The sequence below is a fragment of the Rhipicephalus microplus genome, chromosome 3 (genome assembly GCF_043290135.1).
Source record: "Rhipicephalus microplus isolate Deutch F79 chromosome 3, USDA_Rmic, whole genome shotgun sequence".
NCBI classification, from domain to species: domain Eukaryota; kingdom Metazoa; phylum Arthropoda; class Arachnida; order Ixodida; family Ixodidae; genus Rhipicephalus; species Rhipicephalus microplus.
This window is the reverse complement of record NC_134702.1, coordinates 19296856-19368106: the sequence shown is the minus strand read 5'-3', so window position 1 is coordinate 19368106 and position 71251 is coordinate 19296856. Positions and strand designations below refer to the sequence as shown.

General features: G+C 49.0%; 13 non-coding genes across 13 annotated transcripts; all 13 read right to left on the bottom strand.

Moving 5' to 3' along the window:
* Nucleotides 1-38973: 38973 nt before the first annotated feature.
* Nucleotides 38974-39046, bottom strand: TRNAK-CUU (transfer RNA lysine (anticodon CUU)). The gene has a single exon. It is a non-coding gene; the product is annotated as a tRNA-Lys (tRNA).
* Nucleotides 39047-39198: 152 nt separating this feature from the next.
* TRNAK-CUU (transfer RNA lysine (anticodon CUU)) lies at nucleotides 39199-39271 on the bottom strand. The gene has a single exon. It is a non-coding gene; the product is annotated as a tRNA-Lys (tRNA).
* A 152-nt stretch (nucleotides 39272-39423) lies between these two features.
* On the bottom strand, nucleotides 39424-39496 carry TRNAK-CUU (transfer RNA lysine (anticodon CUU)). The gene has a single exon. It is a non-coding gene; the product is annotated as a tRNA-Lys (tRNA).
* Nucleotides 39497-39648: 152 nt separating this feature from the next.
* On the bottom strand, nucleotides 39649-39721 carry TRNAK-CUU (transfer RNA lysine (anticodon CUU)). Its single transcript has one exon. It is a non-coding gene; the product is annotated as a tRNA-Lys (tRNA).
* Nucleotides 39722-39873: 152 nt separating this feature from the next.
* TRNAK-CUU (transfer RNA lysine (anticodon CUU)) lies at nucleotides 39874-39946 on the bottom strand. Its single transcript has one exon. It is a non-coding gene; the product is annotated as a tRNA-Lys (tRNA).
* Nucleotides 39947-40098: 152 nt separating this feature from the next.
* Nucleotides 40099-40171, bottom strand: TRNAK-CUU (transfer RNA lysine (anticodon CUU)). Its single transcript has one exon. It is a non-coding gene; the product is annotated as a tRNA-Lys (tRNA).
* Nucleotides 40172-40323: 152 nt separating this feature from the next.
* Nucleotides 40324-40396, bottom strand: TRNAK-CUU (transfer RNA lysine (anticodon CUU)). Its single transcript has one exon. It is a non-coding gene; the product is annotated as a tRNA-Lys (tRNA).
* A 9777-nt stretch (nucleotides 40397-50173) lies between these two features.
* TRNAK-CUU (transfer RNA lysine (anticodon CUU)) lies at nucleotides 50174-50246 on the bottom strand. The gene has a single exon. It is a non-coding gene; the product is annotated as a tRNA-Lys (tRNA).
* Nucleotides 50247-60020: 9774 nt separating this feature from the next.
* On the bottom strand, nucleotides 60021-60093 carry TRNAK-CUU (transfer RNA lysine (anticodon CUU)). Its single transcript has one exon. It is a non-coding gene; the product is annotated as a tRNA-Lys (tRNA).
* Nucleotides 60094-60242: 149 nt separating this feature from the next.
* Nucleotides 60243-60315, bottom strand: TRNAK-UUU (transfer RNA lysine (anticodon UUU)). Its single transcript has one exon. It is a non-coding gene; the product is annotated as a tRNA-Lys (tRNA).
* A 145-nt stretch (nucleotides 60316-60460) lies between these two features.
* On the bottom strand, nucleotides 60461-60533 carry TRNAK-CUU (transfer RNA lysine (anticodon CUU)). Its single transcript has one exon. It is a non-coding gene; the product is annotated as a tRNA-Lys (tRNA).
* Nucleotides 60534-60678: 145 nt separating this feature from the next.
* On the bottom strand, nucleotides 60679-60751 carry TRNAK-CUU (transfer RNA lysine (anticodon CUU)). Its single transcript has one exon. It is a non-coding gene; the product is annotated as a tRNA-Lys (tRNA).
* A 2572-nt stretch (nucleotides 60752-63323) lies between these two features.
* TRNAK-CUU (transfer RNA lysine (anticodon CUU)) lies at nucleotides 63324-63396 on the bottom strand. Its single transcript has one exon. It is a non-coding gene; the product is annotated as a tRNA-Lys (tRNA).
* Nucleotides 63397-71251: the final 7855 nt, after the last annotated feature.

Below are 71251 nucleotides of genomic sequence, written 5' to 3'. Positions count from 1 at the left end.
GTGGTCTAGTGGCTAAGGTGCTCGTCTGCTGACCCGCAGGTCGCGGGATCGAATCCCGCCTGCGGCGGCTGCATTTTAGATAGAGGCGGAAATGTTGTAGGCCCGTGTGGGTGCATGTTAAAGAACCGCAGGTGTTCGAAATTTCCGGAGCCCTCCACTACGGCGCCTCTCAATCATATGGTGTTTTTGGGACGTTAAACTCTACATATCAATCAAGCAAGCAAGCAAGCAACTATATGTTTGTAAGCGCGATGGTGCGCTTTGCGAATGTGCGATTACGTGATCGGACACACGCGCATGCGTCCTTTGAGTTCGTGCCATCGCATTGATTCTGAGCATGTGCCTGTGCGTGCGCATATCCCAGCGATTTTAATATCGCTCCAACATGATCCCTTCCTATGGCGTGTTTACCACGCATTACAACAATGAAATAGATCTCAAGTGCAACTTAAAAATGAACTCGACTGCAGTATAGCTATGCATGCGCGTCCGTACGATTGTGTGTACACGGGGGCGAGCATGTGCCAAAGAGGGCGCGTGCGTGAATGTGTGTCGAACACCCTTACACCTAAAGCACTGAACCAACGCCTCCTAGAAGAACTATGCCTGGAACATCGCTCTCTTTTTCAATTGGGAGCTTCCTGTCAGCGCAAAATCTCGGAGGCCATGCCTCTTGCCGCGTGTTGCGACCGTACGCCGCGTGAGACCGCTCACCTCCGTACCGCTCAGTCACGTGGCATACCGTAACGCTCTGTCACGTGGCATCACAGCTGCTCGGAGGCAACTGTGAGAGCATTGCTTCGCTAGAGAGGGGCGGCCGCCAAAGGCGTTCGCCTCCGTACCGGAGGGGGAGGGTAAAATCCGATGGTAGGGCGGCACGTTCGCGGCTCACGTTCCAGGCATAAATTTTTCTAGGAGGCATTGACTGAACTAAGACATTGTGGTTGTGACATCAAGAGGCGAGTTGCAACCTCGTATGTTCTTCGCCGTCTGTACTCGAGAGCAAAGCGTGCGACGCAGCCTTGGAACAGCGTGATCGGTTTAGCGCCACGGTGAGAAATAATTGGATCGCACCCCACCGCCACGCCCCCTGGAGGATTCACAGTGCGTAACGGGGTCGTCGACGTCTCTGTGAGGGATACTACGCAAAAGCGACGACGATGGCGACGTGGAAGGCCGCTTGTCCGTGACATCTGTCGCCGTGGTCTTTGGCCATATAGGAAGCAACGATCTTGGCTCGTGCGCCACTTCACAAGCTTGCCTATAGGCACCCGGCAATGCAGTTCACGAGATCTGATGGTAGCGCCACAACACACAGCCTAGCGAGTAGGCGCAGAAAAACCGAGTCTTCCAATGCGTAGCCTAGTGAGTAGGCGCAACATAATCAGACTTGCACGTGCATATAATTTTCTTTTTTTAGTTGTGAGCAGAGGGTTCACGACTGATTATGTAAGCGCCCAGGAAGCGTTCTTTGAAAACGTGCCAAAAACGGCAGTGACACTTCAGCGTGTCACTGTGTTCAGCGGACGTTTCCTTTTCTTAGTGTCCCTGGCGGTCGGTACCAACAATGCTGAGGCGGCCCACAAAGCTTCGTCGCGCCCTCTGGTGCACTTTCGGGTGTCTATAACGCGGGTGATGTACTGCGTTTATTTGTACAAATCCTTGCTGTCCTTTCGTTTGAACAAGTGAACGATAGGATAGCAACAATGAGTTTAGCTGGCCTTTAAACTACGCAGTTGCAGTGAGACGTCGTTCTTGGGGCGCATAGAAGCCGGCGACTGAAACGGGTTTGCGTATGGTGACGGAAGAGCTATAAAACGCGGCCACCGATGTTCACAGCACGCGCCTATGCACGCGGTCCCGTGTACGGCGCACGCCCGGAACGAGGACTGGCTCGCGTGACACCCCAGCCGAGGTGCCTCCCGCGACGTTCCCGCGGCAAGAGGTGAACACGTTCGCACTGTTAAGTCTCGCTCTCACGAAACGACAACAGCATTCGTTTCCGTCCCATAAGAGCATTTTAAGCTTCACCTCCTCAGTTCTCCTGTTTTATCTTTCTCCCTTTTCTCTGCGAACGACAATGGCCGCAGCCCTCACTGGAAGCTCGAAGCGTCCCTGTATGTGCTTTATATTGAAGAACTCTCACATTTATGTCAGTTTTAACGACTTTGAAACATTGAACGCATGTGTTTCGATTGTATTGTATCTTTCGCTATTAAACTTCGCACAGGCGTGCACAGGGTTCTCTTTCTGGGAGAGAGAGGAAGGAGAGAGCGACGCGCAGGGATAGGGAGCGACGGAAGTAAGGAGAAGACAGGAAAGATGGACACGGTTGCAGGAGTCCGAGGACGGGGCACCACTGGCGAGAGCTCTTGCGACAAGAGCTCTCGCCAGTGGTGCCCTGTCCTCGGACTCCTGCAACCGTGTCCATCTTTCCTGTCTTCTCGACAAGAGCTCTTGCCAGTGGTGCCCCGTCCTCGGACTCCTGCAACCGTGTCCATCTTTCCTGTCTTCTCCCTACTTAGCTCTCGCCAGTAGTGCCCCGTCTTCTGACTGCTGCAACCATGTCCATCTTCCCTGTCTTCTTCTTACTTCCGTTGTTTGCTGTCCCTGCACCTCGCTCTCTCCTTCCGCTCTCTCTATCTCTTTACCTTGTAATACTATCCTTTTAATCCCTTCTCTACCCCCATACCTCGTGAGCTACTGTAGAGATGTCCTCCCCTTGAGAGACAGTTACGGGGCTCACTTTTCTCTTCTTTTCATTTAAAGCCACTTCTCCCTTGGGTCGGTCATCGCAGCGTCCTCCCTGTTAAGTAAATCGATGGGGTAAACATTGCGCCCTCACCCTGTTTTAAATGACAAGGAAAGAGGCCACCCCCATGCGCACGCTTATGAAATTTTGTGTGTAAGACGGCTGAGCAAAGATGCAGGGCGACAAGTTTACGCTACACGACGGCCGAGTCTTGCCTCACATAAATGTATACTTCAAATTATATACTTCAACGCTCGGACAAGCGGACTTGTGTTCCTCAAGGCTGCAACCGGAAGACAAGACTTCCCGTCGAAACCTCAGCTCCAGCGACACCCAGTGTGTAGTAACTTTTCATCTGTTCGGGCTTTCATACTGCCGTGAAATTCTAATTTGCATTGTGATTATAGAATAATAAGCGCTGAGAAACGTGCAGAAAACAAAACTTCACCTTACACAAATAACGATGGAGAAGCAAGCACACTGGCCTGCGAAACTGCAAGAATTTCATCCCATTAAACTATAAATCAATGGAGAGATGCCATTTCGAAATGACCAAAAATCCTTGCAACATTGGTCTTTGGATGCAGCGTCTGGACAAGCGTATACTTGCTTTTACGAGGCTTCAGCTGAAAGCAAGCGCGCTCCTAGAAACATCCGTTGCAGCGAACAACCAGTGTTTCAAGGATTTTTCGTTTTCCATTAAACTGCGAATTTAAGCGTGATGCGGAGGTGAATCGCCAGACGTTTCGAGCACCATTCGAGCAAAAATAACCATTTAATTCATTTTTGTACACGTGAATACAAGACACTGTGGCTTCGATCGAACATTTTTTCTATCTGTGGATATACGACTAAAATTTACAAAAAAGAAAATATCAACTGGTAAGGTGCGCTTGCCATTGTCTTAATAAGTCCCTGTTTAAGTTACGCGTTCATGTCCGCCGTGGTGGAGCATGTGGCTGAGGTGTACCCGAAGGTTGAGGGTTCGATTCCGGCCCGGCAGTCACATTTCAGCGTAGGCGAAACGGTAGAGAGTACTGTGAGATGCCAGTGCACCTTGAAGAGCACCAGGTGGTCCACATTTACAGAGCCCTCCACTACGGCGTCTCTCATAATCATATCGTGGTTTCGGAACCGTGGAATCCTAGATATTTTATTATTGGCTTCAAACAAGTCAGACACATAAGTTACTCACGCTTGCAGAAATGTCGTGAACGACCTGTAAGAGAACGCAACAATGCCCCCGCCGCGGTGGTCTAGTGGCTAAAGTACTCGGCTGCTGACCCGCAAGTCGCGGGATCGAATCCCGGCTGCGGCGGCTGCATTTCCGATGGAGGCGAATATGTTGTAGGCCCGTGTGCTCAGATTTGGGTGCACGTTAAAGAACCCCCCAGGTGATCGAAATTTCTGGAGCTCTCCACTATGGCGTCTCTCATAATGATGTGGCAGCTTTGGGACGTTAAGCCCCACATATCAATGAATCAATCAATTAATCGAGAACGCAACAATAAAAATGCGAACAATAAAGAAACGAAATACTCTGGAAGGCAGGCGTTGGCAATGTGTGACACGCTTTCTTTTTATCATTTGTTACGCAAATGTATTTTGAGTTGTTCGAAGTCCGCGCAACATAATGAAACGGCTTTAAATTTTATCCCCGAACTGTTGCCACACGCTACTGTACTTCCGCTTAAGGACATCATACGTTTCAAGCGGCGAAGCACGCGTAAACAGATTTCAGGCAGTAAAGAGCTTCATATTTCGCGCCAGTGAATGAACCAAAGTGATTTTGCGGGCTCAAAGCAAACACACATACACACACACTGCTTGCTTCTTTCTGTTAGCCTGTTTGGGTTCGTTGGTAGGCCAGGTATAGTTTGCGAAAAGGCCCTAACTTAGGACGCCCAAAATCTATCTTATTGCTACTGGGGAAAATGAATAAAAGAATAAAAATAGCACATTCTTCTAAGTCGACGGCGCTTCAACCGATATAACTATCGCAGTATCGCTTCCTTCAACGTTGGCGGGGCAACGCGATTCCTCACGTCATTTTTTTTTTTTTTAAGCTGTACAGATTAGCTTACATGCGAGCGTGGTCGCTCTTTCTCAACACAATGAACTGTGTGCGAATCAGCGCCAACGAGGCTTTCTTGTGATCACGATCGCGAGTTTTAAGAAACGCGTGTGCTAGCTAGAATACGGGTCGTTGAGAGATGGCGGAAGAGCAACGCGACGCGGTAATTCGATCAGGACGCCGGGTGATTTATAAACACTCACGCGGTTAAAACGCTGCACATAGCATGTACGGCCTACACACACGTGAGCGTGTAACGAATGCTTCCACTTCACAACACAGCCGTGGTCGTGCATTCCAGACTGCTGACTCATGCTCGTTCCGCAGAAGAGCCAGCTCCATCGGCGAGGCTCGTCTATATTGTGTGCTCCCAGAAATGAAACACATAATAGGTATAGATACACATATATAGATGCACATAGAACACCTCCAGCCTTCGGCTCGTAAACAAAAAAGGGGGTCGTTAAGACATCTTCGTGGTATCTTCGTGAGTATTGTGTTACAGAACGCCGTATACCAGCCAGGAGGAGGCGCAAGCGCAATGAAGCATTCGCAAAGACCTATAGCGTGACTGGTACCACTGGGGCAGACGGCGGCTCGATGAAAACACACCGTGCGTTTACATCGAGCGGCCGTGGCTCTGGGGCACGGCTTCAAGTGCACAACCAGCCGGACGGAATGCATGCGCGCCTCTAGAAGACGCTTGAGAAGTGCACTCTACTGGCACACAGCGCCACCTCGTGACCGGATCCCGCGAGAAGCTCGGGCCCAGGCACGGATGCCCTCAAGTGCCTCGTACGTGCGTGTTCTGGCGAGCTGGAAGCACGGTACGGAAACACGCTGCCGGCGCCGCGCCCGGGTGTATACGCGATACGTGACGAGTATTAGAAGCGGCCGTAAATTAGGCGCGCGCTCCCGGGGCGAGCGGGTTTCCAGCCCATACGCCCCGCTACAGCCGAAGATCGTGCTTCCTGTGGTGTTTGTGGGGCCTCGAGTTGTGGGTCCATTTGCCCGCGATGCGTAACATCGATAGGTATTGGAAGCGTCACACGCTTCTCTTATGCGAAAAGGGAATTTACGGATTGATTGATTGATTGATGTGTGAAGTTTAACGTCCCAAAACCACCATACGATTATGAGAGGCGCCGTGGTGGAGGGCTTCGGAAATTTCGACCACCCGGGGTTCTTTAACGTGCACCCAAATCTGAGCACACGGGCCTACAACATTTCCGCCTCCATAGGAAATGCAGCCACCGCAGCCGGGATTCGATCCCGCGACCTGCAAGGTCAGCAGCCGAGTACCTTAGCCACTAGACCACCGTGGCGGGGCGGGGCATTTGCGGAGTTTACTGGGGTTTACGCAGTTTGCAGGGTTTTATACGAATGGCGCATTTTACGGAGTTGGGAGAAATATACTTTACCCGAAAGATATTTTCACCGGAGTTGTATGGTATAGTTTCCAGTCAAAGTGGTTCATTGGGCGTGTTGGTAATTTTACGACACTAGAAATGCGAGCGTGCAACTTAAACATGGACTTAGAAGAGAAGAACAAGGATGTCTTTCTCCTCGTTTCCTCAAGTCCTTTTTTTTTTTTTTTTGAAATTACGCGCTCTTATCTCAAGCTGTATTGTTTCCGGCTGTAATTGGGGATGCCGAATGTATATTCGGCGAAAGTATTTACTGAGATCGGCGACAGTATAATTCAGTTACAAAGAGCAGCGAAATATACTTTCACCGAACTTTCCGAATATTTCGCCGAACCTGATGAATATACTTTGTTCGACAGCTTTAATCTCAGCTGGAAACTATACGCCACAGCCATTAACCACAAACCACGCGCGGGCTTTTCGAACAGATGACCTTTCCCATATATCCCCGTACATTTCCGGATGACGAATCAAGCCAATGGAGGCGTGGCCACGTTGGCGACCCCGCGCGCAACAACGTTTTCAGCCTTTTCTCCTGCTCATCGCATACGCGAACCCAGACAAAAGAATCACCGCCACAGCCGCCTCCCGCGATCTCTGTTGTTATCTCGAAATTTGCGTGTTCTATTAATACAACCGCGTTTCAAAAACGCCCACACCAACCCCGGGACCTTTTGTTGCACGAGGCATTCAACGGGCTCATCGTTTGCCCGGAGCCCATCAGCGTGATTTGAACCCCCCGACTGGCGTAAATGGCGTGTTGATGGAGGTAGGTGTTGAGTAGTAGTAGGGAGATTTTTTTTTTTTTTTTTGGGGGGGGGGGGGGGGGTGTAGAAAAGGAGTTGAATCATGGCGTGGTTGTCTAAGGACTAGTGCGTTCCACCGTCATTTACTTAATCACTTCTCTTTTCTTCTTCCTTTTTTTTTTCCGCGAGGCTCGGGACCGCGATGTGCCAGCTGTTGCCGCTGCTTTCGCGGTTTGTAGCCACGCGAGCATCAACGGGACTTGGTGGCGCCGTTCGTACTGCGCACGTGTCGGCTTCACACGGGATCGCACCCATATGTGGCTTTAACACGTCTGAATAGATGCGTGTATCTTTACTTCGTCCCGCCTTTCCGATATTCTCGATAAGGGCGTTAGCGTAGACAACATTTCACGTGAAGTCGCTATCATGTCGCACGATTCCTTGGTCGAATGAGTCGCGATCACGAAGGCGGTGCAAAAACCATATCAACCGCCGAAAGCTTGTAATGTCTCCGATCTTCGAGGCAATGCAAAACTAAGTTAGGCACAGAAAGTTTGATTGATTGATACGTGGGGTTTAACGTCCCAAAACCACCATATATATGATTATGAGAGACACCGTAGTGGAGGGCTCCGGAAATTTCGACCAGCTGGAATTCTTTAACGTGCACCCAAGTCTGAGCACACGGGCTTACAGCATTTCCACCTCCATCGGGAGTGCAGCCGCCGCCGCCGGGATTCGATCCCGCGACCTGCGGGTCAGCAGCCGAGTAGCTTAGCCACTAGATCGCCACGACGGGGCCAGAGAACTTTCGAACGGGGGAGAAGGATCAATAGATCGACTGAGAAAAATAAAATGAAGATGGTTGTCGCCGTCGGGTCGTCTTAGGCGAATGCATACGAGAATCAGAGTTTGTTCTTCAGCGTTTTTGTTAGTTTTTGTTTTTTTCATCGAAGAGGTGATGATGCAGAGGTGGGGAGCAGTGCACGACCAAGAATCGTGTACACAACACTGTTCCGTGACGCGGAACTCCCAGCAACAAAAAGACTTTTCAACGAGGGTCTCATCAACGACTCTCTCGCCTTGATAGACCGAGGTTAGGTCATTCTAATTAGGTGCGTGCAACAATGGGACACGCGGGCGCCGTTACGCAGCCGACCGTGTGACACGGACGCTATGCGTACATGCATGCACGGTCGTTTGTTTGTCCACACATCGCGAAGAACTATTATTACAGCTTTCGCATCGGCCGCCTTTGAAGCAGAGCACCAGGGGTGTCGTCTCCTAGGCTCATCAATGCGGAAGTCTCTCAGTGCAGCCCGCATAACACGCAGCGGCCACGGCCAATGCATTCTCCTTTCTCGTTTATCTAGTATATATATGCAAGGAGGGGTCAACGTTCCAAAGCAACGCTTGAGATACCTGTGGACGGCAGGGCATGCGCCACAGGGATGTCGCTTTCGTTATGGAAGGTTTCCTTTGGTTATTATCAAATTAATAGATTTATTTACTCTATTCAACGCAGGACGTAAGGGCGTTAAAGAGGAGAGTGGGTTACATTTGTAACACAACGTATTCTAAAAAAAAAACAAAAACAAAAAAACAAAAAACACCAGGCCTGCGCGGAACGCGCAGAACAGACACAGCGAAAGCGGGAAGAGCGGCCTTTCACAGCCTTCTTTATACACTCTTTGGGTAATTACTGAAAGCACACTTGCAGGGTACCCACTGCACACCCTCATTCGTCATTCTTCGGAGAAGCGTGGTACCCGCTAAGTACTTGCAAGGAATGTTGTGCAAGTTTTTTTTATGCTGTGGCTGACGAAAATGAAGAAATATGCATGCCTGAAGCTTTTGCAATGGGTTGCAGCATTTGACGGCTCACACGTTACGCAAGTCACATTGTGTGACACCTGGTTGTTCACTTGCTGTCCTAAAACCTTTTTATTACTCAAAACAAAGCTATCTCTCTTTATTACTGATATAAATGCTATTCCCATTTCCGTGTCAAGCCTGCCTCAGGCCAGTTTTCAGCAGAGTTTTAAGCACCGGCGCCCGTTCCAGTGAACCGAAGAATGCATCGTTGCAGCAAAATGTTTCAACAAATATTGGCAAGTTCAAAAAAGGAAAACAAAAGGGCTGCTCAAAAGCGGCTGCAGGTTTAGATGTGTTGCTCGTTGATCTCTTTTTTTTTTTTTTTCAGTCGCGTCACCGCAGTCACAATCCTCTCAACCAATCAGATGCGCAGGAACAGGCCGTAAATTAATCTTTGCGAGGCTATGCGAGGCATACGCAAACAGACGAGGATTGTTCGCAGAGATGGGTAAAAATAACATGCAGGTGTGAACATCGGTCACCTTGAGTCGTTTTTCAGTCGCCAGTCACAAGCGGTCGCGCGACCAGTGCAAGCCACATGTGCGAACAAGCCTTTATAATGCAGTGTCAAAACATATATAGAGAAAAACTCGCTTGCTGCATTCCGTGCCGTACGGCTGTGCCACTCGCGATCTCCGACGCCAGGGCAGCTCCCACCGACTGGTTCGCCCTTTGCGATCTCCTGGGACCACGAAGCTCTCGCCATGTGGTGCCCCGTCCTCGCACTCCTTCGACCGTGTCCCAATCCATCTTTCTTATTTCTTACTTCTCACTCTATCCTTTCAACCCCTCCTTATTCCCTTCCCTCGTGAGCTCCTGCTGAGGCGTCGCACTTGGATGTAGACAGTTGCGGGACTCACTTTTCTCTTCTTTTCTCCTATTCAAAGAATCACTTCCCCCCACATTCGCAAGGACTGGGCAAAGCGTTTAACTCTTGGAGTCAACTGTTAGAAGAAGAATAAAAAAAAAAGTTTCGTGAAACTGTCGAACTAGAGGCCACGTCCGGCCACCACATCTTCCATATACAAGCTGTCTTGTGGTACTATAAGTCAGCCTCAGCGGATCAATGCTTAAGGCGCCCGGCTGCTGACTTGAAGTAGCGGGTTCGATCCAAGCCACGGCACTCGTGTTAAGATGGAGGCGAAATGGGAGAGGCCTGTGTACTTTCCCATGTCAGATAGTGCACGTCAAAGAAGGCCAAAAAGTCAAAATTTCCACAGTCGCCCACTATGGCCTCTCTCATAATCATATCGTGGTTTCGGGACGTAAAACCACACCTATTATTATAATATATTGTGGTACTAGAGCCCCCCTCCCTGTCGGGATAGCAGCGAGATCCACACGGGCCCACACCACAAAACGTACGTTCAGAAGGCATCAGTGCGCATCGTCGAAACCAAGCAACAAAACAACAAAGGAGCAAACGAGCGAAACGAGGATGCAATCGCGAGAGTTCGCGCTGTGTACACGGCCAGTGGATGTCCACGCTAATGGGGCGATTGTTTCTCGCTCGATTGCTTCGTTTCGAAGGAAGCCACCGACAACGTATCGCGGTGGGGTTCACTTCCTCGTCTTCGACGGCAACAGCCCGCGGAGACGACCGGAATGAGAAGTTGTATACCTTCGCCGATGTCGTCGACGACCTCCCGACGATGATGACGCCGGCACGCTGCAGCGCGGCACCAGTATATGACACGGCGTGTCCCACGATAACTATGGCGTATCGCTTACAGAAAGAAAGAAAAAAAGAAAGAAAGAAAGAAAAAAAGAAAGAGAGAAAGAAAGAAAGGAAGAAAGAAAGGAAGAAAGAAAAGGAAAGAAAGAAAAGAAAGAAAGAAAGAAAGAAAGAAAGAAAGAAAGAAAGAAAGAAAGAAAGAAAGAAAGAAAGAAAGAAAGAAAGAAAGAAAGAAAGAAAGAAAGAAAGAAAGAAAGAAAGAAAGAAAGAAAGAAAGAAAGAAAGAAAGAAAGAAAGCGATCTCTTCATCTGCCACTGCTGTATAGCCGTAGCGGAAAGGAAGCGTTTACAGAAAATGATGTCCCCAGGCTCATCGCTATATAAGTATACACGTATACTTCTCTTCAGAGCTGAACTGACGACCTTTCTTTTTCCCGTTGGGCTATTGTGTCTACGCGAAGCGTTTTGAACGACGTGTGTGATGAGTCTGCCTCGGTGGCATCGTCTGGCACTGCATATACGTCTATATGCATACATACACGTGCGATGGCCATCAGTCTTTGTTCTCATTTCCTGCACGCATAGAAAGTTGGACGCCGTCGATTGTGCACAGTATACACTCGTGTTCAGGAAAGACCAAACTTCCTCGTTGTGTACACACACGCGACGACACTGTCGAAGCTTTCTTCGTCCGCGCGACCGGCAAATCGAAGCGTAAGACCCTTCACTGGAAAAAAGCGGTCTGACCGATATATCAGGGTCGCAGTCGTGACTCAGCGAGCACGAGGAATCGATGCGGCGTGTAATACTACGGACGCGGTATAGGTTATCGGGTTCACACGCGCCGCCTGGGAACGCGTACGATGCTATACGAGGTTGTCGAAAAGGAGGAACGTGGAGCGCCTCTGTGTAAAGCTGTTCGCAGAAATTAGATTCGCCAAATGTAGAAGGCGAGGCGCGCGGGCGGGCGCTATAGCTGCATCGCTCGACGAAGTGCACGCTTTTAGACGGACCCTTTTCGGAGCGCATCGACACGTATACCTGAGCGTATCGATTACTCGGCAGGAAGTACGCGTGTATCGGAGCTGCGGGGCGGTGGATAGGGCCAAGTGAGGGAAAAGTTGGGCGGGATTCACTCAAGAATCGAGCAAACATTTTGCTTTGTTGCTTGCGGATCACGGCATTTGCCAAAGTATAACTTTGGTCTCCGGGCAGTAAAATCGTGTATGTATAGACTGGTGTATGACTTGCGAGAAAGTACGCTACCAAACAGCGATAGCAATAGAGAGAGTGTGGTCTATTTCCCAAAGAGCAGTAAAATGTTGACACATGAAACAGAAAAATCTATGAGCAGTGAAGAAAAAAAAACGGAGAGAGAGAAGAATACGCAAAGGTGACATGGGTGGGTTGACTATCCGTCGCTGTCGGATTAGTGCCATCTATTGATTGACAATAACATAACAGCGCGGCTACTTCGAAGACAATTCACAACGACTGCGTTGTGAACTGCGACGACTATAAACCGAAACAACTACCAGAACCAATTGAATATATTTCAATCAATTTAATTGCCGAGGTTTTATTGCTTCTCAAAATCACGATTTGATTACGAGGGACGCTGTAACGAAGGACTCCAGGAATATTAGACCACTCGCAGTGTTGCTTTAACGTGCACTTAAATCTAATTACGCGGGCGTCTAGCAGTTCGCCTCCATCCAAATGCGGCAGCTGCGGCCGGTGTTCGAACCCGCGACCTCCGAGTACACAGTGGAGCACCATAAACCACCGTGCCGCACTATTGAAGTTCCAAGCTGTGTGAGAGAAACGACGGGTGTCTCGGTAGCTTTCGTTGACCTGGAATGCCCCCCAAAAACTGACGGAAGAATGTTCGGTCCGGATCCCGTGAGCTACTACTGCTTTCAACTATATTGACGGAAGAATTATCTCGCTGAAGAATGATGCCCAGTTGTCACGAACACATTTACATTCTTGAAGCGCGTGGGTCAAACAACAAGGTTCACGTGAGTCCGAATCAAACATTGATTTCAGTCCGGGCATAGACAAAAAAAAAAAGCTGAACTGAAGGACCGATTCGCCGGCGAGTCTATTTTGTCGTGCCCTACTCGTCCGCGTATACAACGCTCGATTTATTCCGTTCCCACGCTAAGCCTGATGTCTCACTCTTGTGTGTCTGTCGCACGTTGGGAGGCACCGTGTAGAAGGAGGCGAGCCGGCGCTTGTTTTTCTTGGCCTTGCTCCCAGCGACAGCCGCCCTTCCTTCCCGTTTCGTCCGCGTTGCGTGCCGACGCAAACGCCGCTCTCTAATAGGCTTTCCATCACGCTCGACGGACACGGCAACATCGAGGTGCTCTTGAGCACCCGCCCTTCTCATCTATGGATGCTAATGCCCCACACGAAAGGACAAGAAAAGACGGAGGGAATTGAACCTCCTCCTTTGCTTATTTTTCATCGCTTTTCCCACAATGTGGGGAAGGGAACCGAGGGCGCGTATGGTCGACCTTTCTGCCTTTCCTCTTCCTCCTCTACTTCCTCCTTCACTTTTTTATTTATTTACTTTTGAAATTCATCCTAATAAATTTCCAACTTGCGACTCAAAGATGGGCTAGACTGGGGACTAGTTGGTTGTGCACAGTTAATACCTGTGATGAGCTGCATGAACACTATGAAAGACGCCGCCCCTACTCGCCAGAAAACAACAACAACAACAACAACAACAACAACAACAACAACAACAACAACAACAACAACAACAACAACAAAAACACGTAATACACACGACGAGTGTGAACTAACTTGCAAAACTTGCAGCTTACAACTGGCAAAGTTGTTAGTTCGCGACCGATCGTGTTTTGTATACGTGTGATTTCTTCTTTCGGGGTGGGGAAGGGGTGGAGGGCGGCGTCTTTTATCCTGCTCAAACAATACGTCCGCAGCAAGTATTGATTATTCTGACACAAAGTGAAACGACACGGTACGTATAAGTATGCTATCCTTACCTGTTGAGCCCGATTGTTGCGCCTTGATGAAGCGCATCACCTGCTAATCAAAGAAGACGTCGTGAGGTTTCCTGGTGGAGACTATTCTTCTCGTGCTCATTCCCACTTCCTACTTATCGGAACAACGCATGCACGCGTTTATTATAGGACATCACTTAATGCAGCTCGCACCGAAGATGGCGAGTGCAGGTTCGACCGATTAGCGCGGTCGCATATCACAGCGATTACGGCCGGCGAGCCACCCCCGTATTTACGCTCCCTTGTAATTACGCACCTTGCCCACGAGGACACCTGCGGGCCGCCACATAAGGAGTGAATGGTGACACTTCCACGAAAGCTAAGCTATATAGGCATGTCTCCATCAGGGTTAAGAGGTGTTACCGAGCTAGCAAGCAAACAATCGTCATAAAAGAAGCCCACAGAGGTGGTGTAACTTTCACGACGAATCCCAAAACAAATGCAAATTTCATACAGTTTCTCACTCCTGAAAATATTTTTTTAATTGGTGGAAAATGGCAAGCACCGACCGAGTTGGTTGGTTGGTTGGTTTCGAAACTTTATTGTGGTCCTAGAAGGCGCGCGTCAGCGCGCAGCGGACGACTTCTCAGTGGTTAACGCCTCGCTTTCACAGACCGAGTGTCAAAATAAAAAAATGGCAGCATATCCACGGAGTGAATGATGAAGAGTGGGGCGAAAAATTCGTCCGTCCATTCGTTCTTGCTTCCGTCCGTCCATGCGTCCATCAGCCCGTCCGTGCGTGCGTCTGTTCGTGCGTCCGTCCCTGCGTTCGTCCATGCAGCCGCCCCTGCATCTGTTCATGCGTCCATCCATGCATCTGTCTGTGTGTCCGTTCGTCCATCTATTCAACACTCCAAGTACCACCATCTCGCATCTTTTCATCATATATTCCCCATTAGGGAGCCTACATGAACGGCCGTTCATGTAGGCTCCCTATTCCCCATATAGAAGCACCGCCATCCAGCGGACATTCCAAGGACTAAACGAGAGGTGGCACACGCACACTTTCTTACGGCTTGCGCTTCGGGTCCACTTCCCACCTTTAACCAACTCGAGTTCATGGTATATACTAGTTCACTGTATTCATGGCACTGCGTCCAAACGCTCGCTAAACCTTTCGAAAACTAAGGAGATTGCGCCCAGCGAGTATGACGTAGCAAACTTTTAAGTGTGAATACACTTTATAAGCGACCCCAAACCATCCACCGCCGTCGGCGGCGTCCGCAGTCTTCTCTCTATCTTTAAAAGAAAGAGGACTTGGCGGGCAGCGCGACGCTCTACCGAATAAGCCACGGACGCGACGCTGATATCCTCCTTCGCTCGCTCCTCCGCTATCCTCGCTCGCTGCAGCTGCGCGCGCACCCCTCTCTCTCGCGCGCCCGCCTTCTCTCTCAGTCTCCCGTCGAGAGCGGGTCGTGCGATGGATGTCCCGGAGGCAACGCTATATACCATCAACAACGAATGCAGTACAACCGAATGCCAGCACTGCACCCGTCGTTGGAGGTGGCGGTACCGCGGTGGTTTCGCCGACGTTAGAAGACAAGGCGGCGCTGCGAAGGGCTCGTGAGACCGAACGTAAGCGGGCGAAGCGTGCAGCGGATGCCGAACTGCGTGCTCGCGAGGCCGAGTGCAAGCGGGCGAAGCGTGCAGCGGATGCCGAACTGCGCGCTCGCGAGGCCGAGTGCAAGCGGGCGAAGCGTGCAGAAGATGCCGAAATTCGCGCTCGCGAGGCCGAGGACAAGCGGTGGTGGTGGTGGTGAAAACGTATTTATTTATTTATTTACATGAAATTTTCTGCGGAGAAGCTCCGAGTAGTCGGAGATGCTTGGCTTGCGGTGGGGGGGGGGGGGGGGGGGCTTAGTTTAGGGCTCCGCTTGCAGCAGCCGCTCTGCAGGCCCGGTTGATCAGGCTCAATTGATCTTCCAGGTTCTCGCTGGCCAGCAGCTCCTCCCATCGCTCCGCTGTTGGATTTTGTACTGGTTGTAAAGCTGTAATCGCCTGACACTCCCACGTGACGTGGTACAGAGTGGCTTTAGCTGAACACCATGGGCAGAGAGGAGAGTATGCCGAGGGGTGCATTTTACTCAGGATGTGCAAATTTGGAAACGTGCCGGTTCGAATTTGCCTCCAGCTGACCGATTCCTCTTTATTTAGTGTTCGGTGTGGTAGCGAATAAGCTTTCCTAAGTCCTCTGTAATGGTTTAGAATGGCCGAATAGTCGCAAGGGACCGGAACGAGCTCCTCAGGGGCGGAGTTGGAAGGTGCTCGGCTCGCATACACTCGAGCTACCCTATCCGCTGCCTGATTCCCCTCCAGTCCCATGTGGCCCGGAGTCCATATAATTCGATGCCAAATTCTGAGTGGATGTGTAATGGAATGCTCGCCAGTGTCTGTAACGCTCATGATGACGTTGAGAGCGGGTTGCTGATGCGCCCTTGTAGGTAGTTTCGGCAAGCTGCTTGAGAGTCCGTGAGAACTGTCAGCGACCTTCGTTGTCTGTAGCCGAGGGCGAGAGCGAGCGCGATGGCAGTTTCTTCAGCATCGGTGATGTTGCGGCACCGCACGGAAGCGCTGGTACGTTCTGTGAGTGTGTGGTCCACGACTGTGGCTACAGCCTTATTGTTCGCATGGTCGTAGTTGGCGGCGTCAACATAGTACGTAGTGTTTTTGTGTGCATAAGTTCACTCGAGGGCTTCCACTCTGGCTTCCCTCCGGCCCTGATGTAGTCGGGGATCCATATTGCGGGGGATGGGAGCGACCTTATAAGTGGCACAAAGTTGGTCCGGAATGGGCTTGCGATGAGCTGCGTCGTGAAACTGGCTGATGTAGCCAAGGCGTAGGAGCAGGTCACGGCCTGTAGGTGTTTGCGTGAGCCGTTGCAGTTGTGTGGCGAGTTGTGCTTCACAAAGTTCTTCAAAGGTGTTGTGTAGGCCCAATGTGAGGAGCTTGCTAGAAGGAGTACCCGGTGGTAGCTTGAGTGCCGCTTTGTAGGCCTTGCGGAGCATTGCGTCTACTTGGCTTTGTTCGCTCTTGGTGAGGCGTTGGTAGGGCAAACTGTATGTCACCCTACTGACCACGAGGCTACGTATGAGTTTCAGGGTGTCTTCCTCGCGCATGCCATGGCGACGAGTGGCTACCCGAGATATCATTCGGGCCACTTGCAGTGTAGTGGTGCGGAGAAGGGAAAGTGTGTGATTCACATGGTGGTTCGACTGTACCCACATGCCTAATATTCGAATGGTGGATTTCTCTGGGATTTGTTTGCCAGCAAGGACGACCTGGATGCGGGAGCCTTGGTTGTTCTGCGTCGATGGTGGGAGCTTGCGTCGATTAATTCGTAGAAGCTCAGATTTTTCTGTTGCACAGGCCAGGCCTCGTGCCTGCGCGTATTGTTCGACACATGTGGCTGCCTGCTGCAGGTTATATTCTTTTTCTCCAAGGGACCCCCGCGTGGCCCAGACGGTGATATCGTCCGCATACATTGCGTGATGGATGCCATCGATGCGGTGGAGTTCATGTGCCAGGCCAACCATAGCTACATTAAAGAGTAGCGGGGAAATCACTGAGCCCTGCGGGGTGCCTTGTTCGGTACCCTGATAACATGTGATCGGATGGAGCCGAGACCGACTGTGGCAGTGTGGTCCGACAAGAAGGCATGAACATAACTGTAGACGCGCTGCCCACAATGAAGGGCCTCGAGGCCCTCAAGTATGGCCTGGTGGCTAACGTTATCAAATGCGCCCTTAATGTCTAAAGTCAAGATAATGTTTTCTCCTTGCTGGGGGGCGTTATCAATGACTTCTTTTAATTGTAGCAGTACATCCTGCGTTGAAAGATGTGCCCGGAACCCATACATTGAGTGCGGGAAAAGGTCATTGTCCTCGAGGTAATCTTGCACGCGATTAGTGATGACGCGCTCGAAGAGTTTACCAAGGCAGGAAGTGAGGGATATTGGTCGGAGGTTTTCGATCTGAAGTTTTTTGCCCGGCTTCGGTATCATTATGACCTCCGCGTGCTTCCATTCAGGAGGAAGCGTGCCACATTGCCAATGATCATTGAAAAACGCCGTGATTTCTTGTACGGCGCTGTCGTTGAGGTTCCTGATTAGGGAGTACGTGATTCCGTCTGCCCCAGCAGCTGTGTTGCGATTGCTGCTGCGAATGGCTGCGTAAACTTCGTCCACCGTTATTGGTCGGTCGAGAGTGTCATTGGCACGTCCACGATACGCAGCTTGAGATGCGGGTGGGTAGAAATCGCCAAAGCATTTTCGCCGGACTTGATCCAGCAGCTCATCGTCAGTACCCTCAAAGGCGTGTATGAGGCGCATGACTGACTTATTCGTCTCATTTTTTGTTCGAGTGGGGTCCATCAAAGCGCGCAAAATGTGCCACGTGCGGGCCGTGCCCAATGAGCCTCGAAGAGAGTCGCTAAACTGGGCCCAATGGAGTCGCGCCAGTTCTGTAGCGTACTGCTCTGCCTGAGTGGTGAGTGTGGCAATCCTTAGCTTGAGGCGTCGGTTATGTTTTTGCGTCCTCCATCTGCGGATGAGGCTCCTTCGGGCTTCCCACAGATGTAGCAGATGGCCGTCCACTTCCGGCAGTGCAGGTGTTCTGTTAATGGTGGTGGTCCAACGCTCTCGAATTTCTTTAAGTTTGGTGCACCAGTCGGTGAGGCTTGTGAGGCTGTCGAGTGAATATTCGCTCTCACGACGAAAGGCGTCCCAGTTTGTGATGCGTGCTTCTCCAATTGACCGACGCGCTGCGCTCTCTGTAACTTTTGTGCGGAGAATGAAGTGGTCGCTGCCCAAGGATTCCTGCAGGTTGTCCCAGTTATAGTTTGCATGGCCACGGGCGAAGGTGAGATCGGGGCAAGTGTCCCTGCACACACTGTTGCCGATCCGGGTAGGGAACGCGGGATCCGTAAGCAGTTCAAGCTGAAATTTTTCAGTGGCAGCCGCAAGCTGTTTGCCTTTGACATCCGAACGGTTGTAACCCCAGCGTTCGTCGAGAGCGTTGAAGTCGCCGAGCAGTAAGAGTTCTTTTCCCTGGGCCAAACGGCAGGCACCTTGGACGAGGGCATGGAAATCAGTGGTTTTTAGGGGCGAAGCTCCTTAGGGCGTGGGCTGTGCGTCCCCTGTAGCCTGTATGTAGCCACCTCTAGTTTAGTTCTTGCACTGTTCACTAAATGGCGGTACCGTCCCCTGTATGTAGCCACCTCTAGTTTAGTTCTTGCAGTGTTCACTAGATGGCGGTACCGTCTCCTTTATGTAGCCACCTCTCGTTTAGTTCTTGTAGTGTTTACTAGATGGTGGTACTTGTAGCTGATGATGAAAAGATGCAAGATGTTATAAACTAGAAAGCGGTACTTGTAGTTGATGAAAGACGCGAGATCTTATAAAATAGGAATGATGTCACATATGGCGCGTGTCATTGGTTGAAGGCAATCGTTCGATTTAGTGCGGCGACGTACGCTAGGGGGAGCGATGTAATAAAATCGAGTGGGCAAAATGTACAGAGGATTCATGGTTTACCAGGTTTACCTCCGGAGCTTCGCCCACTCATCATCATTCACTTCGTGGATATGGCGGAATTTTTTGCTTTGGGGCGCTATATACGTTGACAATGATGATACTTCGCTTTTCTCCTTTCTTTTTTCGCCTGAGAACTAGCTCCACAATCACATGTTCTATGTTGGTGTATGGGATATTGTCTAAGCCAACTGCGGTTAGCGCTTTGCCAATCAGGATGGCCGCTTTGCCCTTTGTTTGACTATTATAGGACTCGTAACCTGAAAATATGGGTGGCGTTCCGGGCTCCTGAAGCGCTATGACATCTGGCCGAGCAAGGTGTGAGTTAATTTACTGTTGGAGGAGGCTCCGCTTTCTGCGGAAGCCGCGGCAGTTCTATTGCCAGACTTCTAAATGTTCGCCAATGAGTGGGGCTGTGCTGCCCATGGTTAAATCGTTGAGTGGAAAGGCGTGGGTATCGGAATCTGGGCTAGCGACGCCGATGTTGGAGTGAGGGTGAGGGCGCTGGGTGTCAATGCGGGGGTAGCGAGGATTTCGGATGCATGTGATTCCAATCCTAGTCTATGGTAACCTTGATCTGTCGTGGCGTGCGAGCTACGAGTGGCCCTCTTCCTGCGTATGTTTTCGCCTGTTTCAGCAATTTGCGCCTCGAAGCGTGTCTCGAGAGAGTCGAGGCGTTCTCCGAACTGCGTGAATACGGCACTGAATTGTTGCGATAGCTGCTGCGCGAGCGTTGAGAACATTTCGCGTAACTCTTCGCGTGTGACTGTGGTGCCCGACGCAGCAGGAATTGATAGCGCCGTTTTAGGGGTCTTCTGTTTCTTGGGGGAGGTTGGGTTTTTTTTTTTTTTCGAGGGAGTCGGGCGGCGATCCAAGACGCGCCATTAGGGCATGAAGTTGAGAACTGTCCTTTGCTTGACGTGCCCTGACGGCCGCCAGCTCCTGTTTGAGTTTTATGTTTTCCGCGAAAAGGTGTTCGTATGCGGGGGAAAGGGTATTGAGTGGAGCGATGGGAGGATCTACATTTGCTGACCAGCTCACCTTAATGTCAGCATCGGCTGATGGAGTGGGATTGGGCTTCTCATTATGTTTGCTGGAGGCGTGCTGGGACTGTTGACAGGTGGGTTGCTGCTGCTGCTGCTGCTGCTGCCCCTTGGTCATCTGGTTCTTCGGATGCTGTCGCTGCTTTGGCTGCTGCTGTTGGCCAGGTTCCACAGAAGGGAGGGGCGGGAAGGACTGTGACCTCGAGCGTGAGCGGGAGTGGCTGCGTGAGGTCTCGTTTTCCTTGCTGAACCACCTGCGTTTGGGAGTGGGTGGGTTACGATGGGGGTTGCGGCCCCTGGCTGGTGCTGCTGGTTGAGGAGGTGGCCGTGGGCGCGGGGCTTTCAGTCTCTGAGAGCACTCTTTGGCGCCCGTTAAGTGGGCATCTCCACACAAGTGACATTTGGGAGCACAGGGGTGACCGTCAACGGGGTTGAGGATACCACACTGCCGACACACGGGAGTGTTTGGCGTGGGGCATACGTCTGAGCGGTGCCCCGGTTGTAAGCAGACTTGGCAGGCTTGTCGCGTCGGCTTGTGCGGATGGCAGGCCACCTCCCCCACCGTAATACAGTACATATCGGGGCAGAAGGGGGCCCTCAAAAGTGATCACGGCAGATTTGGTAGCACCAAGCATTCGTGCACTGTGCACTGTCACTCCCTGCGTGCGCACGCGGAGGTTGGCGGTGAGTTCTTCCGGAGTTGTGCCAGGGTCTATCCCATGAATAACTCCCCGCAAGGTGCCCTCAGGGGCCGCCACATAGGTATTGAATTCGTAGGTCTTCCTCTCAAGCGTAAGGGTGGTGATCCGACGAAGAATTTCGGCCGTCTCAACATGTGGCGTGCTGGCAATGATGATGTTCGACCCGGGGCGAGTACGTATAATGAAATGATCACCAGTACAATGTTGTCGTGAATTGCCCGCCAGTGCTACGGCTCGGGAGATTTGATGCGTAGTGAAGTTCCGAATGGCCAGGCCCTTTTTCGGGCGCATGATGATCTTTATGTCCGTGCGTGGAAGCGGCGGCAGCTTCCGTCGTAGCTGGCGCGGCTTCGTTACGGGTGGTGGTGTTCGCGCCGGTGCGACGCCGGCCGCGTCTGCCTGCGTAGCAGGAGCGCTCGCAGCCGCAGCAGCCCCGGCGTTGACGTGGCTGGGCGGAGTGCTTGCAGGACCGGCCGGCTGCATCAATTCCACTCGAGCTTTGTCGAATTTTTTTCTGGCGTTGACGCTGGCGACGGGAAATCGCCAGTTTCCAGTTGGCGTCGGTGTCGCTCGCCGGTCCCAACGATGCAGACGATGTAGGATGGTGCACGGCAACTTCATCTTCGCTTGCCGAGGTGAGCTCGTCGAGGTCGAGAGATTCCGTGTTAACATGGGTGTCGTTGGGGCTGAATGCAGGTTGAACGCATCCGGTAGTAGTCACGTCAGCAGTTGGCGTAGTGCTAGCGTCCATATTGTTGTGGAAGGGGTCCCGCCGTTAGGCCTAGTCACCCGTACTCGCACAGGCGAGCTGGGTCGACGCTTAGGCCCAGCGGCCCAGCGCTCAAATGGGTTCTTCTGAAGGCGATAGAGAAAAATGGAGATGCTCTACAGCGTCGGGAAGGGTGTGCGGTTCCCAGGACAGTTAAAACTTGATGATCCGACACAGGGCCGGCGACGATATCGGAGTAATCCGGTCAACGAGAGCACACGTTCGGCGGAGCGTATGCGACGCGCGTCTGCTCACTCCGGCGTCCACCGTGCGTCCCGAGGACAAGCGGGCGAAGCGTGCAGCGGATGGTGAACTGCGTGCTCGCGAGGCCGAGATGAGGCGTCAGCATCGAGCCGCGAACGCGGCCCAAGAAGCGGAACGACAACGCAAGCGTCAGGCGGAGAAGGGCGATGAAGGCCGGCGTCAAGACGACGGATTTTAACTTTACTCCCCCTCATGGCATCACCCCGTGCATTCGCACTTAACCATGTCCCCCCTCGGGGAATTGCTTGGGAGTTTTTTTTTTTTTTTCAGTCAGATAGTGCTCAATGTACATGCCAATGGCTGCTAATGGGAAATGAGAGGCGGAGAATTCGGCTTTTACTTTCTTACGGCTTGCGCTTCGTATCTATTTACCATTTTTAACCACCTCGAGTTCATTCATGGTATATACAAGTTCATTGTATTCATGGCACTGCGGCTCAACGCTCGCAAAACATTTCTAAACCTAAGGAGGTTACACCCAGCGAGTATAACGTAGCAACTCTTTCTTGTTAGATAGTGCTCAATGTACATGCCAATGGCCGCTAATGGTGATCGCAGCCTGCGCGTTAACTAAAAGCCGAATGCTCCTGTCTCTCATTCCCCATTAGCAGTCATTGACATGTACATTGAGCACTATTTTGTATTGTTCAACAACGCACAGAAGAAGTCTTTCACCGGTATCACCTTGGAGGTCAAAATGTTATACTTGTTACATACTGCGAAGGACGAACGGGTGCCGCTATAAGGAGTTTCGCCCCTAAAACAGAAGGCATCTTTTCTGTTTTTGTTTCGATGACTGGTCAGTGCTTGTTATTTCCCGCCATGAATTTGCCCAGCCAGACGGGTTTCCGTGGAACCCTGGACATACTTTTCATTTGAAAACAAAAAAAAAACAAAAACAAAAAGACATGTCGCTCAAGCACGATGGAAAGGTCAAAAAGTTGTTTTAATATACAGGGACAATATGCGCAAATATGTGAGTAAAAGCAAGTAACCATTTTTTTTTAACATTGTCCCCGGGGTGGTCCTCATTCAGTCGCATACGGGTTTGCCAGGTCATAATTAATGTTACACTTGTTCATCCGCTCGACGTATGTCTCGCTTCAACACTGGATGTCGCTGGAAACGTTCACCCGTTAAACATGCCGAAACTTTTCCCCCGTCCACATTTCTCAATCGACCGTTTCTAACAACTTGAAGGTTCCATTTTCTCCTGAACGCCACATCTCTTGTGGAGGAACGATCGGTAGCCGTTCGAAATAAGGAAGTTCCCATGTTAGAAAATGATAATGTTTGGTTACTGAGATACACGCGCTGCATGTGCACTTTACGCAGCAACACCCGCTTTATTCCCGCTTGCGATTGCTCTGACCACGATTGCTTAATACAAACGAGTTTCGTTGCTTTGACGACGCACCCACCGTCGAGTTTGCGTGTGAACCCGACATTTCATTACATTTTTTTCCCATTTCAAAGCCAGCGTTTGAGTCACCAACACTTCTATCGTATCAGCTTTTAGTGTGCTGTTGCCTACCAGCCAGGGAACGACACCAACTATACAGGTAATCTAACAAGCGAAGTAACCGACAGCCATTTACATTTAGTCTGCATAAGGAAGAAATTGCAAGTACGATGACTGCTAGGCAACAACACGTACGCCGAACCGCTATCGGAGAAGCAAGCATTTATGGCACGATGTCAAATGACGGAGCACAAGTGAGGCGCTGCTCAGTACACGTCCATTAAAATATCTTCAAGGACGCGTGGAACGGCGTGGATTGATTATAACTATACTAACGGGCGCTAACTCTCGGAGGTTACGCTTGTTAGGGTTAGAAACACAATCATAGGTACAGTCTATTAAAAACGGTAGCACCTGCTCAAGGTTGCGGTTATTCGGGACATCGTCGTCGTGTAAGCCTGTGAAGTGAGTGGATACGTGTTAGAGTCCGCGTCCCATCGACTCAACAAACAGCGATCGACAGCGAAAAAGCGTGCAGGGACGATAATTGAAACGCCTCCGCGTTAAAGTCGCCGACGTCGTTAACGTGCACACCTCTACACAGACGTACAACTAGGCTGTAAACGGTACAAACCCTTATCCACGTTTATGGTTAGCTTCGAAAAAAACGATACACACTCGAACGAATGCATTCGTGACGAAAGCTCATTTATCATTTCCTAAAGGAGGCGCCGCACGAGGTCGCCGCGGTTTCGCCGTGTTCCTCACCCTCACCCGTGTATACACCCTCACCCGCAATCCTCACCCGTGTATACACGCTCGGCACGGCCTCTTTACAGGCGGGCACGACGGAGGCGTTATACGAGAATGGAAAACGCTATTGTAAATGAGTTTCGCTCCTGGTTTGGCTCCTGATGCCTTCCTGTACACGCCGTCACCGTATATATAAGCATACAGGAAGCCCGTACGGTAGCCGGGGTCCTGGGAAAAAAACGGTTGGCACGTGGTCGGTCGCCTTAAGTGGACTTGACTAACGACGACCCCTTAATCAAGCGTCCCAGGAGGCAACACTGGCGCTGTCTCCTTGATCCCCGTCCATAGCCTCCTAGATTTCCCTTGCCTGCCGGATTATCGGCGGTCACTTGAAAAGCGGCCGTTGTCGGAACTATGGTGGTGGTGCCACCTAAGTAGGGTTGTCTTCAAGCACATTTTTACGTTTTTGGAGCCTATATGCAACAAAAATAACGTAAAACGTTTTTAAAAAGCGTGAACGTAATTATACTTAACCCCACACAAGTGACGCCGTCATTCAACAAGCAACTTTTTCAATTCAAGGCATCCTCTGAAATCAGTAACAAACACCGAAATTGCCGATCTCAAAGGCCAAGTACAAAAAGCCTCATTCCTACGTAGGCACCGCCGTTATAAACGACCGGCTTTTCGCACTCATCCAGCAGGCAATGGAAATCTAGAAGGTTATGCCCGTCTTTCGAAGCGCACCCGCAGCGTTCAAGCATTTGGCTCGCTTCCGGCGCCTAACCTTGGGACGAGAGCCCGGTCGGCACGCGTCATATAGCCTTGCGAATGCGCGGGTTACGTGTAAACAACTTTGACATAGATCTGTCTGAATGTGTTGAAGGATTCTAGCCACACAAACTGGCACTAGCCACTCGCATGAAGAGAGTGTCGGCGTTTCGTGACCTGTAATGTCCCTTCTTGAACAGTGACCGCTGCCATACTTCATCACATAGGCCGCGCGAGTTGCACGATAGAATGTCGAGTTCGTCTGTAGCTGAAAGAAGAAACGCGTTTTTGACGCTTCATGAGATGCACCGAAGCTACGCAAGATTATATTGAACAATTTGAAACATAAGATAACACATTTTTTTATTCACAATACCTTACAGGCTCCTAATTGGAGCATTGTGTAAGGGGGGGGGGGCGATACATGGTAAAACATGACTTGAGACAAATATAAAAAGATGAAATCAAGATGGTACAATATGGAAAGTGCATTGTGATCTAAACGACTGCCAGAAAAGCAATAGTAACACCCCAGTAGAAAAACTAAACAAAAGAAGAGCGTGCACCAAACACGAACTTAATTAACATGAACAGTTAGTGGTTGTAAAATAAAGAAAATTTTGGCAGCGTTTACAATACTACAATGCAACATGGTACAACGTTAAACAATTTGAACCACGAACAAACATGAACCCCATATATTCCCAAGGAATATATGGGGTTCGAACTTGTAGGCTCGTAATTGCTACGTAGCCCAGAGAGGAACAGAGGACGAGATGACGACGGGATTAGAGCTCGCCCTGTTTTCTTGTTGTAATATGTTGCTTTCTGCAATCTGCTTAGCGGTTATTTTTAATCTAAGCGAAATGCATGCATGTCTGTACTGTTTCGTTCCGCTTAGTGGCTCTTTATACGGTCGTTTGCTTTCGTTGTCTATTGTTGAAGCTGTCGTAAGAATTTCACACGAAGTGACTTTCGCATTGCTCAGTGCCTCTATCTATCTCTTAATTATTTCATGTGGGTAGTTTTCGATTCCTCCCTTCGTAAACATACGACACGTATTCTAGATAACAGCCTACTTATCATGTTTTTGTTTTAATCCTTAGTTACACCTGTAAATGACGTGCTCAACGTAGCCATAGTAAACGAAGTGGTGTCCGTGGTCGGTCTCACTGAAGTAGACAAAGCCTTCACCATGCGTACTGGCGCACGGCGCTCATCGTAACAAGCACAAGTGTGCAGACAGCTACAGCCCGATATAATATGCTGATAGACAAGTACACCACTATATAAAGCAAAATAAACAGGTTCTGGCTAATTAGACGTGCAACAGTTATACTTTGCACTTTAGATTACGCGACCTTTTTACGTTTGATAAAAATGGGCGTACATTGAATAATGTACTTTCTACGAAAGTATGGTTTCCCAACGCGTGCTATAAGGGATCCAGTCGACACGAACAAAGCTGTTTGGTTGGGGAGAATTGAAAGCCTGCATGAAATACGGTATGCGTAATCATGAGTATACGACATGGCTATTCGTTTCATATATAGACAGCATGCGTGCTTGAATACGATATTAAGTTTGAACCACAGGTAAGTTCATATATCAGTCAAGAGGAAAATGTCCAACACGAACCCTTAGTAACACTAATGCATTGGCCCGTAACATATACCGCAAGCACGCACGTCACCAGTTGTAAAGCGGTTCATTAAATTGTTGGCCGTTTTAAAATTCAATGAACTGTACTCGAATAAAGTGGAGCGCACTATTTTTGGAGCAGGTATGCCCTAAAATCAAGCCACTGTGTAATAGAACAAACAACAAACCACGGAATGATAGAAAGGCCCCGACGCGGTGGTCTAGCGGCTAAGGTACTCGGCTGCTCAACCGCAGGTCGCAGGATCAAATCCTGGCTGCAGTGGCTGCATTTTCGATGCAGGTGAAAATGCTGTAGGCCCGTCTGCTCAGATTTGGGAGCACATTAAAAAACCCCAGGTGGCCAAAATTTCCGGAGGCCTCCACTACGGCGTTTCTCATAATCAGATGGTGGTTTTGGGACGTTAAAACTAACATATCAATCAATCAATCAATCGATCAATCAATCGGAATTATAGAACGGACAAATAAACAAATAGACAAGTGAACTAAAGACAAACAAAAATACGCAACACATATAAATCCACGGAAAAACGAGCAAACGAATAATAAAAAGAACTGACGAAGGTGCCAGAAATAAATCAATAAACACACGGATGACTGAATGCAATCAGTCCATTCCTTAACTGATGGTTTGACTTTAAATCTCTTCAAGCTAAAGCTAAAGAAAGGAGAAAAAAACGAAAACAACGGACATGAGACTTTCAGTGTGGATATCACACTCTACAGGTTTATTTCTCATCGTCGTCTTCTCCTTTTTTGACTCAGTTCGCCGCCCTTAATTTTTACTCTATATGCGTCAAGACACTCCATTGTCATTTCCAAGCTCTATAGGGAGCTTAAAATGACTCCGTTAATGCGGCGGTTCGAACGCGATGTGGTGCTGAAACTCGATCGTTATCGACTCTGGTTCGAAATGAAGTTATCAGAGACCGTATTCGCCATCTTTCGCGGCATTTCCGTTTGCCGTTAGACAATGGTGACGCGCTCCAGCACTTGCGCGAAGATAGTTTCTTCCTGATATGTGTCGTTACTGTGGTTGGTATGGATATAGTATATTGATAAGAAATGTAAAGCCTAATCGCAAACAAACGTATCAAACCTTGTAACGCTGATAGCTCAACAAGCATTGTGTCAACTAAAAGCTGGGGACAGTGCTGTGGTTTATATATATATATATATATTGTAACGCGGAGAAATAAGACAAAGAGACAACGCCTTTGCTGCAGGCCGGCTGTTCTTTATCTGCTTCCTCTTCGTCGTCTTCCGTCTCTCCCAGGTATGCGCCGAGCACGATCGCCGCTTTGTCATCATTACACTCGGCCACGCTGCAGCTGGTCTACTCCTGTAAGAAAAACACAAACCAATGTCACGTTTGCCGCCGTATGCAGTTCTTCATCCGCGACACATGCACCGCAAAGTTATTCCGTTTTCTCTTGTCTCTGCGCGTATCAGAAGCTGTGGATCGTACTCGCCAAGTGTTATCTCCCAAGCGCTCAGAAATAATGTAAGGGCCGTCGTACTTTGGGTGCAGTTTGTTTGAAGACGATGGCGCACCTCGCTGTAGCCACACCTCATCACCTACACTGTATTTCGGCGCGGGACGGTGGCGTCGGTCGTAGTATCGCTTTTGTGCCTGTTGAGCATGCACAATCCTCCTACGCGCCTCCACACGGATATCGCGACAAAGTCTCTGGCGTGCAGCGGAACGCCCTACTTTAACGGGAGTGTCCAAACCGAACGTAGCATTCAGTTGCGGGAGCTGACCATAGACAATCTCGTAGGGGCAAATTCCTGTGGAGCTGTGTGCCGCCGTGTTCACTGCGTACGCAGCTGCTTGGAGATGATCATCCCAGTCGGCCTCACCTCGTTTGTGATTCTTACAGTACGGTGCGAGTCTAGCCTGGATAGTCTGGTTCGACCTTTCGGTCAGTCCGTTCGCCTGCGGATGGTATGCCGACGCGAAGTGATGGTCCACTCCAGCTTGTTGTAGGTAAGTGCGGAGCTCGCGACTGCGAAAGGTGGTCGACCGGTCGGAGATCAACTTGTTAGGAAGACCGTGTCGCCATTCGAAGCGATCTTTCAGGAATCGGATGACATGGCTAGCAGCAAGCGAAGGCACGGCCGCGACCTCTACGAACTTGGACAAGTAGTCCACAGCGAGTATAATGTAACGATTGCCCGCTGTCGTCATTGGAAGAGGCCCGATGTGATCTATGCCCAACGTGTGGAAAATTGTCTCTGGAGGCTTGATCGGCGTAAGAAGTCCATGTCGAGCTCCAGGACGTCGTTTGTGTTGCTGACAAATCTCGCAACTGGCAACGTATGAACGCACGCTTTTATCCATTTTCGGCCACCAAAAACGTTCTTGTGCCTTGCGTAAGGTGGCTCTGTAGCCAACATGGCCTCCCTCGGGAGTGTCATGGATGGCGCGTAGTACGCTCGATCTTAAGGTGTCAGGAATGACCAGGAGATGACACTCGGTGCTTTTATCGGCCCAGTGACGCCGATACAGCGTTCCATTACGTAAGACAAACTTGGCATTGCGTCCCGCATCGCCAATGGAGTCTATAACGGATGCGAGTCTTCCATCGGCTTGCTGAGCCTTGGTCACGTCCTGTTGAGAAAACAGGATCCAGGTTTCTCGATTTCGTGTGGAGAACTCCTCGATCGGATTTCGCGATAAAGCGTCCGCAAGCTGATTTTGTGCTCCAGCACGGTGACGGATGTCGTACGTATAGTCTTGGAGCCGAACAATCCATCGGGCAAACTTGTGCTTGAGGTGCTGCTTCTGGAACATCCACGCAATCGCGGAGTTGTCTGTTACTACCGTGAAGTGTCGGCCAAACAAGTAGTGGCGGAACTTTTCATCCACACTCCATACTACAGCCAAACACTCCAGTTCATTCGAATGATAATGCCGTTCTGCGTCCGATAGTTTACGACTGGCGTAGCAGATGACGTGCCCACGCCCACTCGAGTCACGTTGAAGTAAAACCGCCCCCAGGCCAATCTGACTCGCATCAGTATGGACTTCTGTCATCCAATCTTCATTAAAGTGGCAGAGCACCGGGCTATGTGTAAGCTGGTGTTTGAGGGTTTGGAAGGCGTTATCCTGCAAAGGACCCCACTGAAATTGGGCGTTTTTCTTCAGTAAGTCCGTGAGTGGAGCAGCAGTTGACGCAAAGCTCGGTACAAACTTGCGCAAGTATGACGCCATTCCTAGGAATACCTGGAGCTGTTTTATAGATGTTGGTGCAGGGTATTTGGCAACGGCGTCTATGCGTTCAGGCAAGGGTCGTACGCCATTATGAGATATCTGATAACCAAGATAAGATATTGTCGTCAACCCAAACTGGCACTTGTCGCGGTTAAGTCGAAAGCCGGTGTTGTATAGCCTCTGCAGAACCGTGTCGAGATTTTGTAGATGTTGTTTTTCTGTTTCCCCGATGACTAGAACGTCATCGAGGTACACGACGCAGGCACGGTCTATCAGTGTGCCTAACACTGTGTTCATGGCACGCTGAAAGGTGCTTGGAGCAGTTCGCAGACCGAACGGCATCCGATTAAACTCGTACAAGCCAGATGGTGTTCGGAAGGCCGTCTTAAACTTATCTTCTTCAGCCACGTTGATCTGCCAATACCCTGCTTTTAAATCTAGCGACGAAAAGAACCTCGCTTTTCGTACGGCGTCAATAGCGTCGTCAATGCGTGGCAGCGGGTACGAGTCTGGTATGGTGTGCTTGTTCAGCTCTCGGTAGTCAACACAGAATCGGAGATTGCCGTCCTTTTTACGGACTAGGACAACAGGTGCTGCCCACGGGCTAGAAGATGGCCTGATTATGCTTGCGGCAAGCATTTCTTGCACCTGCTGGTCAATTAATATCCGCTCTCGTTCGGCATATCTACGTAACGGTATGGACACCGGCGGATGATTGTCGGTAGTAATATGGTGCACTAGCACGCTAGTTCCGGGAAGCTGAGTAGTAGTATCAGCGAAGAGCGATGCGTGCCTCTCGAGTATTGCGGGAAGTGTAAGTGGCGTCGTCAGCTCACCTTGGGATTGCGCCGGAGGCACACTTGGAGCCACAGGATGGAGGTTGACGGTACTTCCTTCCACCGTGAGGCGCACTTCCCCGGAGAGCAGGTAGTCGGCCCCTAAAACCATGTCTGTGGGCAGGTCGTCGAAGACGGGCACCGAGGACAAAAACTTGCTGCCGGCCTCGGTGTTGAGTTGCAGGTTTAGGGCACCGACCGGTAGTACGTCGCCACCGAGACCCCGCAGTGGTGGCTCAGTCCAAGGCTGGAGAGGTTCGGAGGCGTGGCGGCGAAGCAACGCCGTACGTTGAGCTCCGGTATCAACGAGAGCTGTCAGTTCTCCGATGCCGTCGACGCGGACCTTGAGGGTTGGAAGTGGGCGTGATTGATATTGCATCGCTTGAGGTTGGCTTTGTGGGCAGCTTTTATACCCATGCCCGATGCGGCCACACGTATAGCATCCGCGTCTCGGTGAAGGTGGCTCCTTTGGGCCAACTGCAGCCGCCCGGCGATGAGACGTGTCCTGCAACTCCATTGCCTGGCGTACGAAAGTGGAGATGTGGACTGGGTGGTTGTAGGCGGACAAGACGGCTGCGTGCGTCGAGTCATGGATCCCGTCGATGATGTACTGCCTGGCTGCGGAGGAGGTCCACTGTATATCGCAAGCTTGTAAAAGGTCCAGCTTGTCGTAGATGTAAGTCGCGACGTCCTCGGTTGCACCTTGCCGGCGTGACCGCATGGTCATGAAACGGTCGTCGTAAGCGCTCGGAAGCGGCGCAAACGCGGACATCAGGGCCGCGCTCCATGTTTGCCATGTAGCGTATGTACTGCCTTGGAAACGATGCCACGCTTGGGCAGATCCTCGCAAACGTCCTTCAGCGACCGACTTCTTAATCGTGTCGCTCCACGAGTATTTAAGGGCAACCGAGTTTATCACGCTTACCCAGTTGGTAGGGTCATCCTTGAATCCATGAAAATATGGAATTTCGTTCTCGTTGAACGATCCAAAAGAGGCGCAGCCAAACCCGGATGTCTTGAGCTCTTGGGCGAACAGAGAGAAGCCTCGAGAAATGGCCTCGCTGCAGTCATGATGCGGTGCCGCCGTGGAGGCTTGGACGCCGTCCGTGATCGGTGGGGAGTTCGAGAGCACTCGTCCACTTCGAAGTGTAGTGGACGCAGGGATATCGGGGTCAGTAGTTCGCGACTGCGCCATTGTAACGCGGAGAAATAAGACAAAGAGACAACGCCTTTGCTGCAGGCCGGCTGTTCTTTATCTGCTTCCTCTTCGTCGTCTTCCGTCTCTCCCAGGTATGCGCCGAGCACGATCGCCGCTTTGTCATCATTACAATATATATATATATATATATATATATATATATATATATATATATATATATATATATATATATATATATATATATATAAGGAGAGAGAGAGAGAGAGAGAGAGAAAGAAGACCAATGACACTTATTCGATTGTTTATGAAAACCGGTTTCTGGCCAAACCATAGAAAATTGAATTCGCCGTGCTTTTGAGAAACCTTGAGAGCCTGGACTACCGGCACATCAACACAGAGAGCCACATGGGCCCGCCTGCAATAATTAGAGGCAACAGAATTGAGCGACCGCCCGCGATACGCTGCACTCTGTGATTGTGAAATGTGAGTACTGATGGTTTTCTCTTTATATTTATGTCTCTTAGCCCCTTAATCTCTTCCTTGTTTGCAGGGTAGCAAACAGGACGCACTCAGGGTCAATCTCTCTAAATCACCTGCATTATCTCCAGCTTTCTCTCTCGCGTTTGTCGAAGAGAAAGAACTCCAATCCCAGCTTGCGACCGCAAGCACGCGCGCACGCATGCAGCGTGTACTCAAGCAAACACACATACACATGCGAGTGTGCAGGCATTTTAAAATTTAGAAGGACTAACGCAAAATTTCGAAGACGAGATGAGTGAGATCAATCTTTTTAGAAACATGCACAGCATCTACGATATATCAAGGTCCTATGTAGTGAAGAGGAGGAATAAGGTATACGCCTCTTAGAACACATTTAACATGAATCTTACAGTGCATGCCGCGCAACCGAGCGAGATGCGCCACCCTTCGCGACGCCGACATCAACGCGGCGGCAGTGTAGAAAAGCCTACGTCACGAGTTTGTGTTGTGTGGTTGCTGGCACGCGCCTAGCACAGGAAGATATGACGGAGGAAACACGGAAAAAGAAATCGCCTTGCGATTTCTTCCTCCGTGCCTGCGGCCATAGAGTTTCCTAAAATTAACTAGAGGGCACTCTGGCGCTGCGATCGTTCAGCGACCATGGGAATGGTGGGTAGTACACACATTTGCCTAGTCTTCGTACTTGCGGGCGCCGAATCGTACCTGCGGCTTCATTCATTGCTGTGTTTCGGTTTTGTTTTGAGAGAAAGATTCAACCCTTTTGAACTTCATGACCCAGTTTGGAAAGGTAAGTCTAAAATAATGAGGTGGTGAAGCACAATTGCTGAACATTTGCTGATTTTTGTTTCGTGAGAAAACAGCTCCAAGCCACACGAACACACACGGAGCCAAAATCAGGCCAGAAATACAAAGATTAGACAAATATGTGTGTACTACCCATCATTCCCATGCTCGCTGAAGCGCCGTGCGTTGCAGCTCCCATAGACACTAGCGCCAGAGTTCCCTCTAGTGTATATTAAGAAACTCTATGCCTGCGGCATTGCGTGCTCTGTCTGTGCTGGCTGTCACTGCGGCGGCCGCACGCGCATGCCTTTGCGCACGTCGCCACGTCACAGTTTTGAGGGTCACGTGGTGGTCTGTGTTTACCTCACTACCGGAACTGCTCCTGCCCAGGTGGGCGCTCTTTGAAACCGAAACTGTGAACGGGTGGTCGGAAAACCTCTATGGATAAGTCCTCGTCGTGCACTAGCGCAAACGGGGTTAGCAGCAGTGATAAGTGGGTCATAAGCTATCTATTGCAACACACGCACGCGCACACACACACAAAAAAGAAAACGTGCAAAAAGGTGCAACATTTTTTTTGTGAGTGTTCCTTAACAATAACCCGAAAACAGTTCGTACAACGATTTGGATTGAGAAACTGTAACTGCGACAGTGTCGAATCACCGTAGAAATCGTGACAACAGAGGATTCTGTGTAGAAACACGCGCGCCGCTGACACTGATCGTCACGTGGGATAGCGCATCATGATCGCACATAACCCATGAAGGAAAACTTGGGAAGATGTTGGCTGCTGATTAGCGAAAGGAAACGAAAAAAAGAAACATTATGTAGCAACTGCGCGACAGGGGGGTCACCAGTCACACAGCAGGGATTCCTTATCGAAATACAGGACGCCCGCATAGAGTGCCCAGCTTAGGCATTTTAACGGCTGACTCGAGAAACAGCCACGACTATGCAGAGGAAATGAGGGGCCGAATGGTGTTACCGTTCTGCGGCGGTAGGTTTGCAACAGCCTCAACTGTAAATAAAAAGCTTATTGCTCATAGATACAAGTCAACCCTCTATAATAACACGAGCACCACTCTAGCGGCGAGGAGACGCCTGATAAGTCGGAACACACGCATAAAAAAACGCAGGCAGGTGGCGCCACCTCCTTGAGGTTCGTGCACCAAAGTGGAGTGACGTCACGAATTTATGATGCGGTCTCCTAGAGCGATACGCTATCTGTTGATTGGCAAAAGCGAATTGCATTGTCTTTTAAGGGCGCGAAAATGCTTAACTCGGCAAGAGAGAGAGAGAGAGATAAAGATACAAGGAAAGGCAGGGAGGTTAACTAGACGCACATCCGGTTTGCTACCCTGCACTGGGGAAGGGATAAAGGGGAGAAAAGAGGTTGCAGAAAGATGAGAAGGTACACACGAGCACACTCGGGGAGCACACACAGTCTACAGGCGGTCGCTCAGGTTTGTTGACTTTAGGTAAAGTAGCAGTGCTTTAGTTGCTTTCTGCGCAACTGAGGCAGATGCCCAAGGTCCCAGTATCTTCTGCACACAAAATGGTCCGAGGGCAAGTCGATTCAAAACCATCCGTAGCTGGCATCGCTGTGTGTCGTAGCAAGCGCAGCTGCACAGGACGTGTTCGATGGTCTCTTCAGCTCCGCAGTAGTCGCATGTAGGAGTGTCTGTCATACCAATGCGAAACGAGTACACCTTTGTAAATGCAACATGTAAATGCAACTCGGCAAGCTCCTCAAATCTTAATTGAACGTCAAAATGCGACAAAAAGGACTACTTAGAAATAAGCAACGTAACAAATCTCCGTACAAATCTGGCCGAGTGACCACGCCTACGGCAAACGCTTCCAGAGGTGATCAAACGAGCGTTCAGAAGGTGCTAAACGGCGTAGAACCACGTGTGCCATTACAGGGTCATGAAACCAAGATAAGTTGAACTAGAGAAGAATTGATTGATATGTAAGGTTTAACGTCCCAAAACCACCATATGATTATGAGAGACGCCGTAGGGGAGGGCTCCGAAAATTTCGACCACCTGGGGTTCTTTAACGTGCAACTAGAGAAGAAGGCAAGTGTTGACTATATTTATAACGAAGTTTTTAGATACATACGGGGCGAGTCAATCCACGAAAACGAGGGAAGGATAAGCTTCGACATCTGAGTGGGGAGAATCGGCCCGAGGGAGTGAGAAATAGAAGCATGCGAGGCGACGTGTTATTAATGGCCGGCTATAAATTTGGTTGACCCGAAAGATCCGAAGTGTCGATGTGGCGGCGTGGCGTCACACGCCATAACACTTTGTACTAAATAGCGCCTCTTGATGTAGGTCGGCGGGATGGGGCAAGCGATGTGACCCTGCACAGGGTCGAGGGAACCCGCAGGGCGCCTGTAGCAGTGATACCGTTCGGTTGTATATATTCTCCGAAGCTACAGAGACGACTGACCGTGCCCATGCGACCGCTGCCATCACGCAGCTATTACGGGTGCATACGGCTCCAGCGCATACATTACACACGAGAGGCCTATCGCCAGGCTGTTTTAGCCGTGACAGCAAAAGGGCCCACTTCGATAGATTTCCAGGAGAGGCACGAATGAGCGTAAACTGTACCAACGTGTTCATTAAAGAAGCTGCTAACAACCTTTTTGGGACATCGTAAAGGGACCATTCTCGTTTTCTTGGTCTAACACTCGCCACACGCCAGAGTCAGACGACACGAATGAAATAGCTTACTTTGACGTTAAAGGCCTCCTAAACCATCGAGGGGTCGAAATTTAGGTGTGGTGTTGTGGTTGTGCACTACTTTACAAGGAACGTGTCACCGTGAGAACTTTCGAAACATTGCCGTATATATACTAGCTGAACACGCGTTTGATGATCAAAATTTGGCGATCACTCGTTTTGTCGTTCTTTCCTTCGCTACCCTCCACTCGTCGGCTGATATCCTCTACCTACGCGGCTTCGCCCTTCTCGCCAAATGCACCTCCAAATTTCCAGTGACTAACGTCTTCGCCTACGCGCTGTTCCGGTTACAGCGACTTCGTCATGTTCCTCGGTTAACCCACTGTAGTTGCCCGTAGCGACACATGCTCGACGGCACGGGCTCTGTGCAAATGTTCGTACGCCAGCGAGGTGGCACTCGCATTAAGGGCCACAGTTGCCAATTCGCAAGTGCGCACACACGGACATGCAACAGGAAGAGGAACAACAGCCAGGAGCACGGGCAGGCTCACCGGAAGTCTTGGGTACTTGTTTGACCAATCGCAGCGTCGATTGTCCACGGCGTCACAGATGCAACATGTCGACGTCGTGGTCACTGGACGATAATTCACCTGTCGTTGCTTAGGTGCACTACTAGCAGATGAGGTATCTGCCACTACGTCGCGAGTTGCTCAAGCAGTGAATTGCTTGTCAGTGACGTATCACACTGCAGTGACACGTCACTGAGAAGCAACTCACTGCGATATCGAAACCGAAATTGTTTCCTTTCAGCACACTTAGTTGGACTGCACACTTAGTTTGTGAGTTCACTCAGGCTAGCTGGTTCCAAATGTCGGCGATGTGGGTGCTCTTTGACGCCACGGACAGGGAAGAGACAGGACACACACAGAACAACTTTCAACGTGTTTATTAGAAGAAGGGAGGAAGCATAACATTGATGCGCTGAAGCACGTGATACAGGGCTTGCGCATCCCAAATCAATGAGCATTCAAAACAGAATCTCGTTCTTAGATGATGGCTATAAAGCTATGCTTGCAGAAACTAAGTGATGTCTTAACGAGGGCCTAAGGGAACACTGTAATAATGTCAAGAATGGTTCCAACGATCATCTCGCAACCCATTGCCTATTGTACTCACCCAACCCGAAATTTGATAAGCACACAGTCATGTGCCACAACTATAATCAATCAATACACGAGACTCACAGTAGAAACGAAATCAGTTTAGGAACACGTATTATAATGTGAAAGCACAATAGCTTCTTTGTTATTATCTAGGAAATAGACGCAGTTTTCGAATGATCACTGATTTGTTATGCCCAGGCCTTCTGTCACGCTCTTTTGCAGATATGTGTGATTCTACCATCTTTCAAATAAATTGAAAGCTGCGCCGTGTGTCCTGTCTCTTTCCGGTGCGCATCTTCAAAGCATACTCGCATTGTGGACACCAAAAACCGTGTTTCGCCAACTGCGTACAAGATATGCCCCAGGTGCCACCCACCATATATAGTTTATCGCTTTCACGTTATCTCATACGGCTCTTGGTATCCAGGAAATGACACCGCGAGAAGTGAACGACCGTAATATAGGCGCCCCTATTACGCCACGACACGAACTTAGCACATATACACCGCACTTCGCTAAAGTTGTGCGGCATCAGGATCGCACCCGGAGGTGTATTAATTCTGCTCCGATGTGCTCGGCATTCAGTAGTGTTTTTCATGTCCCTACAGCGAACGGGAAACGTCCTCTCCGCCAGTTCATTTCCGTTTCGCGAAGCTCCAAATGTACCAGGTTTTACATCGGTACCCACCACGCTTCGTAGTATAGTGCGAGTTCTGCTTCCACTTCTTACAACTCCAAAGATGTAGTGTAGCGTAGAGCAGGGTAGACAAAATTAGAACCTTTTATTAACTGTGGCACACACTCACGCTGGGAGATGAGCCAAAAACCGAGAAGTTTGTTATCTTCAAAATGATGTCAAAATGATGAAAGTGACTAAATAAAAAAATTAGAATTGTTAAATAGAAACTTCGGATATCAAAAATGCAGCGAATGAAAAAAAGTCCTTTACACCACTTCAACAGTTTTCTTCACTTCTTTTTAAATTTTTCTTTTTTCGTGGAATCGACGCCTGCTCCTATAGGTAACCATCATTCGTCGAATATTTGCTGGATAGCGCACGGATACCGACTGTGCCGTTTAAAAAGTGACTGAATTGATGAACGATTGCACATAAAGGGGTTCCGTTCGTGCTCCATCACATAAAATCTCCAGGATGAACAATGACGAAGCGCCACCAGCCTTAAATGGTGGCGGTGGTAGTGGTTAAAAGATGAGAAAAGGCACCTAATTTCTGCACCTCGGTCGGGAGCACGGCGCAGTGCCTATGAAACCGGAACAGCGGCAGGCATTCGCTGTGTAGTCCGCGCCTTCCACAGTCAGTCGTCACCGCTTACAGGCTCGCTTCGTCAGCCTTGTGCGTATTCATGCTTGCGCATGATGATAACTGGGTGGCTCGCACTGTGCTAATAGAATAAATGCTTGCCGGTGTTCGGGTTTCATATGACGCGGGTAGCAAATGCCTCGTACAAAAACAACGAATGCGAGCAGTTAAGTATCCCTCACACTGGCCCATAATCATGACGTTTAGTCAACGAAAAAGCCAATTCCATCCTTCTAGTTGTTCGTTGATTCTCAACAACTTTCGTACACGTCATATCTTTTCTCTGAGAAAGGTGGAGACAAAAAGAAAAGAAAGGAACATCGACAATCTCCCGTTTGTGGCACAAAGCCAAACGAAAATTCATTCAAATTTCTGAGAAAGCTTCTTAGTGGCTTTCGCTTGTATTTGTTTATGGCTTCCTTCTACGAAATGGTGTATGTCACCTTTTTTAACCCTTCAGCTACTCGGCGGGATTACACAGAACCAATTTTATTAAAAATAATAATATTAATTATTATTATTATTATTATCATTATCATTATCATTATCATTATTATTATTATTATTATTATTATTATTATTATTATTATTATTATTATTATTATTATTATTATTATTATTATTATTATTATTATTATTATTATTATTATTATTATTATTATTATCTAAAGAGAGAAGCAGTATAGCGTGAAAAAAAAAAGGACGAGGAGACTGCCATGTGCGATGTAACATGGAAACAGTCGAAAATGGAGAAAAAAAGATAGCGCCCAACGTGGGGCTCGAACCCACGACCCTGAGAATAAGAGTCTCATGCTCTACCGACTGAGCTAGCCAGGCACAAAGGGAAGTCGAGGTATGGGACAACTGGTGGGTCTAAGATCATCGTGGTTAAGCTAAAGAGAGGAGGAGCGTAGCGTGGAAAAAAGGAGGAGGAGACCGTCATGCGCGATGTAACATGGAAACAGTCGAAAATGGAGAAAAAAAGATAGCGCCCAACGTGGGGCTCGAACCCACGACCCTGAGATTAAGAGTCTCATGCTCTACCGACTGAGCTAGCCGGGCACAAAGGGAAGTCGAGGTATGGCACAACTGGTGGGTCTAAGATCATCGTGGTTAAGCTAAAGAGAGAAGGAGCGTAGCGTGGAAAAAAGAAGGAGGAGACCGTCATGCGCGATGTAACATGGAAACACTCGGAAGTGGAGAAAAAAAGATAGCGCCCAACGTGGGGCTCGAACCCACGACCCTGAGATTAAGAGTCTCATGCTCTACCGACTGAGCTAGCCGGGCACAAAGGGAAGTCGAGGTATGGCACAACTGGTGGGTACAAGATCATCGTGGTTAAGCTAAAGAGAGAAGGAGCGTAGCGTGGAAAAAAGAAGGAGGAGACCGTCATGCGCGATGTAACATGGAAACAGTCGAAAATGGAGAAAAAAAGATAGCGCCCAACGTGGGGCTCGAACCCACGACCCTGAGATTAAGAGTCTCATTCTCTACCGACTGAGCTAGCCGGGCACAAAGGGAAGTCGAGGTATGGCACAACTGGTGGGTCCAAGATCATCGTGGTTAAGCTAAAGAGAGAAGGAGCGTAGCGTGGAAAAAAGAAGGAGGAGACCGTCATGCGCGATGTAACATGGAAACAGTCGAAAATGGAGAAAAAAAGATAGCGCCCAACGTGGGGCTCGAACCCACGACCCTGAGATTAAGAGTCTCATGCTCTACCGACTGAGCTAGCCGGGCACAAAGGGAAGTCGAGGTATGGCACAACTGGTGGGTCCAAGATCATCGTGGTTAAGCTAAAGAGAGAAGGAGCGTAGCGTGGAAAAAAGAAGGAGGAGACCGTCATGCGCGATGTAACATGGAAACAGTCGAAAATGGAGAAAAAAAGATAGCGCCCAACGTGGGGCTCGAACCCACGACCCTGAGATTAAGAGTCTCATTCTCTACCGACTGAGCTAGCCGGGCACAAAGGGAAGTCGAGGTATGGCACAACTGGTGGGTACAAGATCATCGTGGTTAAGCTAAAGAGAGAAGGAGCGTAGCGTGGAAAAAAGGAGGAGGAGACCGTCATGCGCGATGTAACATGGAAACAGTCGAAAATGGAGAAAAAAAGATAGCGCCCAACGTGGGGCTCGAACCCACGACCCTGAGATTAAGAGTCTCATGCTCTACCGACTGAGCTAGCCGGGCACAAAGGGAAGTCGAGGTATGGCACAACTGGTGGGTCCAAGATCATCGTGGTTAAGCTAAAGAGAGAAGGAGCGTAGCGTGGAAAAAAGAAGGAGGAGACCGTCATGCGCGATGTAACATGGAAACACTCGGAAGTGGAGAAAAAAAGATAGCGCCCAATGTGGGGCTCGAACCAACGACCCTGAGATTAAGAGTCTCATGCTCTACCGACTGAGCTAGCTTTTTTTTTCTTTATTGCCTGCTTCGCAAACAGTACAAATCAATATAAGAATACAGTGCAGTGTCACGTGTAAAAGTGCTGTCACATCTTCCAGCACATGGGGGTTAAAAAGGCAGACGCTTTATGCCCATCAACTTATCTAGACATGGCAACCACTCTGGCTTATCTTGTGCCTCGTATGCAGTCATCAAATACTGTACACTTTCTATGAAGTACTCTCGAGCGGGCCGGGGATTCACGTCTACGTTTCGCACTGCCATCCGTGTTCGCCACACACTGTGAAGAACCAATACCATGAACATATCGTAGGGCACACCGCCTACATTTATGACTGGCAAAAAACGGATGCCATACTGTGTAACTGGCAGGTCTTTCTTCAGGGTCCTTTGAAGGATGTCCCAGAGAAAGACTGCATCGGTACAGTCTAGAAAGATGTGGTCAACTGTCTCGAGTTTTCTGCAGATAATGCAATCAACTGACGGGACGAATATTCCTTTTTCTCGGAGCCATGGATTGGTAGGGAGTGTGCCGCTGTGAAGTTTGAAAAAGAATGTCTTCATTGATGGTCTAATTGGCATCTTCTTCACTCTTTTCAAGACGTCATCCCCGGGTCCCATTAGGGTACAATGTTCTATACAGAGGCTCTGGCAACATGGTTTCTACAAGGTCCTTGTACAGTCTCTTTCGCGAAACCCTAGAGAGATACTCCATCGAAAATCGCACTCTCAATATTTCGACAGCAGCAATCACTTCTTTCATGTACCCCTTAGGGCTTTTTGTCACCCCATTGACAGTGGTTACAATGAAATGAGGCAAAAAATGGGACAGCCGCACATGTATGAACGTTCTCAAAAAACGATCATCTTGATCTCGTAAAAAAACAAACCTAGATACTATCTGTCTCAGGAACAAGTGTACAAGACCAAGCCCCCCACTTTTCACAGAACGGAACAGATTCGTTCGGCTTGTCCTTTCCCACGTGGACGCCCAGATAAACACTGCGATCACTCTGTGTAGCTTTTGTACAGCAACACGTGACATGAATAGCACTTGTAAAACATACCATACTCGTGAAATAAGAAATATGTTGCTCACTGTTGACCTCGTAAACATTGAGAAATCGCGCCCACCCCACGTTTTTGTCTTGTCTCTTAGTTGTTCTGTCTCTTGTTTCCAATATTCTGTTGTGTCTTTGTAGTGTTGGAGAGGTACCCCTAAGTACTTGTCAGGTATAACCTTCCATGTAATGCTTTCAAATATTGATGGTGTGTTCTGCCAATTTCCGTGCCATACTCCAAGACATTTACTCCAGTTGACTCTACTATCAGTGCAGTAACAGAAGAATTTCACATCGTTAAGTGCTTCTCTAATACTCTCCCGATCTTCGCAGAACACAGCAATATCGTCGGCTTAACTAAGTATTTTGACCTCTGCAGACATCAAATGAAACCCCCGCACCTGATCATTCTGTATCACTTTCTGGCATAGAGGTTCTAAATAGATAGCAAAAAGCAGTGCTGATGCAGGGCATCCTTGTTTTACACTCGATAAGACTTGTATATTATCACTAAGCTGTTTGTTTATTATAATTTTTGTAGTGCATCCCGTGTACGCCATTCGGACCCCTTCCAACACCACAGACCCTATATTGACATAGTCAAGAATGCTGAAAAGTATGTCATGATTCACGCGGTCAAATGCCTTCTCGAGATCGATTTGTAGCATAGCTACTTTACCGTCAAACTCATCGCAGCATTCTAACATATTTCGGGCTATATGAATGTTCGTCATAATTGTTCTGCCTTTTATGCCACAAGTCTGATGTGGTCCGACTATTTTTTTAATCACTGTTTGAATTCGCCTGGCCAAAACACCCATGAATATTTTGTAGTCAACATTCGCTAGGGTTATGGGTCTGTAGGATGTGACGGACAGCTGTTTCCTGGGATCTTCAGTTTTTGGGATTAACACGATGTGTGTTTTCCGAAAAGATATTGGCAACTCTTTCCTCTCGTATGCCTCATCGAACACATTCCACAAAGCTTCTGCCACAAGATTTTTAAATTTCTTATAGAATGCTACACCTAGTCCATCTGGACCAGGTGTTTTACCGTTTTTCATTTTTTCAATGGTGATTTCGATTTCTCTGACCGAGATGGGTGTTTCTAATCTCGCTTTTACGTCATCCTCAAGCTTCGGCATAAGTGACAAGAAACGCCGACTATAGGTACTCGTGTCCGCTCTGACGCCTCCCAACAGTTCTTGGAAATATTCCACAAACGCGCGCTCAATCTCGGTTTTATCTGTGGTGACTTCATTTTTGTGTTCTATCGCCCTTATCTCGTTTCTTGTCGCGTAGCTCTTTCCATCTGTGACGGCACGTTTTGTGGGAACCTCGCCACACCATAATCTTTCTGCGCGTGCGCGTACCACCGCTCCTCTGTACCTTTCCGTATCTACGGCTTCTAATTCTTGCTTCACTCTTCTTATTTCTTTACTGCGCTCTCCTGGTTGCGCGCATTCTTGACATAGCAAAAAATCAAGCTCACATTGCAGTTGTCTTTCTTTTTTCAGGTTAGTGCGTTTTATTGAAACTGATCTTCCAATTGCTTCTATTTTTACTTTTTCCTTGAAGCACTCCCATGTGTAAATTGAACTACTTGCGTCACCTTTCGCCACTTCTTTTAATTCCTTTTCAGCATTTTCTACAAACTTCTCATCCTCGAGTAGCTTTTCATTTAACTTCCAGAGTCCCCGATTGAATTTGGGCTTTTCTTTTTTATTAATGGTGAACATTACTAGATGTCACACCTGTCCCGTTTATTAGGGAGGCGATCGCCGGGCTAATTCCAAGAGCCGAAGTATCGGCCCCCCGAACCGCACCACGAAAGCGTGGACAATTTAGAAGTGGTCCTTATTGGTGCGCCAGCGGACGCCGGCTGTGGCCCAAAGAACAAGACAGAGCCGAGAGATGATAAACAAACAAAATTATATTCTCATTAACGGCAGATCAAAAACAATACACACGTATGCACACTCCACAATAGTTACATACAATACGTCACCAAACAGACAATGTACTACACAGTACAATCAACCACACTTGAAACAACGGACACAGACAACAATACGCACTACGATGCAGTCACATGCATTGAACAACCAAGACACTTAAGGACTAAAGAGATAGAAAACCTATTCAGTCCAAAGTCCTTGGAACAAAAGTCTGAATGATACTCTTCCGAGAATCACTCACTCAAAGTCCAGCGTTGTTGTCGTTCCGCAGCTCTCTGAAGTTTCTCTTCCAGGAAACCTCCCGTCTTCAATTGGCCACTCTTCAAACTTCAACTTCTTCGCCCGAACACGTCGGTTTCACACACGCAGCTGTTGCCACGCGTCCTCGCTCAATAGCGGTAAACCCACGCTCTTGCCTGTAGCTCGAGCCGTCCCTACGGACCACAAACTTCGCCGACTACACGGCGGACTCTCTACGCACTCTGGCGCTCACTTCCGTCTCCTCCTGTTCTGTCACTACGGGCAGAACCTTCGCCGACTACACGGCGGAATTCCTACGCGCTCTGGCGTTAACTTCCGTCACCTCCTGATTTCTCGTCTCGGCTGCTCGGTTAAATACCTTGCGCGCGACTTTCCAGAATTTTCTCGTCCTTTCGTCGGCGCGATACGCAGCGAAGGCTGGAGAGAGGCGAGACGGTTTGTCAGCCCTCCGCGTCGGGTGACTCAGCTCGGCGTAGCCACGCCTCCTTCGTTCTGGAAATTTCTAGCGCTTGCCCGGCCGCCGCTGTGGGGTGAGGAGGTTCGTCTGCGAAGCCGTGCTTCTGCGGGGAGAGCGCGCGCCCGGGAGCCTTGGATGTTTGCTTTCTTTTTTTTTTCTTTTTACCTCGCGGCGTTCCTACCGCCCGTTGTCGCAAGGATTTGGCGGCGCGCTCTCTTTTTAGCGCTCGTTCTGTGACACTGCCCCCCACTTTAAGAATATTATCTCATAATATTCAAAAACCACACAGACGAGCGCGAACAGTTACCACACATTCTCACAGACTGTAACACAATCTGTCGCTCATGACACTTCACATTCACAATATATCACTCAATACAATCGTACATTGTAGTTCAATTCCACAACACATGAAATATAGCCACAGGTACATGCCTACAACACTTCATCACACATTCTAAACAATACAAACGTACAAAGTTCTGTCTATCCAACAATTATACAACACTATACATCACACCATCGCACAGAACACTGTCTCACTCGACATACACTTGAGACACAGGATAACAAGAATATTAACACAACATATGTCACTCAGCCCTGCCGAACACATTCTGATTCCACCTCAGCACCTATCTTGAGTACTTCGAACAGCGCTTGCGCCCCTTTTTGCGGTGCTCGCTCGACTTCTTGTTTTTCCACGTTCCCTTTCGGCGAGCCCCTTCCAACGACGATATCTGAGGCGTCGTCTCAGCCATCGTTGTCTCTTCCGACACCGTTAACGCGTCATTCCATTCGACGGGTCCTGTCTGTTTATTTACCCGCTTGATCATACTTCTACATTTTTCCCGACTGGCCAACTCCGTCTCCTTTACACTGTCGGTCGGTTGAGGGCGTGCCGACGTAAGTCCGGTTGCTCGGCCCGTGAACTGATTCGACACGATCGTCTTCTCCTTCGCTGTCTCTTGCGCCGCAGCTTCACCTTGGGCTCTAGTGAGACCCGTCACGGGATGTTCCTCCACTGTATCTCGCGGCCGCTGTGTTGGCGAGGGCTCTATTTTCGGGTCTTCTCCCAAACATTCTGGATCACTTGGCCCTCGCGCCCCGTCGATGTTTCCGATGACAAGGTCATACAGGGGGGTCGTCATGCATAACGCAGTAACCTTCCCGCTGAAGTACGGGGTTTCAACCTCAATTTCTGCTTCGGGAAGCATCCGGACCGTACGGTCAATTAGGCAAACCGGTCTCGTTCTGCCTGTCAACTCTCTTTCCCGTACCAAATTTCTCCTCACGATAACCGTAGAGCTACCGGTGTCTCTTAGAACCGTAATCTTCTTGCCTGCAATCTTTCCAGGAAGCGTTGGCATTCCCTTCGTAACACCGGTTGGCTGTTTTGACATTACAGCCCCCACAATAGGAATTTTCTCCCCATTCTTCAACTCTACGAATCCATCGGTGACGGCATTATTATCAGATTTCGGTGCCGCTTGCACACAAGATACCTGGTGAGTTTGACTCACTCCGTTCCGACAAGCGTCTGCTTTGTGCCCAGTCTGACCACATTTGAAACATTTTACAACCGTAGGGCTCGTAAAGATCGTTCGACAGTTTTTCGCGCGATGACCCACTCGGTTGCACAGAAAACATCGCGGAATGCTCTCTGGTGCACGCTTCTTTTCTTCGGGAGCCAATTTCTTCGAATCCTCGGGACCCTCCTTCTTGACTTTGGCCAAATTAGTGCCACCTTGCGCTTCCAAGAATTGATCAGCTAATTCAAGCATGTCTTCAAGTGACTTAGCTCTCCTCTCTTTCAAGTACAGCGACAGGCTTGGGTGGCAACTAGTAAGAAATTGTTCTCTAATTAGGAGCTCTCTAAGCTCCTCGTACTCCTGTGCTGTCCCTGAAAGTTCAATCCATCTGTCGAAATAATGGCAAAGTCGGGCGACATACTGCGTAGCTGTCTCACCATCAGCTGGCTTTCCTGTCCGAAATCTGTCCCGGAATCCTTCCACGGTAAATCTAAATCGCTTCAACAAAGCCGCTTTCACCTTTGCGTAGTTGGCTGCATCGGTCGGCGTCAGCCTACCGTACACACTGAGCGCTTCTCCACTCAAGCAGGTACTCAAAGCAGTTGCCCATTGCTGTTCCGGCCAATTCTGGCTCCTCGCAATCGTCTCAAATCTGTGGAGGTACGCGTCTAGGTCGTCCTTCCTTTCATCAAACGCTACGAGCAGCTTGCTTGGGTTCAAGCGGAAGCCGTGATCTTCCCGTTCGCTGCTTTCAACTCTAGCTTGGACGGGAGCTTCGTTTCGCTGTTGCAAACGGAGCCGCTCGAGTTCAATTTCGTGCTGCCGCTGCCGTTCCCTTTCAGCCATCTCCGCTTCTCTTTCTTCTCTCGCCCTTTCGGCTGCCAACTTCTCTCTCTCCAGCTCCAACTTCAATTGCTGCTCTCTTTCTTCCTTCAGCTGTCGCTCTTTTGCCTCTCTTTCTTCTTTCAGCTGTCGCTCCTTTGCTTCTCTTTCTTCTCTCGCCCTTTCAGCGGCCAGCCTTTCTCTCTCCAACTCAGCTGCCTTTTCTTCCTTGGCCCTCTCTGCCGCCAACCTCTCTCTCTCCAACTCAGCTTCTTTTTCCGCTTTGGCTCTTTCGACCGCCAACCTCTCTCGTTCCAACTCAGCTGTTTTTTCTTCCTTGGCTTTCTCAGCTGCCAACCTTTCTCTCTCCACCGCCTCTTTCTCCTTCTGGCTTACCCATTTCCGTAGTTCGGCGCCGGAAAGACCCATCTTCTCACCAAGCGCAACTAACTTTTCGAGATCCATTGTGTCTCGCAACTCGCAAATGAAACCTTGCCGCGTGCAAAAAGTATCTGCCTAAATCAGTCTATCGGAACACTCCCCTGCACTCGTTAACGAGAACACTGAACAACACACAAAATCGTTCCGATAGCACTATCAACAACTCGAGGCTCTTTCTCACTACTTTGGACACACTGTGCACCAAAAGGTCCTGTCGCGGACGCCAGATTAATTGTCACACCTGTCCCGTTTATTAGGGAGGCGATCGCCGGGCTAATTCCAAGAGCCGAAGTATCGGCCCCCCGAACCGCACCACGAAAGCGTGGACAATTTAGAAGTGGTCCTTATTGGTGCGCCAGCGGACGCCGGCTGTGGCCCAAAGAACAAGACAGAGCCGAGAGATGATAAACAAACAAAATTATATTCTCATTAACGGCAGATCAAAAACAATACACACGTATGCACACTCCACAATAGTTACATACAATACGTCACCAAACAGACAATGTACTACACAGTACAATCAACCACACTTGAAACAACGGACACAGACAACAATACGCACTACGATGCAGTCACATGCATTGAACAACCAAGACACTTAAGGACTAAAGAGATAGAAAACCTATTCAGTCCAAAGTCCTTGGAACAAAAGTCTGAATGATACTCTTCCGAGAATCACTCACTCAAAGTCCAGCGTTGTTGTCGTTCCGCAGCTCTCTGAAGTTTCTCTTCCAGGAAACCTCCCGTCTTCAATTGGCCACTCTTCAAACTTCAACTTCTTCGCCCGAACACGTCGGTTTCACACACGCAGCTGTTGCCACGCGTCCTCGCTCAATAGCGGTAAACCCACGCTCTTGCCTGTAGCTCGAGCCGTCCCTACGGACCACAAACTTCGCCGACTACACGGCGGACTCTCTACGCACTCTGGCGCTCACTTCCGTCTCCTCCTGTTCTGTCACTACGGGCAGAACCTTCGCCGACTACACGGCGGAATTCCTACGCGCTCTGGCGTTAACTTCCGTCACCTCCTGATTTCTCGTCTCGGCTGCTCGGTTAAATACCTTGCGCGCGACTTTCCAGAATTTTCTCGTCCTTTCGTCGGCGCGATACGCAGCGAAGGCTGGAGAGAGGCGAGACGGTTTGTCAGCCCTCCGCGTCGGGTGACTCAGCTCGGCGTAGCCACGCCTCCTTCGTTCTGGAAATTTCTAGCGCTTGCCCGGCCGCCGCTGTGGGGTGAGGAGGTTCGTCTGCGAAGCCGTGCTTCTGCGGGGAGAGCGCGCGCCCGGGAGCCTTGGATGTTTGCTTTCTTTTTTTTTTTCTTTTTACCTCGCGGCGTTCCTACCGCCCGTTGTCGCAAGGATTTGGCGGCGCGCTCTCTTTTTAGCGCTCGTTCTGTGACACTAGACTATGGTCACTAAATGAAACATTCTTCACTGCGTAGCCCTGGCACATAGGAAGCAGGGACGTAGACACGTATGCTCTGTCAAGTCTAGCTTTACTGTTGAGCTGGTAATGCGTATAGTGAGTACCCTGCGCCAGTACATATCCCACGTCATCCAAGTTCCGTTCACGCGTCATTGAATCCAATACCAAGGCGCTAGAGTCACGTACAAAGTTTTTACATGCCCTGTCTTCGGCATTACACACACAGTTGAAATCGCCTAGAAGTATAACTGCCTTCTCGCATGATAGATACGTATCAAGACTTTCGAAGAATATTTTCATATCTTGTTGTCTATTTGGCGCATATACGCACACAACGCGCCAACTAATGCCGGAAAGAAGAAAATCACATGCAATTAATCGCCCTTCATTATCACTGTGTACACTTTTTTCGACAATGCCAATTGTGTTCCTTATAAAGAGAAGACATTCGCCAGTCGGCAGGTGCTGTTCTGGCTTGTCTGTCGTTATCGGTTTTTCTGGCTGTGGTTCGGATGCCTTGTTCTCGACCTTTTCATTGTCCATCCTACTAGGCCTGCTCAGTTTCACCAATTCTGGGGTCGCCTCTTCCTTCCTCGCAGTCGCGCTCGCTGCCTCTTCAGCTTCATGCTCATCCATTAACAGCTCTGCGTGGTCGTTGCCACTCGGAGGTCCGGTGACGCTGGCATAAGACAACGTGCAGTCGTTCTCCTCGTGGCCAAATCTTCGGCAGGCACCACAGCGTGGCACACGGCAATCTCGCCGTATGTGCCCGTTTGCTCGACAGCGTAAGCACACTGGCGCTCTGCCCGGAACAACCACCAAAGCTTGCTCACCGCTTACGTTCACTTGGTGAGGCAGGTCTTCAATTTTGACGCCCACTTTCAACCGAAGTGTCACAATACGGGTAGTGGAGCCTTTTTCGCTGATGCCGTTTACACGCCACCGCTCTCTGTTGACGTCAACCACTTGGCCGTACGGCTCGAAAGCACGTCGCACATCCTCATCGAGAACATTGTGAAGCAGCCAGTGCACTTTCATACGCACATCCTGGTTTGCCGGATCAATGACAAGACAGCGACAATTTTTTACCTTGATATCGCCTTGCGATAGAATCGTCTTGACAGCGTCCATGTTCTTGAACGTTACCGCCCACACGTGGCTCATCCTATATGCCCCCAAAGCAACCACTTCGGGGAGCAGTCGCAGGCTGGCCAAGGTGTCACGGAAATCTTCCACTCGATAAGGTCGGGCTCGTACGTCAGCGTGCAGAAAAACCGTATTTAAAACAATTCGTCCTGTAGGAAGGGTTGGCAACACAACTTGATATTCCTTATCGTCATCAAAAGACCTGTTTCCGCGGCTAGTATCTGCCGCAACCGCCGCTCCTACGGAGCACATGATTCCTGCGTCCGACGCGCGTGAGTGCCGACGAAAGAATCGACTGAGCTAGCCGGGCACATATTGAAGTAGCGGTTTGACACATCTGGTGGGTCCAGATCATAGTGGTTAACTTAAAAAAAGAAGGCGCATATAGCGCGGAAAAAGGAGACCATCATGCGCAATGTAACATGGAAATACTCGGAAGTGGAGAAAAAAGTTAGCGCCCAACGTGGGGCTCGAACCCACGACCCTGAGATTAAGAGTCTCATGCTCTACCGACTGAGCTTGCCGGGCACATATTGAAGTTGCGGTTTGACACATCTGGTGGGTCCAGATCATAGTGGTTAACCTGAAAAAAGAAGGCGCATATAGCGCGGAAAAAGGAGACCGTCATGCGCAATGTAACATCGAAACACTCGGAAGTGGAGAAAAAAGAAAGATAGCGCCCTACGTGGGGCTCGAACCCACGACCCTGAGATTAAGAGTCTCATGCTCTACCGACTGAGCTAGCTTTTTTTTTCTTTATTGCCTGCTTCGCAAACAGTACAAATCAATATAAGAATACAGTGCAGTGTCACGTGTAAAAGTGCTGTCACATCTTCCAGCACATGGGGGTTAAAAAGGCAGACGCTTTATGCCCATCAACTTATCTAGACATGGCAACCACTCTGGCTTATCTTGTGCCTCGTATGCAGTCATCAAATACTGTACACTTTCTATGAAGTACTCTCGAGCGGGCCGGGGATTCACGTCTACGTTTCGCACTGCCATCCGTGTTCGCCACACACTGTGAAGAACCAATACCATGAACATATCGTAGGGCACACCGCCTACATTTATGACTGGCAAAAAACGGATGCCATACTGTGTAACTGGCAGGTCTTTCTTCAGGGTCCTTTGAAGGATGTCCCAGAGAAAGACTGCATCGGTACAGTCTAGAAAGATGTGGTCAACTGTCTCGAGTTTTCTGCAGATAATGCAATCAACTGACGGGACGAATATTCCTTTTTCTCGGAGCCATGGATTGGTAGGGAGTGTGCCGCTGTGAAGTTTGAAAAAGAATGTCTTCATTGATGGTCTAATTGGCATCTTCTTCACTCTTTTCAAGACGTCATCCCCGGGTCCCATTAGGGTACAATGTTCTATACAGAGGCTCTGGCAACATGGTTTCTACAAGGTCCTTGTACAGTCTCTTTCGCGAAACCCTAGAGAGATACTCCATCGAAAATCGCACTCTCAATATTTCGACAGCAGCAATCACTTCTTTCATGTACCCCTTAGGGCTTTTTGTCACCCCATTGACAGTGGTTACAATGAAATGAGGCAAAAAATGGGACAGCCGCACATGTATGAACGTTCTCAAAAAACGATCATCTTGATCTCGTAAAAAAACAAACCTAGATACTATCTGTCTCAGGAACAAGTGTACAAGACCAAGCCCCCCACTTTTCACAGAACGGAACAGATTCGTTCGGCTTGTCCTTTCCCACGTGGACGCCCAGATAAACACTGCGATCACTCTGTGTAGCTTTTGTACAGCAACACGTGACATGAATAGCACTTGTAAAACATACCATACTCGTGAAATAAGAAATATGTTGCTCACTGTTGACCTCGTAAACATTGAGAAATCGCGCCCACCCCACGTTTTTGTCTTGTCTCTTAGTTGTTCTGTCTCTTGTTTCCAATATTCTGTTGTGTCTTTGTAGTGTTGGAGAGGTACCCCTAAGTACTTGTCAGGTATAACCTTCCATGTAATGCTTTCAAATATTGATGGTGTGTTCTGCCAATTTCCGTGCCATACTCCAAGACATTTACTCCAGTTGACTCTACTATCAGTGCAGTAACAGAAGAATTTCACATCGTTAAGTGCTTCTCTAATACTCTCCCGATCTTCGCAGAACACAGCAATATCGTCGGCTTAACTAAGTATTTTGACCTCTGCAGACATCAAATGAAACCCCCGCACCTGATCATTCTGTATCACTTTCTGGCATAGAGGTTCTAAATAGATAGCAAAAAGCAGTGCTGATGCAGGGCATCCTTGTTTTACACTCGATAAGACTTGTATATTATCACTAAGCTGTTTGTTTATTATAATTTTTGTAGTGCATCCCGTGTACGCCATTCGGACCCCTTCCAACACCACAGACCCTATATTGACATAGTCAAGAATGCTGAAAAGTATGTCATGATTCACGCGGTCAAATGCCTTCTCGAGATCGATTTGTAGCATAGCTACTTTACCGTCAAACTCATCGCAGCATTCTAACATATTTCGGGCTATATGAATGTTCGTCATAATTGTTCTGCCTTTTATGCCACAAGTCTGATGTGGTCCGACTATTTTTTTAATCACTGTTTGAATTCGCCTGGCCAAAACACCCATGAATATTTTGTAGTCAACATTCGCTAGGGTTATGGGTCTGTAGGATGTGACGGACAGCTGTTTCCTGGGATCTTCAGTTTTTGGGATTAACACGATGTGTGTTTTCCGAAAAGATATTGGCAACTCTTTCCTCTCGTATGCCTCATCGAACACATTCCACAAAGCTTCTGCCACAAGATTTTTAAATTTCTTATAGAATGCTACACCTAGTCCATCTGGACCAGGTGTTTTACCGTTTTTCATTTTTTCAATGGTGATTTCGATTTCTCTGACCGAGATGGGTGTTTCTAATCTCGCTTTTACGTCATCCTCAAGCTTCGGCATAAGTGACAAGAAACGCCGACTATAGGTACTCGTGTCCGCTCTGACGCCTCCCAACAGTTCTTGGAAATATTCCACAAACGCGCGCTCAATCTCGGTTTTATCTGTGGTGACTTCATTTTTGTGTTCTATCGCCCTTATCTCGTTTCTTGTCGCGTAGCTCTTTCCATCTGTGACGGCACGTTTTGTGGGAACCTCGCCACACCATAATCTTTCTGCGCGTGCGCGTACCACCGCTCCTCTGTACCTTTCCGTATCTACGGCTTCTAATTCTTGCTTCACTCTTCTTATTTCTTTACTGCGCTCTCCTGGTTGCGCGCATTCTTGACATAGCAAAAAATCAAGCTCACATTGCAGTTGTCTTTCTTTTTTCAGGTTAGTGCGTTTTATTGAAACTGATCTTCCAATTGCTTCTATTTTTACTTTTTCCTTGAAGCACTCCCATGTGTAAATTGAACTACTTGCGTCACCTTTCGCCACTTCTTTTAATTCCTTTTCAGCATTTTCTACAAACTTCTCATCCTCGAGTAGCTTTTCATTTAACTTCCAGAGTCCCCGATTGAATTTGGGCTTTTCTTTTTTATTAATGGTGAACATTACTAGATGTCACACCTGTCCCGTTTATTAGGGAGGCGATCGCCGGGCTAATTCCAAGAGCCGAAGTATCGGCCCCCCGAACCGCACCACGAAAGCGTGGACAATTTAGAAGTGGTCCTTATTGGTGCGCCAGCGGACGCCGGCTGTGGCCCAAAGAACAAGACAGAGCCGAGAGATGATAAACAAACAAAATTATATTCTCATTAACGGCAGATCAAAAACAATACACACGTATGCACACTCCACAATAGTTACATACAATACGTCACCAAACAGACAATGTACTACACAGTACAATCAACCACACTTGAAACAACGGACACAGACAACAATACGCACTACGATGCAGTCACATGCATTGAACAACCAAGACACTTAAGGACTAAAGAGATAGAAAACCTATTCAGTCCAAAGTCCTTGGAACAAAAGTCTGAATGATACTCTTCCGAGAATCACTCACTCAAAGTCCAGCGTTGTTGTCGTTCCGCAGCTCTCTGAAGTTTCTCTTCCAGGAAACCTCCCGTCTTCAATTGGCCACTCTTCAAACTTCAACTTCTTCGCCCGAACACGTCGGTTTCACACACGCAGCTGTTGCCACGCGTCCTCGCTCAATAGCGGTAAACCCACGCTCTTGCCTGTAGCTCGAGCCGTCCCTACGGACCACAAACTTCGCCGACTACACGGCGGACTCTCTACGCACTCTGGCGCTCACTTCCGTCTCCTCCTGTTCTGTCACTACGGGCAGAACCTTCGCCGACTACACGGCGGAATTCCTACGCGCTCTGGCGTTAACTTCCGTCACCTCCTGATTTCTCGTCTCGGCTGCTCGGTTAAATACCTTGCGCGCGACTTTCCAGAATTTTCTCGTCCTTTCGTCGGCGCGATACGCAGCGAAGGCTGGAGAGAGGCGAGACGGTTTGTCAGCCCTCCGCGTCGGGTGACTCAGCTCGGCGTAGCCACGCCTCCTTCGTTCTGGAAATTTCTAGCGCTTGCCCGGCCGCCGCTGTGGGGTGAGGAGGTTCGTCTGCGAAGCCGTGCTTCTGCGGGGAGAGCGCGCGCCCGGGAGCCTTGGATGTTTGCTTTCTTTTTTTTTTCTTTTTACCTCGCGGCGTTCCTACCGCCCGTTGTCGCAAGGATTTGGCGGCGCGCTCTCTTTTTAGCGCTCGTTCTGTGACACTGCCCCCCACTTTAAGAATATTATCTCATAATATTCAAAAACCACACAGACGAGCGCGAACAGTTACCACACATTCTCACAGACTGTAACACAATCTGTCGCTCATGACACTTCACATTCACAATATATCACTCAATACAATCGTACATTGTAGTTCAATTCCACAACACATGAAATATAGCCACAGGTACATGCCTACAACACTTCATCACACATTCTAAACAATACAAACGTACAAAGTTCTGTCTATCCAACAATTATACAACACTATACATCACACCATCGCACAGAACACTGTCTCACTCGACATACACTTGAGACACAGGATAACAAGAATATTAACACAACATATGTCACTCAGCCCTGCCGAACACATTCTGATTCCACCTCAGCACCTATCTTGAGTACTTCGAACAGCGCTTGCGCCCCTTTTTGCGGTGCTCGCTCGACTTCTTGTTTTTCCACGTTCCCTTTCGGCGAGCCCCTTCCAACGACGATATCTGAGGCGTCGTCTCAGCCATCGTTGTCTCTTCCGACACCGTTAACGCGTCATTCCATTCGACGGGTCCTGTCTGTTTATTTACCCGCTTGATCATACTTCTACATTTTTCCCGACTGGCCAACTCCGTCTCCTTTACACTGTCGGTCGGTTGAGGGCGTGCCGACGTAAGTCCGGTTGCTCGGCCCGTGAACTGATTCGACACGATCGTCTTCTCCTTCGCTGTCTCTTGCGCCGCAGCTTCACCTTGGGCTCTAGTGAGACCCGTCACGGGATGTTCCTCCACTGTATCTCGCGGCCGCTGTGTTGGCGAGGGCTCTATTTTCGGGTCTTCTCCCAAACATTCTGGATCACTTGGCCCTCGCGCCCCGTCGATGTTTCCGATGACAAGGTCATACAGGGGGGTCGTCATGCATAACGCAGTAACCTTCCCGCTGAAGTACGGGGTTTCAACCTCAATTTCTGCTTCGGGAAGCATCCGGACCGTACGGTCAATTAGGCAAACCGGTCTCGTTCTGCCTGTCAACTCTCTTTCCCGTACCAAATTTCTCCTCACGATAACCGTAGAGCTACCGGTGTCTCTTAGAACCGTAATCTTCTTGCCTGCAATCTTTCCAGGAAGCGTTGGCATTCCCTTCGTAACACCGGTTGGCTGTTTTGACATTACAGCCCCCACAATAGGAATTTTCTCCCCATTCTTCAACTCTACGAATCCATCGGTGACGGCATTATTATCAGATTTCGGTGCCGCTTGCACACAAGATACCTGGTGAGTTTGACTCACTCCGTTCCGACAAGCGTCTGCTTTGTGCCCAGTCTGACCACATTTGAAACATTTTACAACCGTAGGGCTCGTAAAGATCGTTCGACAGTTTTTCGCGCGATGACCCACTCGGTTGCACAGAAAACATCGCGGAATGCTCTCTGGTGCACGCTTCTTTTCTTCGGGAGCCAATTTCTTCGAATCCTCGGGACCCTCCTTCTTGACTTTGGCCAAATTAGTGCCACCTTGCGCTTCCAAGAATTGATCAGCTAATTCAAGCATGTCTTCAAGTGACTTAGCTCTCCTCTCTTTCAAGTACAGCGACAGGCTTGGGTGGCAACTAGTAAGAAATTGTTCTCTAATTAGGAGCTCTCTAAGCTCCTCGTACTCCTGTGCTGTCCCTGAAAGTTCAATCCATCTGTCGAAATAATGGCAAAGTCGGGCGACATACTGCGTAGCTGTCTCACCATCAGCTGGCTTTCCTGTCCGAAATCTGTCCCGGAATCCTTCCACGGTAAATCTAAATCGCTTCAACAAAGCCGCTTTCACCTTTGCGTAGTTGGCTGCATCGGTCGGCGTCAGCCTACCGTACACACTGAGCGCTTCTCCACTCAAGCAGGTACTCAAAGCAGTTGCCCATTGCTGTTCCGGCCAATTCTGGCTCCTCGCAATCGTCTCAAATCTGTGGAGGTACGCGTCTAGGTCGTCCTTCCTTTCATCAAACGCTACGAGCAGCTTGCTTGGGTTCAAGCGGAAGCCGTGATCTTCCCGTTCGCTGCTTTCAACTCTAGCTTGGACGGGAGCTTCGTTTCGCTGTTGCAAACGGAGCCGCTCGAGTTCAATTTCGTGCTGCCGCTGCCGTTCCCTTTCAGCCATCTCCGCTTCTCTTTCTTCTCTCGCCCTTTCGGCTGCCAACTTCTCTCTCTCCAGCTCCAACTTCAATTGCTGCTCTCTTTCTTCCTTCAGCTGTCGCTCTTTTGCCTCTCTTTCTTCTTTCAGCTGTCGCTCCTTTGCTTCTCTTTCTTCTCTCGCCCTTTCAGCGGCCAGCCTTTCTCTCTCCAACTCAGCTGCCTTTTCTTCCTTGGCCCTCTCTGCCGCCAACCTCTCTCTCTCCAACTCAGCTTCTTTTTCCGCTTTGGCTCTTTCGACCGCCAACCTCTCTCGTTCCAACTCAGCTGTTTTTTCTTCCTTGGCTTTCTCAGCTGCCAACCTTTCTCTCTCCACCGCCTCTTTCTCCTTCTGGCTTACCCATTTCCGTAGTTCGGCGCCGGAAAGACCCATCTTCTCACCAAGCGCAACTAACTTTTCGAGATCCATTGTGTCTCGCAACTCGCAAATGAAACCTTGCCGCGTGCAAAAAGTATCTGCCTAAATCAGTCTATCGGAACACTCCCCTGCACTCGTTAACGAGAACACTGAACAACACACAAAATCGTTCCGATAGCACTATCAACAACTCGAGGCTCTTTCTCACTACTTTGGACACACTGTGCACCAAAAGGTCCTGTCGCGGACGCCAGATTAATTGTCACACCTGTCCCGTTTATTAGGGAGGCGATCGCCGGGCTAATTCCAAGAGCCGAAGTATCGGCCCCCCGAACCGCACCACGAAAGCGTGGACAATTTAGAAGTGGTCCTTATTGGTGCGCCAGCGGACGCCGGCTGTGGCCCAAAGAACAAGACAGAGCCGAGAGATGATAAACAAACAAAATTATATTCTCATTAACGGCAGATCAAAAACAATACACACGTATGCACACTCCACAATAGTTACATACAATACGTCACCAAACAGACAATGTACTACACAGTACAATCAACCACACTTGAAACAACGGACACAGACAACAATACGCACTACGATGCAGTCACATGCATTGAACAACCAAGACACTTAAGGACTAAAGAGATAGAAAACCTATTCAGTCCAAAGTCCTTGGAACAAAAGTCTGAATGATACTCTTCCGAGAATCACTCACTCAAAGTCCAGCGTTGTTGTCGTTCCGCAGCTCTCTGAAGTTTCTCTTCCAGGAAACCTCCCGTCTTCAATTGGCCACTCTTCAAACTTCAACTTCTTCGCCCGAACACGTCGGTTTCACACACGCAGCTGTTGCCACGCGTCCTCGCTCAATAGCGGTAAACCCACGCTCTTGCCTGTAGCTCGAGCCGTCCCTACGGACCACAAACTTCGCCGACTACACGGCGGACTCTCTACGCACTCTGGCGCTCACTTCCGTCTCCTCCTGTTCTGTCACTACGGGCAGAACCTTCGCCGACTACACGGCGGAATTCCTACGCGCTCTGGCGTTAACTTCCGTCACCTCCTGATTTCTCGTCTCGGCTGCTCGGTTAAATACCTTGCGCGCGACTTTCCAGAATTTTCTCGTCCTTTCGTCGGCGCGATACGCAGCGAAGGCTGGAGAGAGGCGAGACGGTTTGTCAGCCCTCCGCGTCGGGTGACTCAGCTCGGCGTAGCCACGCCTCCTTCGTTCTGGAAATTTCTAGCGCTTGCCCGGCCGCCGCTGTGGGGTGAGGAGGTTCGTCTGCGAAGCCGTGCTTCTGCGGGGAGAGCGCGCGCCCGGGAGCCTTGGATGTTTGCTTTCTTTTTTTTTTTCTTTTTACCTCGCGGCGTTCCTACCGCCCGTTGTCGCAAGGATTTGGCGGCGCGCTCTCTTTTTAGCGCTCGTTCTGTGACACTAGACTATGGTCACTAAATGAAACATTCTTCACTGCGTAGCCCTGGCACATAGGAAGCAGGGACGTAGACACGTATGCTCTGTCAAGTCTAGCTTTACTGTTGAGCTGGTAATGCGTATAGTGAGTACCCTGCGCCAGTACATATCCCACGTCATCCAAGTTCCGTTCACGCGTCATTGAATCCAATACCAAGGCGCTAGAGTCACGTACAAAGTTTTTACATGCCCTGTCTTCGGCATTACACACACAGTTGAAATCGCCTAGAAGTATAACTGCCTTCTCGCATGATAGATACGTATCAAGACTTTCGAAGAATATTTTCATATCTTGTTGTCTATTTGGCGCATATACGCACACAACGCGCCAACTAATGCCGGAAAGAAGAAAATCACATGCAATTAATCGCCCTTCATTATCACTGTGTACACTTTTTTCGACAATGCCAATTGTGTTCCTTATAAAGAGAAGACATTCGCCAGTCGGCAGGTGCTGTTCTGGCTTGTCTGTCGTTATCGGTTTTTCTGGCTGTGGTTCGGATGCCTTGTTCTCGACCTTTTCATTGTCCATCCTACTAGGCCTGCTCAGTTTCACCAATTCTGGGGTCGCCTCTTCCTTCCTCGCAGTCGCGCTCGCTGCCTCTTCAGCTTCATGCTCATCCATTAACAGCTCTGCGTGGTCGTTGCCACTCGGAGGTCCGGTGACGCTGGCATAAGACAACGTGCAGTCGTTCTCCTCGTGGCCAAATCTTCGGCAGGCACCACAGCGTGGCACACGGCAATCTCGCCGTATGTGCCCGTTTGCTCGACAGCGTAAGCACACTGGCGCTCTGCCCGGAACAACCACCAAAGCTTGCTCACCGCTTACGTTCACTTGGTGAGGCAGGTCTTCAATTTTGACGCCCACTTTCAACCGAAGTGTCACAATACGGGTAGTGGAGCCTTTTTCGCTGATGCCGTTTACACGCCACCGCTCTCTGTTGACGTCAACCACTTGGCCGTACGGCTCGAAAGCACGTCGCACATCCTCATCGAGAACATTGTGAAGCAGCCAGTGCACTTTCATACGCACATCCTGGTTTGCCGGATCAATGACAAGACAGCGACAATTTTTTACCTTGATATCGCCTTGCGATAGAATCGTCTTGACAGCGTCCATGTTCTTGAACGTTACCGCCCACACGTGGCTCATCCTATATGCCCCCAAAGCAACCACTTCGGGGAGCAGTCGCAGGCTGGCCAAGGTGTCACGGAAATCTTCCACTCGATAAGGTCGGGCTCGTACGTCAGCGTGCAGAAAAACCGTATTTAAAACAATTCGTCCTGTAGGAAGGGTTGGCAACACAACTTGATATTCCTTATCGTCATCAAAAGACCTGTTTCCGCGGCTAGTATCTGCCGCAACCGCCGCTCCTACGGAGCACATGATTCCTGCGTCCGACGCGCGTGAGTGCCGACGAAAGAATCGACTGAGCTAGCCGGGCACATATTGAAGTAGCGGTTTGACACATCTGGTGGGTCCAGATCATAGTGGTTAACTTAAAAAAAGAAGGCGCATATAGCGCGGAAAAAGGAGACCATCATGCGCAATGTAACATGGAAATACTCGGAAGTGGAGAAAAAAGTTAGCGCCCAACGTGGGGCTCGAACCCACGACCCTGAGATTAAGAGTCTCATGCTCTACCGACTGAGCTTGCCGGGCACATATTGAAGTTGCGGTTTGACACATCTGGTGGGTCCAGATCATAGTGGTTAACCTGAAAAAAGAAGGCGCATATAGCGCGGAAAAAGGAGACCGTCATGCGCAATGTAACATCGAAACACTCGGAAGTGGAGAAAAAAGAAAGATAGCGCCCTACGTGGGGCTCGAACCCACGACCCTGAGATTAAAAGTCTCATGCTCTACCGACTGAGCTAGCCGGGCACATATTGAAGTTGTGGTTTGACACATCTGGTGGGTCCAGATCATAGTGGTTAACCTGAAAAAAGAAGGCGCATATAGCGCGGAAAAAGGAGACCGTCATGCGCAATGTAACATCGAAACACTCGGAAGTGGAGAAAAAAGATAGCGCCCAACGTGGGGCTCGAACCCACGACCCTGATATTAAGAGTCCCATGCTCTACCAACTGAGCTAGCCGGGCACATATTGAAGCTGCGGTTTGACACATTTGGTGGGTCCAGATCATAGTGGTTAACCTAAAAAAAGAAGGCGCATATAGCGCGGAAAAAGGAGACCGTCATGCGCAATGTAACATCGAAACACTCGGAAGTGGAGAAAAAAGATAGCGCCCAACGTGGGGCTCGAACCCACGACCCTGATATTAAGAGTCTCATGCTCTACCGACTGAGCTAGCCGGTCTTTTTTTTTCTTTATTGCCTGTTTTCGGCTCACATAAACAATACACATATTAACTGATAATTACACAACACAATCCAAAACATTGTAAAAACCGTGGCTCAAACGATGTGGCCACGCATCAGTTAAAATGTTTTTATCGTCGATAGTAATTCGACGCGCGGCAACCATTCTGGGGGGAATTCCTGCAACTTTTGTTCATCCACAAAATTTCTTATATACTCTTTGAAGTACTGGGTGGGTGCTCGTGCATCTACATCAAAGTGCATGGCTGCCATCCTGGATTTCCAAATGCTATGAAGAGCCATAAACATTATCATATCATATGGGGTACCGCCGTCACTTTGTATTTGCAAATTGCGGATGCCATGTGCATCAAGGGGGAAATCTTTTTTGATTGTGCGCTGGAGCACGTCCCAAAGAAAGATAGCATCCCAGCAGTCAATGAATACATGCTCAATTGTCTCCTCCTTTCTGCATATTATGCAATGCGTGCCCCAAGGAACGTAGAACCCCTTTGCAGCCATCCAGGTTTTGACGGTCAGCGTACCGGTATGTAATTTAAAAAAGAAATTCTTAGCACCTGGCGATATTTTCATCGCCTTGACGCGCTTTAGTACAGTGTGGCCATGGCATACATTGTAAAGGGACCGATACAAAATCACTGGTAAAAACACATCACATAGGTCCTTGTACAACTTTCTTCGTCGGACTTGACTCAAGTATTCAAGTGAAAACCGCACTGACAGAAACCCACAAGAAAGTACAACTTCGCGGAGAAAGCCATAAACACCACCAGGTACGCTGCAGGTTGATACAACCATGTTAGGCAAGTGTTGCCCCAGGCGAAGTTGACAGACAGTGCAAAGGAATGGGTTGTCGACGTCTCTGAAGAAACAAAATCGATTGACTACCTGTCTTAAAAACAAATGCGACAAGCCGAGTCCTCCATTTCGCACTCGAAGAAATAAATTGGTCCGACTCGATCTTTCCCAAGACGATTCCCACACAAAGACAGCGAACACACGGTGAAATTTTTGGATGTTTACCCTTGAACAATGTAAGACTTGTAAGATATACCAAATTTTACTCACTAAGAATATGTTGCAAATTGTGGCTTTAGAAAACATAGACCAATTCCTGCCATTCCTCTTGTTCACTCTTTCCCGCAGGTTATCCACTTGGCTCCTCCAGTACGAGTCGCTGTCTTTGTAGCATTCGCGGGGGGCACACAAGTATTTCACCGGTGTCGTAACAGACCTTATGCTGGCAAAACTGTCTGGGGTTTCTGCCCAGTCACCGTGCCAAAAGCCAAGGCATTTTCCCCAGTTTACAGCGCTGCCACTTGCAACACAGAAGTTAGTAACGCATTTGACAGCATCCGCTATGCTGTCAGAGTCCGCGCCAAAAATGGCAATATCGTCCGCATAAGCCAACAGTCGGACTTCAACCTCGTGCAGCTTAAACCCACGGACACAGTCATTCTCTATGACACTCAAACAAAAGGACTCTATGTACAAACAAAACAATAATGGTGAGAGAGGACAACCCTGACGGACCGAACGCTTGACTGGGATGCGCTTCCCCACCACCTTGTTAACGATTAGCCGCGTTGAGCAGTCTCGGTACGCCATGGCAACCCCCTCTTTGATTATTTTTCCTAAATTCAGATAATCTAGGATGCACAGCAGAATTTCATGAGGCACCCTGTCAAAAGCTTTCTCGAGGTCGATTTGCAGCATTGCCACTCGCGCACCAATAGCGTCGCAACATTCGAGGATGCTCCGGGCTGCGTGTATATTCGTGAGGATAGTTCGACCTTTAATGCCGCACGTCTGATGCGGCCCCACGAGCTCCGTAATGACTGTTTGCAACCTTTTAGCTAGGATTTTCATGAATATCTTGTAATCTCCATTAGTGAGGCAGATTGGGCGGTAAGAAGTTACTCTGCGCAGTGCAACGGGGTCTTCCGATTTTGGTATAAGAACAGTGTGAGATGATGAAAAGGACGGGGGTAATATTTTCAGCTCGAATGCCTCATTATAAACGTCGGCTAAGACTGGTGTTATTTCAAACTTGAAACACTTATAAAAGACGGAAGTCAGACCATCAGGGCCAGGCGATTTCCCCGGATGCATACTTTCAATAGCACTGTTAACTTCCTCTTCCGAAATGGGTTCCTCCAATAATTCTTTTGCATTATTGTCAAGCTTCGGCATCAGCGGTAAAAAATCTTTTTTAAAACGATCGACATCAACTGAGCTGGCGGCGAATAAACCATTGAAGTGCTCAAAGAAAGCACGCTCGATAACATCTGCGACATCGCTGACTTCACCCTCGTGTTCAATTTCTGTTATGATAACGGCAGAAGCACCGTCAAAAAGGGCGTTGGGCTCAGAAAAGTCTACCGACTGAGCTAGCCGGGCACACAGGAATGTCGAGGTATGGCACAACTGGTGGGTCGAAGATCATCGTGGTTAAGCTAAAGAGAGAATGAGCGTAGCGTGGAAAAAAGGAGGAGACCGTCATGCGCGATGTAACATGGAAACAGTCGAAAATGGAGAAAAAAATATAGCGCCCAACGTGGGGCTCGAACCCACGACCCTGAGATTAAGAGTCTCATGCTTTACCGACTGAGCTAGCCGGGCACATTTAGAAGTAGCGGTTTGGCACATCTGGTGTGCCCATATCATCGTGGTTCACCTAAGGAGGGAAGGAGCATCGCGTGGACAAAAGAAAGAGGAGAATGCCATGCGCGATGTAACATGAAAACACTCGGAAATAGAGAAAAAAGCGCCTAACGTGGGGCTCGTACCCACGACCCTGAGTCTCATGCTCTACCGACTGAGCAAGCCGGGCACACTGGGAGGTCGATGTGTGGCACATCTGGTGTGTAGAGTAGAAGGGTCAAACTTCCCTCAGCTATTGCATTTTTAAATGTATACTAAAGAAAAAAACTATTGTTTTTTTGTTTTTTATGTTGGTAAATCAATTGTTGTTCATGATTGCAAAATCACCACGCTTGCCGTGAGAAGGCGCTTGGTCAGCGAGCTAACGCACAAACGGAAAATGTGGGCGGCGAGTCTACATTCAAGTTACCGTAACAAGCTCCGTGACGTCATAGATTATCATAGTGTTTACTTGACACTTTGGTTGTTTTTATTCAGTAAATTCGAAGCACGTACCTCTCTGGGGGGGGGGGGGGCATAAAACTAGGCGTACCAAGTTTCAGGAAGTTTAGTTGAGCCAATGTCGTCAAAATGCGAAAGAGAACTTTGAAATTTGTGACGTCACGTGTGGAGACTTCGGTGCTGAATTTAAAAAGCACATCTAACCTGAATTTTCTCCTACTTTATAAACCTATTATCACGAAATTAACGTCATTATATTTTTCAGAGAACACTTTGTCAATCTGAAACAATTCCTTGTTTCGCTTTGCTATCCCTTTAAGCGAGGTTAAATGCAAGTATGTTCATTGAACGGTGTCAGGCTTACATGCGTGCAGAAGCAACGAGGCATACTGTGAAATATTCCTATTCGCATCAGCGCTCGCTCCGTAATGACAACCTTCGTGCGAAGCGGTGATCGCCCCTCGAACTGGCTTTACGTTTTTGACGTCAAATGGACCCACCCCAACTACTTTTATGCGGACGCGATTTTCGATAGCATCGCTCCATCCGACGACTCCATTGTTCGCCGAAGCCTCAATCGCTTTGTAGAACTGCATACGTTACACGCGAAAATCAGCCCTTTGAGGAAGCTTGCGCCTTGTCTGTGGTCGTTAAGGACGCGATAGCAACAATGCAGGGCTTGTAAAGTGCCGGTAAACGGGGAGGTGGACGGCGGCGTGCATTGAGGATATGCTGCGTCGAGGAAGTGGCAGCAGCGAATAATAGGGCTCATGCATGTGCATGTAGTCTATATTCGGCATGTACTATAGCCCTGCACCCCGCGAAATTGAGCCTCGAACTGCTTGAACCAAGGGTGGAGAAAGGCGTACCGTATTATGCATACGGGTGACGGAATTTTCATCTTTGTGTTTTGTTTATTTTTTAATTATTATTATTGTTGTTTAACGTTACTTGTTCACTACGACTCCTATGTAGCGTGCAGCGCTGTGGGAAAGGCAATGCAAGGACTTCGGTGAGCGAATTGTAGAGCGTGGCCCGCTTTCATGGAATGTTCAAGAATAACCTATATAAAACCACTCAACTGACCGTTTTTAAGGCTAGTCAACAATGCGCACTCATTACTCAGCTACACGCGAAGGAGCAATATCGCGCATTTTCTGGGAAAAGAAGACTATTACATATCTGTTGCCGCAAACGCAACTGCGCCAAGAAGACTCGCTAGCCTCCCTATCACTGCACGCAGTTTACGAAATGAATAATATAGCTGATTTATAACTTGAAGGATACGGCTCTGTTTGGGTCCCTGACTACGACCTGGTGCTAACAGCTACACCCCTGGCAGCAGGAAGTTAGTGAAATCTGACACCCCACTTCCCAGTTAGCTCTCCGTTCCCCAGGGTTAAAGAGGAAAGAAATCACGGTTCGAGTGTGATATGCAAAGCACGTCTCCATTTCGAACACTCCGGTGCACCTGATTCAGCTCGCCAGGCTTAGCATCATATTTGTATACGTTGTCCGGCTCCGACGGTTTTCAAACTGCCCCGCATACGCGTATGCGGCTCGTGATATCAACGTCAGATCGTTCAGTTTCAGACATGGCCATCTGATATCGCATGCACATGCAGAATGAAGAATAAGTGTGCGCAGGGTTCTTCTTTAACGGGGGAGGAGGAGGGGTGATGGTTTGTCGCAATGCCTCCTTTCTTTAGAAGTGTGGCAGCTTGGGCTAGTTGGTATGACATGACGGTAGTTATAGCGCGAGAACAGAACGACGACAAACAGACAAAAAGGATACGAAGGACACGAGCGCTAATATGATAGTTATAGCGTCAGAACAGAATGACGACAAAGAGACAAAAACGACACAGCGCTCGTGTCCTTCGTGTCCTTTTTGTCTCTTTGTCGTCGTTCTGTTCTCGCGCTATAACTATCACCTTCCTTCCTTATTACGTATGCATGGGGCAGACTTTACGCACCCCCTCCACTCATAGGCTTCTGCGCCCCCCCTCCCCTTCCATTTTCGTGCGCATGGCTATGGGACCAAGCGTAGTGCTCGTTAGTGCCGAAGATACCGGAGTCTGTTAAGAGGTAAAGAAGGCCTGCGTCAGAGGAGGGATTGCGCTTGTAGTCAACTTACGAACCGCGCGACGGCTTGTGGCGTTACGCCGCATGTCAGTGATAATCGAAGGCTGTTTCGTCCTCGACAAAGCCGCTTGACTCCAGATAAAAGTGTAATACGCGTTTGATTTTGATAGATACGTAAGGTTTAGCGTCCTTAAACCACCATATGATTATGAGAGACGCCGTAGTGGAGGGCTCCGGAAATTTCGACCACCTGTGGTTCTTTCACGTGTACCCAAATCTGAACAGACGGGCCTGCAGAATTTTCGCCTCTATCGAAAATGCAAGCGTTTGATTTTCTACCGTCGAGTTCAGAAGGCGCATGTTCAAGCTGTCACGTGAACGGACGAAATCTACAACAAATAAAAAAGTATATATGTCACTAGACTACTATATTTCGTGATATCAATTTTTTTCCTATTAAATTCATTTTACTCACTTTCCTTTTCGTTTCCAAATCACAGCGTTGCGGCTGCGAAACACGGATTTATGCAACGTGACTCTTTTTGTGAAATCTTGTACTTCAGTCTTTGTCACGTCAAATATAGTGAAACCAATTTCGCGCCAATTACTAACCACCGATCTCTTGGCTGACAGCCGCTAGTAGCTGCGAGCATCGGGAGTACGACCATTAAACTCGGATCTATGACAGCGGAGCTGCGCCGAGTCCTGCAGCGCACATTTTCCATCGCTGTGGTAATGGGTATGGTGCTCGACAGTTGCCCCAAAGATTGCGAGATCGCCCCGGCGCGGTAGTCTAGTGGCTAAGGTACTCGGCTGCTGACCCGCAGGTCACGGGATCGAATCCCGGCTGCGGCAGCTGCATTTCCGATGGAGGCGGAAATGTTGTAGGCCCATGTGCTAAGATTTGGGTGCACGTTAAAGAACCCCAGGTGGTCGAAATTTTCTGAGCCCTCCACTACGGCGTCTCTCATAATCATATATATGGTGGTTTCGGGACGTTACACCCCGCATATCAATCAATCAATCAATCAATCAATCAATTTAAAGTTGTGAGATCGGGCCCCGGCCTTAGCGGCCGCATGTAGGCAGCATCGAAGTGCTATAAAGGTTTGTTTAATGTGCGGTTTCAGAGCACGTTTAATAACGCCACAGGGTCAAAATTTCCGAAGCCTCCCACTATACGGCGTTCCTCCTATTCACATATCGCGGTTCTGAGGCGTAAGATTCAAGCAATCGATCAATTAGCATCGAGTGCTGCAATGCGTGTTTGGCAGAGAATAAACGCGATTATAGAGAGCTTAAATGACGATACGTGCTCACACGTCGGCGATCACGCGCGCGCCTTCCAACGAAGACCGAACGTAAGCCGAATGCCTCTATCGCCAATGTATCTCGCTCAAGAACAACTTCTCCCTCCCCCTATTAATCTGCGACCTCCATCGATGAGAGCAGATATCGGAGTGTGTACGGTCTGTCGATCGACGCCGATTCGCGACTCAAAAAAAAAAAAGAAAACGTAATGGCTTCATTGCGGCACGCGTTCACACATGTATACCGCCGCCGTCGCCAAGGCAATTCGCGCACAGCGCCAGTGGCGGCCGCTCTTGACGGCTGCACCTTTCCTTTCTCCGTGGTCGTCGCCTTCGACGTATCGGCCTCGCGATAACTTCCGAGCGCCGTCTGGCAGGATGGCGCAAAAGCTGCGCGTCGATTGGAATTCCTGCTCCGCGCGCCGCTGGGAGCAGACGTTGCTCCCGATCAAAAACGATTTACAAACCGCAGCTGTCACCTTCCATACCTATAGGACCTGGCCCGTTTTTGCACGTTGTGTAGCCTCATGTCTTACCTTATGCCTATGTTTCTTGTGCCTCCGCGTGATCATGCTCATTATTGTTTGTTTGCCTATGATTTAATCGGTGCTGCCTAGCTTCCTGCTCGCACTCTGCTCCCAATGGCTTCCTACGCCCAAACGGTCGACGCGAATGCAAATCGCTGCGATTATAGTTTTGTGGTCCGCGTTAAATCTCGCGTGTGCGGCAAACCGACTCGACGCATTCGTAATCGGCACAGCGAGAGCCTTGACTGGCGGAGACAGATATGCCGGTGCGCGCCTTTTTTTTTTTTTTTTGTCTGATCTATAGACACGCAGGAGACAGAGACGAAGTATATAGCGGCGGCAGTCTCTCTCCATGCGGTAATTACAAGTTACCAAGACGCTTGTATAGGCACTGCGCAGCTTTCCTACTTTTCCTGCGGGAGGGGTGCTGAAATTCCATGTGACAAAACCACAATAAAACTAAATATATGAGGCACGTGGTAGTTGGGGTATACAGATTAACTTGGATCACCTAGCGTTCTTTAAGGTAAACCCAAACTATATGAACCCGTGCGTTGTTTCGAATTTCGCGCCCCGTTCAAACGCGGCCGGCGTGAGCCCACCTATCGTTGCACACAGGAAGGCCTCAATCAGGCTTTGATCTTCCAATTCCTGTCATTTCTTTTTTTTTTATTTCAACATTGTGTTTCCATCTTACAAGGTGCCCTCCCCCCTCCCCCACCAATCCCCGTAATGTGTCGCCCGTGCTTCTTTAGACACAACTAAATGAGTCCAACAAACAGTTAAACTGCGAAAGCACAGAGGCCAATAATTGTTCTTAGTCTACATGGCGTAAATTACAATGCATTTGTCGACAAAAAATCAGCCTTTTTTTTGGTGGGAGTGATTGTGGGTTCAATATATGTGTGCTTTATTTTTTCTTCAAAAAATAAGTTTACTTTCGAGTTTAGCACTGTCCACATTTGTTGTTTCTGTTCGCATTTTGAGCTTGTTGCACCATTTGTTAACCTATGATGAACCTGCGCAGGGTGTTCTACTTTCAAATTGTCCTTTTTGGAGTATACTTTTTAGAATGTAGTTGAGGCTTTTCGCTGCGTTTATTCGTGTTGTTTTTGTGGGTTTTCTTTTTCCGTCTTCACTGTATTTACTGCAGTGAATGCGCGTGTGCATGCTGTCATACTTAAGCCAGACTTTTAGACAATAAATCATTGGTTACAGTACAACGCTCGTGTTTGTGTCATTCCATGCGTGCGTGATCGCGTTTTATGCGCTTCTAGTTCGAAACTCGAAACATATAGCTCTCATCCCAGACAGTTCACACTGCAGCCCTCGAAGGTCTCGCACGCCCGTATTGCGCTTCGCATACGGAACTAGATACAGTACAGTACGGTCCACTGTTAAAGGGAACACTACAATGAGCGCCGCTCGTATTGCCGGCTTTCTAACAGCAAGTTTATAAGGTAACAATGTTCATGTACAGCACAAGTCTCTCAAAATGAGTAACAACTGTGAATCACCAGTAGTCTTGTGCAAATCTAAGGCGCTGTTCTCTTGAAGGGGAGTGAAAACTAAACATGCCGTGCATAAAAGTGTTTCCTTTAACAGTGGACCCGTCTGTACAACGATCGCAAATGGGACTATAACTAACTTCCGAGAAATCCAGGGCTCGGAGCTGTTACGTGTGACCCGCTAGGTAAGTGTTTTTCTGCAGCGAGCCACGGCCGTCTGCAGGTTCTCTGCTTCAGCGTTGTTGTTTTTTTCCAATTAGTCTCGCGAAAGACACCGGCCCCAGAGGCGTCGCGTGCAGTAAATTACTGGGGCATGTTTGCGAAACGGGTCGACGGCGGTGCGCTGTCGTCGGTCTTGCGTACACGGTGGAATGCGCGAGCGAGTTGCGACGCCAAATAAATGACTGCGACGCCCTTCGTTTCCTTCGGCTGGAGGGACAGGCAGAGAGAACGGCACTGTTGAAATACGTGCTCGTTGGTACATATTGATGACGGGAAAAATAGCACACACAAGAAGGGGACACACAACCACAAGCGCTAACTTCCAACACAATGACTAACTATAACGCTATAGCGTCCGACATTATGTCGCAAGTTAGCGCCTGCGTTGCGTGTCTCTTTCTTTTGTGCCCCGTTCATTCGGCGCCATTTTTCTCGTCATGGGATAGAACGTGTGCAGACGAGAGGCGCAGACAGATGGGTGTATGGGAAACTTTATTTGCAGTCCTGAGGAGCACGACTCAACGCGGAGTGGGCCCTCTGGACAGCCCACAGTTGATCCCCAACATCGGGGCTCTTGATAGCGGATACCTACTTGGAAGACAAAAGGCATAGGCAGAATTTTTTTATCGAGGCGGGGGGGAAGGGGCAGAAGGGGGAGCACATCTTTGCGGTCGGGCCGGCAGATGTGCACCGTCATTACGTGCTTTATATGCCATGGCAAGCGAAAACTTTAGGGGGGGGGGGGGTATTAGCTTCTGGCAACGCCACTTCGAACGTATATGTTGTGCAGAATGTAGGCAAGAAACAAACAAAAAAATTCAAACCAGCTTCGCCCCATTGATTGCAAGTCTGAAGGCCATGAGGAAAGTGCAGAGCTCGCCAGCCTTCTTTGTTTCTGTTCTGTTTTCTCTTTATTTACTCCTCTAGTTCTTTCCTTTTTCTCGTCTTTCTCACTTTTTCCTGTCTTTTTTTCTTGTTATTTCCTACTTATTGTAGGCATCTACAATGAACTCCATCCCTCATCTGAGCAGCAAGCAATCATCATCATCATCATCATCTGTTTTGGCTAATAATCATCACATTTTTTCTCGCGTGCGCTTCATCAATGAATCCGCGGAGCTTGTTTGCTCCTGAGTTCGCGGCCAAGTAAACGTCACTATAACCGAGTCCTCGTATTATTTCTATTTTTCTTGCTATATTTTTTTCTTATTTTTTTCCTCTGCTTCGATTTCTCCCGCTTGCCACTTCCTCTCTCTCCTTTTTAACATTTATACGAGGTTTTATTTAACGTGCTCAGTACTGAATATCATTATCAAAGCCCTTTAAGAACAAGAGGAAGAGAGCGCACTCTTTAACGCGAGTGTGCTCTCAGATGGATATATGTGCTATATGTAGACTTGCCTGCATTGCGCCACGCGACCATGACAGCATACCACAGGCTGCCCACCTAAAATATTTCGTACTTAGTGGGATCGATGGTTGAGAAGCTGTGAGTTTACAAGGTAGGGGAAGATGAAAACGTAAAAAGAGAAAACAAGAAAGCTATCCACACACGTAGTATAGTTTTTCATGGGACAATTTATAGTTTTTCAAAAAATAAAGTACATAGCGACTCTGCTGCAGGACTCGGGGACTGAGAGTGGCGTTTGCACTGGCTTTGTTTGTAAACTCGCGATTATGACTGTGGGCCGTCGCATTTTACTTCTCAGTTTCTCAGATA